We start from the raw sequence: 71,170 nt of genomic DNA, 5'->3' as shown, positions 1-71,170 counted from the left end.
ATATTTACCTGCCACCTCTGTTCCAGGTCTTGTATTGGGTACTGAGGACCCAAAGATGAATTGGGCACAATTTCTGTTCTCAACAGGCTCATAGTCTGGCAAGGGAGATAAACATGGAGGCAAATCACGACTATACTCTGGTCAGGACTATGATTAAGAGGAGCATAGAGGTCATCTGCAGAAGACCAAGGAAAAGGGTGACAGAAAGGAAAACAAAGAGGAGTATAAATCCATCCCAGGAAGGAGGGGCAACACAAAGGGCGCAAGTCTGAAAGAGCATGGTGTGACCGGAAGAACAGCAGGCTGTCTCCCACGTGAATAAAGCCTTGGCGAAAGTGGGATGAGGCAAGAGGTAGAGCTGAACAGGTCAATGTAGCTGCCGCTACATTAGACGAGCCCTAAATACTGTGCAAAGGAGTTTAGACTTAATCCTGTAGACCACAGGGATCCAGGAAGTGACGTGGTTACATCTAAATGTTGTAAAGATTGCTCTGAAACCATAGTAAGATACCACTTACCCATCAGAATAGTCAACATTAAAAATATAAGTAATAACACATATTGACAAGGATATGTAGTGACTGAAACTTTCTTATATCATTGGTGGAAGTGTCAATTGATACAACCACTGTAGGAAACAGTTTGGCAGTATTTACTAAAGTTGAATGCCATGTGCCTAATTATCTAGCAATTTCTTTCCTATTACTCCCCCCAAAACATAGCTACAAGAATCTAAAACAGCATTCTTTGTAATAGCCCCAAGCTGGATACAACCCAAAGGTCCACCCAGAGTGGACAGGATAAATGCACTGACACATCTAAGCACCAGTATACTAGACTGCGGGAACCATGTTACTTGCAACAACTGGGATGAATCTTACAACGTGTGAGTGAAAGATGTCGGACACAAAAGAAGACATACCATATAACATGTGAACCTGGAAGTCAGAATATGGATTACCTCTGCGGGTGAAGTGACTGGATGGAGAACGGGCATGTGGCCATGGTAACGGGGGAATGGCAATGTTCACTTTCTCCATCTGGGTGTTGCTTACATGGATGTGAATTTTATGAAAATTCATTGAGCTATGACTTATGATTTGTGTACTTTTCTATGAATGTGATACTTCAATTTTAAAAGGTTAATTTTGAAAATGCACGCCAGCTACCATGTGAATTGGAGGGATCATTAGGCAGAAAACCCAGGGAAAAGCAGCTGGAATAGCTGAGGCATCCCATGCTTTTACTACTCAGAATGTCGCAGGTATGTTGGTGACCGCTTCTTCCAGGCAGGTTAGCTAAGCTGTAGGGAGAAGAGTGATGGATGGAGGATGAATGGGGTATCATGGGCAACGGTGTCCAATAAGTCAGGGTGTTCAATAAGAAGGCAAAAAATGAGACTTGGAAACCTCTCCTCCCCGCCCCTCCCTGAAACCACACTGGCTATGGGAAGGCACAGATGAAGGTCAGAGTGGGTGAGTCACTGGCTTCCTTAACCACTGAGAATATTTTTCCCACCCTGTGAATTCAGCCTCTCTCCCACCCAGACAGAGACTTAGCTTAGGACAAGACATCATGCATCGCTCCCCAGAGAGTAAATCTTCATTTCTTCTGCGTCTTTTACGTCACCTAAGACCTTCTGGATCCCCTGGAAAGGAACTGAATGCCCGGGGCCCAATGACGAAGGAAGGAGTTGCTGAGAGAGGTCACTGTCCATTGGGCAGAAGGGATGCTCCGGATCAGGGTATTGCTGAACATTTGGAAGCTGGGAAGACAGCCAGTGTTTCATCTTTTGTTTTTTCCTCCTGGGTCTTCCTGTCCCAGCAGTGGATGGAAAGGGGTCATGGGGGACTTCCTGGCCTCTACAAATAAACCTTTCCGTTGTTGTTGACCAGGCAGTATTTCCAGGCCAGGCGGATCAGGTTGATGGGAAGGAATAGAGTGGACAGCAATGTTGCCTGCAGAGGAAGCTCACCATTGGTTCCATCACAAGTCCTAGCAAGAGGAGGCTATGCACTGGTCAGGTAGGAAAGGTAGTTGTGCAAGAGGCCTGGGCTGACTGCCCATTATGGGAGAAGGGTAGGGTGAATGGGAGCTGGGGGGTTGGGGAGGAGCATCGAGAATACAGTACAAAAGGATTCTTAGATGTCCTCTAGTTTGTTCTCTGCTGATTCCCACTGTCCAGACAGTTCTCGGAAAATAATAGGAGCTCAATAAACATTATTGAATAAATGAATCTAATCCAATGCTTTCATTTAACTGACTTAGGGATGCAAGGCCCAAAATAGAAAAAAAAAGTTTACCAAGGATACACAGTGAGTTAAATCAGAACCCAGACTAGACTTGAGGGTTTCTGTATCCCACACCAACATTCTTTCTACTGAGTACTATCAGTCCAGAGGAAAAAGGGTATTCTCTTTCTGAAGCCAAGAAAGAAAGGGGACTTCCAGAAAACCGCTCAGAAACCTTGACATCTGGGGGTCATAAAGCAGAGTTTGACACCTGCTTGAGGAATGTAAATAGGAGAGATTGATGGAACTTGTACGACAAGGAAAGGGATGGTTATACTGAAAACAAACTATTCTCTCACTGGTCATAGGGCAGTTATTTATGTCCTAGGCACTGATGTGGACCTAGAAGAAGGAGCTGACCCAGATCTTCTTAAAAATAACCTGCCCTCATGGACCTGAGCACAGGTCCATGCAGAGATGGTGCCATGATCACACCAAGATGATGGACTGCTGGAAGTTCAGGAGCTAGCCTCATGGAGAGGATCTACTTTGTCAAGCAAAATGCAGGGAAAGACTCCAGAAGAGGGTCTCCAAAGGACATGCTAAAGCCTTTCAAAGAGAAAGAATTGGTTTTGAACATCTGACCCACCCGGAGTAGCGTCCGAGATGGACGTACCTAGAAACAAATGAAGGCTTGTATTTCAGGTCCCCTTGCTTGCATGGGCCCCTTTAGATCCATGAATTTCACATCTATAATTTTTAGTCATTTTTGTAAATACTGAGTTAGTTTCCTATTGATATGTAACAAATTACTGTAAGCTTAGTAATTTCTAACAACAAAAATTCATTTTCTCAGTATCTGTGTGTTGGAATGTCATGACTCGATCCTCTGTCCAGTGTCTTACCAGGCTGAATTCTAGGTGTTATGGCCGAGGCTTAGGGGTTTTTCTCAAGGTCAGTGGGCACTGGTACAGTTCAGCTCCGTATGTTTGTAGGACTAAGGTTCCTGTCATCCTGCTGGCTATAGCTGGGGACTACTCTTGGTCTCTATATGCCAAGCGGCCCCTAGTTATGGACTGAATGTGCGTGTCCCCTCCCTGACCAAATTCATATGTTGACACCCTATCCTCCCAATGTAGATGGTAGCAAGACATGGGGTTTTGGGGAGAGTGGTTGAAAAAAAGGTTGAGAGATGATAAGAGTGGGACCTTGACCTAACAGGATTAGTGTCCTTATAAGAAGAGACAACAGAATGAACGCTCTCTTTTTTTCCCCATATATGCACATCAAGGAAAGGCCCTGTGAGCACACAGAGAGAAAATGCCCTTTTGCAAATCACGATGAGAACTCTCACCAGAAATTAAGCATGTTGACCCTCTGACCTTGAATTTCCAGATGCCAAATCTGTGAGAAAATAAATTTTTGTTGTTTAAGTTACTCTGTGGTATTTTGTTATGGCAGCTGAAGTTCTGTGTACCCTATCTCTGTAATTTATAACATGGATGTTTGCTTTCTGCTAGGCAAGAGAATATTTTTCTGACTCTGTCTTCTTTACAATACTTAAAGGGAATTCCAGAAGTTTCATTACTGGAGAGCAGAAAACAACAACAACAAAACCAAAAAACCTTTGAGATCTGCCCAATATTTAATTTAGTGGCAAGGGAAAATTTATTCTGTAATGTGAATTTTAGAGAAACCAGCAGGAACAAGTAAGGTTTCCTGTTCACAACAGTATGAATTCAGCATGTTCAACGAATTGGTTACACACACAGCAAAGGAGACAAAAACAATAAAACTAATAGATAGTTGTAAAGCACTGGATGGCATGCTATGTCATTACTTTTGCAATGAGTGTGAGGAACTGCTGTGGGGGAGCCCTTTCTGTTGCCGTCTGCTTTGTGGGAAGCATGCAACACATCGATGGACCTGGCCATGGCACAGGAGCAAGACATCATCCTGAGTGAGAATGTGGAAATAGTGGCCAAGTTGTTCTCATTTGGCATGAAATACTAAGAAATCTACACCAAGACATATTAATGGAGAACATGCTCAAAGACAAAAACAAAGAGATAAAATTGAAAGCAGCAAGAGCAAACAACAATCATATACAAGAGAATCCCAGCAACATTAACATTTGACTCCTTGTAGGAAATAATGTAAGTCAGAAGGCAATGGCATGACATTCAAAGTGCTGAAAGTCAAAAACTGTCAACCAGGAACTTACATCCAGCAAAACTATCTTTCAAAAATGAAGGTAAAATAAAGACATTCCTAGATAAACAGCTACTGAGAGGATTTTTTGCTATTAGACCCACTTTGCAAGAAATGTTAGAAGTTCTTCAGCTTGAAAGCAAGTCATCCCAGATGATAAATCAAATCTACATGAAAAAGCAAAGAGCACAGGTAAAAGTAATTAAAAAGATGATACAAATGCATGTTTCTTCTCCTTTGTTACTTTAACATCTCTTTGTCTAAAACAATATGTAAATTTCTTAAATGTCATGAAAAGCTAAAGCAACAAGAGAAAAAGTAGATACACCAGACCTAACCAAAATCAAAACTTCTGTGCCTCAAAGGACATCATCAAGAAAATAAAAACACAGCAAACAGAATAGAGGCATCAAATAGTCCCTTCTATTCATATTCTCTAAGTAGTATTCTTACTAATGTTTGTTTTTACATTTCCTTATATACTTCTGATGTGTCTTGACACCCCTCAAGGGCAGCAACCGTGCCTTAGTCGTTTTAGCATACTTTCATATGCTTTGTACTTTGATAAATAATTGTTGATAGTAAAGACAATCTAAACAAACCACTGCAGGGAAAAAAAAATTTGAATAGGGTTTGGTTATACATGGACTTGGTAGAGTACTTGGGAAAGTTTGCCAACCCCTATTATAATCAACTCTGGGAGCCAGAAGAAAGGTACACCAGAGCCAGCTATGACTCCAATGTTAATGGACTATAAACACACACACACACAATCAAACACATTCATCTTTTTCCTGATAGCAATCTGTCTAGTCTACTTCCTGGTAAAATACTCTGCAAAGTCCAGATAGCAACAAGGGCACAGGCACTAGACTTGTGGGATTATTTGACAGCAGGTGCCTTGGCCTTTTGGTGTTACAGCCCCAGTACCCAGCACAATATGGCACTATGTTGGTAGATTTGTGAAGTGAGTTAATGAATGAATCTTTAAGAGAAAAAGAAGTCATGGCTAAAAACCGAATCTGTAAGAAAAATTTTTATAACAGAAATACTTCATGAGAGAACATTAGGAAAAAATATTACAGTTAGCTGTAGGTCTCAATAGCCTGGGGCCAGTGGTGCTGGTAAATGTTTATTCAATGCCGGAAAAAATAAAAACAACAAATCTTTGCACTTTGAACCCCATGATCTCTTCAGCCTTCAGTCTTTACTAGTACTTAACTTCCCATAACTTTTAAGACTCAGTTCAGGAATCACCTGTTTTGAAAGAAGCCATGTTATGACTATTGCAACTGTATTAGATGCCCCCCTTTGCATTTTTCACAATCCCTTGCTGTTCCTTTTGTCACAGCATTTATCATGCCTGTATTGTTTTGCTTGCTTACCTCCTTTTCCTGCCTCCTCCTTCCCACCCATCATGTAGTCCTGGTGGAAGACCAGAATATATAAAGAACTCTTAAATTTAATAATGAGAAAAGAATGACCTCAATTTTTTAAAATAGGCAAAAATTTTGAACATACACTTCACCAGAGGAAATATATAGATGGTGTTTTATTCTGTTCTGGCTGCCATAACAAAATACCACAGACTGGTTGTCTTTTATGTAAGCCAATTCCCTATAATAGAGAATATATATATATGTGTATACATATATGTATTCTAGCAGAATATATATATATGGATATATATATATGAGTGTACAAACACACACACACACATTGAATTTGGTTCTGTTTCTCTGGAGAACTCTAAGTACTATAGATAGCAAAAAAAAAAAAAAAGCAAGATATTCAATATAAGTCATTAGTGAAATATAAAGTAAGCCCTTAATGAGATACCATTTGATACCTATTAGAATCATTAAAATTAAAAGATTGACCATACCAAATATTGGAGGAGATGTGGAATACCTGCAATTCTCATACATAGTGGGTAGGAATATAATAATGAACAATGAATTTGGAAAACATTCTAGCATTTTCTTAATAATTTAAACATATATTTACACATGATCCAACCATCCTTCATCCAAAAGAAATAAAATCTTAAAAAAAAAAGAAGGAAAAGTATATGCCCATACATACTTGTATACAAATATACAAATATTCACAGAAGTTTTATTTGTAATAGTCTGAAACAGAAAAGAACACAATCTATCAATAGGTAATGTATAAACAGTGATATATATATATATATATATATATATCCATACAATGGAATATTACACAGCAATGAAAAGGAATGACTTATTGGTGCAGGCTACAACATGGATGGATCTCATAAAAATACACCATACAAAAATCATACATACTATATGAATCCATCTTTATACAATTACTGAAAATTCAAACTAATCTACAGTGACAGAAAGCAAATTAATTATTGCCAGGATATGGATGAAAGCATCAGAAGAAAAGCTTACAAAAGGGCATACAGAAACTTTTGGGGGTGCTGGAAATGTTCATTATTATGTTTGTTATGATGGTTTTAAACACATACATGTCATATGGCTAAACTTATCAAATTAAAAACTAAGTTTGTGTCTTGATTTGTAGGTCAATTATTCCTTAGTAAATGTTAAAGAATAAAAAGTAAAATGAGTCAATCTTTCATGCTACATACTGTGGAAATTCAGAGCCCTCCACAATATCTCTAAGGGTTTGGTTGGGAGTTTTCCCTTCCTGTCAGGTTGCATAGTATTGTTGCATCAGCTCAGTTGTGTCCAGCTTCTAACCATTGCCTTTGGCCCTTGCTGGACTCGGTGTGTGGCCATCTTTGCACCATATGGACACCCCCAACCCACCCCAGTCCTTCTTTCTGCTATAGTGGCAGGAATACAAGGTAATTACTGAAGAGGTATGGCAAGTAAGACAAGAAAGAAATTGAATGTCAAATGTTACTTCCCTAAATATTTATTGGCCATCCCCATTATTAGGATCTTCCCATTGGCTATATCTTTTTGTAGCCTCTTGCTCCCTCTTATAAGTTCATATATTTCTCCTCCCTCTGTCCTTAGTTTCTTACCTTCTTGTCTCTCAAGCTATCCATGAACAATTTCTAAACTCATTCGCTATGCAGGGCAACTTGTCCTTTCTCTTTGTTTTGTTGTGCCCTTCCATATCATACCCTATTCAGGTGTGGGGAAGAAAGACTCACCTTTCATATACAAAAAAGCTGATCATGGCATCTTTCCAGACAAATAAAATTTTGTCTCTACTGAAGAATGTGGCATTCTCTGGAAGACAAACATGATTATGGTAAAAAAAAATGTTTTTTAATTAATTCTCTTATATTGTTGTTAATTTTTTGGACATTATTTGATTTCTCCCCTCAGATGTGATCCCAGTAGTTCTCCAAACACCATTGCATCCTTTATGCTCGTCCATCCTGTTTTGACACCTCACACTCTCCCTCCCCTAATGTATGTTTCAGATATATGGTCAGCTTGTGAGTTTTGTCTTTTTCCTAACCCTTTGTTCAGTTTCTCTATATTCCACATATAAATGAAACCATCTGAAAACCTCCTCATTAAGATCTGGAGCAAGACAGATCTGCCTGATGACCATCTACTTGTTCTTTGAGTGGATTCTTTCTCTGGAAGCCTTTCCTGGGCTCTGCAAGCTGAGCGAATCTTTCCCACTCTGTACCCTGAGATCCTACACATTCAGCCCCCCAAGCCCACAACCCCTGGTGGCATAATCATTCATTTAAGCTCTTGCCTCACCCCTAGACCCTCCCTTCCATCCCATAGACTGCAAGTTCTGTGAGGGCAGGAACTGAATCTGATCCATTTCTGGTCTTCACTTACATAGGACCAGGAGAAGGGTATTTGCTAAGGTGTTTGCTAAAGTAACACTTAATGGCTCCATGAGTGAGCGAATGGATGACCAAGCAGATCTGTCTTCTGACTCAGGGATATTTGGTGCTGCCATCTAGTGAAGCATCTTCTTTCCTCTGTCAATTCTCATGGTGGCTCTTTTCAAGGACTTGAAAAACTTATATCCTAGACACATAGAATGTGAGGGATAGAATTGTTTAATGAGGTGAAACCAACGTGCAGAGGGAAAATGATTTGCCCTAAGATGTCCAGTTAGGACACGGAAGCACCAGACCATTTCAATGTTTCTTCCTGGACATTATTTATCATTTGTTCATTTATTTATTTTTGGTCAGGGCTGCCTTGGGGAAAAGCAAGGTTCCCTTGTGACCTCACCTCCCCATGGCAGTGTTTTGGGAACAAATTGGATTCTCACGGTTCTCCCAATGGTGGCAGGGTGCCCAGGTCAGGCAAGGTATTTTTCAAAATGAAAAAGAAACAAAGATAGCATCAGACCTCATTTGTAATTTCCCTCTAACAGCCTGATTCTAAAATCTCTTTGTTTCCCTTCTCTGCTTATTGTGCTGCCCTCGCCTGGGTAAAATGGAGTAAGAACATGGATTTGGAATCTTGAAAAAATATGTACCTATTTATTTACGTATGCACTTACTTCCAGAAGCATTTATTTTTTGCAACATAAGCCAATGTGGATATCCTGCAACTCCTATTCACCTTCTCTCCTTAATTTAGATAGCTCACTTCTCTCCTATGGCCAAAAATACTAGTGTCATCTTTGGCCCCGGACATCCTTCTTCCTTCCAGGCAGGGAGGCAGCCACCTACTCATGCCCGGCCTTTCAGTGGGCCATCCTGATTTTGACCCCATCACCATCAGAGCCTTGTTCAATGTATAATCACTTCCTCTCTTGACACTGTCCTGCTCTCTCTTATCCTGCCTCTTGGGCATGGCCCTGGAACTCAGGTGAAGAGAAACCCAGAAGGAAGGAAGAAGGAAATTCAGACATATGGATCCTCCATGGTGTACCTGCCGCTTATTTTTGTGGGGAATGGAGTCAGTTTCATTCACGCAGGATATTTATTTGAGTTATTGTGCAGAAAAATACACAACCAAATGTAAGTTTGTTAAATTTAAGTTCCAGCTCAGTAGCATTAAGCACATTTACATTCTTGTGCAATCATTGCCCTAGCCATTTGCAAAACCCTTACATCCCAAACTGAACCTTTGTACCCATAACAGTGACTTCCCATTTCCCCTCTAAGCCCCTGGGAACCACTGAACATTTTTATGTACATGATTTAATGCAATCCTCACATCCACTCTACGTGGTAGGTACTGTTAACCCCATTCCTGCACCTGAGAAATCTGAGGCTCAGGAAGATTATGTAACTTCCCCAAGGATACTAAGCTTGTAGGATTCCAGACTGAGATTCAATTTCCATCTCCCCAGGCTCCTCCATTATTTTTATTTGTGTGCTTTCTCTCCAGCTGTGGGAGAATAGGGATATGGAAGGAATGGTCTTTGCTCCTAAAGAGTCTGTTCTTTCGAGAATATCCAATCTAGCTTGTCTAAATGTGTGGCTCAGCATGATGAAGAGGAAATAGGTTAATCTGCAGTAAATCTAGTCAGGACTCTATAACCATCAATTCCTCAGGACTTACTAGATTTGGGACCTTGTTCTGCTAGGGCCAGAGAGCTGCCAGACCCTATCCTGACATGGAGGAGCTGACTGCCTTGTTAAGAAGTGGGGATCTAAGCAGAAGCATACAGGCAGGGTGGACTCTCCGAGAAGAGGTCCCTGGAAGACAGAGCATGAAGCAGGAGGCCTCAGGAGGAGGAGACATTTGAGCTGAGCTCTGAGAAATGAGAAAGAGGGAGAGAAGACAGTGTAGGTCATTCCAGCAGTGGGAACAGCTTATAACACAAAGTGAACAGGAGGCAGCAAAAGGCAGGGCCACTGGCAGAGAGGTGGCAGGAGGTGGAACTGGGTAAAGACAGGTGGGGGCTGGATGAGACAGGCCTGCGCTGCCAACCTAAAAGAGTTTGGATTCCAGCCTGTCGACAATAGGGAGGCAACAACGGGGAGGCCAGACCTCTCCTCTAAATGTGTATCCATATTTCCACTTGGAGAGCTTATAATCATCTCTAACATTACATTTCCCAACATGAACCCTGACTTACATGCTTCTTTGCCTAATTTAGGGCACAGTGGCCAGCAGGTCTGCAGGGCGTGGGGCCAGCATTCCAAGGTCCATCCCAGCATTAACCTTTTAGTTGCTAGAGAATGGGAGGATCTGCGGGTGCCAGGGGATAGGACACCCTCCCAGACAGCTGGAAGGGTAAGGGGATTCAGAGCAGCATCAGTTTTCCCAACAGACACAACCAGTACTGCAGTCCTGACATGCACCAGCTACAGTTCAGTCCTGCCTCCACCAAATCTAGTCTTCCTGTGCTTTCCCCATTTCAATAATGGCACCACCATCTGCCCAAGAACTTCTGCTGGAAAGTGAGGCAATATGCCTGGGACAGTAACTAGTCATTGGCAAGATGGGTAGATGGATGGACAAATAGATGAGTGGCTGAGGGAGTGGGTGGGAGGGTGGATGAGTAGAACAATTCTAACCCTTTCTGTTGAGTGAAGGCTGGGGCTCAACAGGAAGATGGATACTCAGCGGGACTGCATGACCTTCTGATACCCAGGTTCACAGTTATTTAGTCACCAACATTTTTACTGAGCATCTACTATGTGCCACACTATGAGATATGGGACTCAGTGGGACTGCATGACCTTCTGATACCCAGGTTCACAGTTATTTATTCATCAACATTTTTACTATGTGTCACACTATGAGATGTGGGCTATGGGGAATTTAAAGAAGAAAAAGATAGAATCCTGGTTAAGTGCAAGGATTCTGGAGCCTAACTGCCCAGCTTTGAATCCTGTCCCAGCCACTTACTAGTAGCCTAGTGACAAGTAAATACTCACTCTGTGTTTCAATTTCTTCATCTGTAAAACGAGGAAAATAATTGTCCCTGCTTCCTTGGTGGCTTCAATATTAAATGCACTGATGATGGTAAAGCTTTTAGAATGGTCAGCACATGGTAAGTACAAAACAAGTGTTAGCTTAAATCTGTATTCTTGGATCACATATCAAATGGAAGGTGGAGGGCAATTAACCTAATTCACAACAACCACAATGTATCAGGCATGATGCATGTAATAGGCCACATGTTAAGAAAAGGAGCCCCAGAGTCACTGAGGAGGAAGAGGGCTTTGAGCTGAGCTTTGTGGATTGGGTTAAGATTTAATTCAGCAAGTAACTGAGTAACTGCTGTAGGTATCTAGCTATAAAATGGAGGCAATAATAATGTCTACCATGGAATAAAAAAATTTAGTCTTTGTCCCTTATTCCTGGGAAGGTGATGTTAAACCCTTGGAAATTCCCAAGGAATAGGAGCGTCATTATTATCGTGAGCAATTTGGATCATAAATCTGAGTTTCTGCTAAGAAATGAGATGACTCAGGATGTAGGCTGGTTATCAGAAACACCAACCATGTAATTAGAAGGCTAGAACTTTGAGCAACGCTGCTCTCCAGGGAGAGAAGGGAGATTGGAAAATGAATGCAGTCACATGGCTAACGATTCAATCAATAATGCCTATGTAATGCAGGCACAATAAAAACTTTAGACACCAAAATTCAGAAGAGTTTCCTGGTTGGTGAATACATTAATGTGCCTGGAAGGTTATATGTCTTGATTCCCTGAGGAGAAGTCATGACATCTTTGCCTTATGAAGCTTCCCAGAGCCCACCCTGTGTGTCTCTAACTGGTCTGGGTTTATGCCCTTTATAATAAAACAATAATTGTAAGCATACTGTTTTCCTGAATTCTGTGAGTTGTTGAACCTGAGGTGTTTGTAGGAACTCCAGAATACGCAGGCAGTTGGTCGGAAATGTAGGTGGCGGGGGGATACCCTCATTGCAGTTGGCATCTGTAGTGAAGGCAGTCATATAGAAGAGGACAGACACTTCCAAATTCAGTTCATGAAGCTAGTAAATCTTCTGATTTGAAAACCAGTGAAAAAAAGAAAACAATAGACACCAAAAAGAAAACTATAAGCCAGTATCTCTCATAAACATAGATGCAACAAAATATTAGCAACCAAATGCAACTATGCGTAAAAAGAATTCTATATAATGACTAGGTGGAATTTATTCTACCTATGCAACAGTCGAAAAGCAATCAATATAATCCACCACATTAATAAAGAAGAAAAATCACACAATCATATCAATCATTGTTTAAAAAAAAGTCTTTGACATGATTTAACACACTTTATGATGAAAATCTCTCACAAAAAAAACAGTAATACAGAGGAATTTCCTCAACTTCATAAACAGCATCTACAAAAAGCCTACAACTCATATTGCAAAATATATAAATGCTGAATCATTATTCTGTACATCTGTAGAATATAATGTTTAAATGTCAAACCTCTATTTCAAAAAACTTTAAAAAGTAAGTTTATCTTTTTAAAAAGCAGAAAACAACAATAGCAGTTATAGTTTAATATAGATATGATGCTCTACATATCTCTGAGAGGGAGGCACTTATATTAGGAATGGGACATTTGGGAGGGGAGATTAGGTCCTGAGGATGGAGCACCATGAATGAGATTAGTGTGTATTAGATTAGAGACTTCAGCAAGATCCACAGCTACTGTTCACCTTTTGAGGTTACAGCAAAGAGACAAGTCTGTAAACCAGAAAGCCGTTCTCACCAGACATTAATCTGCTGGCCCCTAATCTTAGACTTCTCCAACTGCGAGAAATTAATTTCTGTTGTTTACAAGGCAACAAAACAAAAAAAAAACCTACACCCAATGTACAATAAAATGTCAGGCTGACCTGTTAATGAACTGAAGTTATGTTGAGACAAAGCCTAAATGTAGACTGAAAGTTCCAGGGAGTAACTGATAAACGTCCTGAAGGCCGACATGCCTGACTGGAGTACCCCAGACAACCGTTTAGGAATCTCCTAATTCTCTACTCACTGCCTGCTTTAAAGGTGCAAATGTACCCCTGCTAAGGCAATAAATACCCTGTTACCTAACTGCTTGGGCTCAGACTTTGGAGAGATCTCTGTGCCGGCTGTCGCAGAGAACTTCCTTTCTCCTGAGTGCAGCCTGGTTCTCTAAGGGAATTCTGCCATAACACTAACATAATTTTTATGACGATATTTATGAAATGTCTTTTAGATACCTATTGGAATGATCAAGGTTGCTAGCTTCTAAAATCAAAAAAAGACCTGAACAAAATTAATAAAATATTAAAATCTGACAAAGTGGGATGGTGGGTAAACAGTAAGTTGTTACATTATTCCCTCTACCTTTCTGCTTTTTTTTCCTTTTGTTCTTTCAATAGAGCAATCCTTGGCTGTAGCATGGAAGACAGATTCAGCAGACAAAAGAATACATAAAAACTACGTTCTGTGTGCTATTCAGGAATACGGGGTGGGACAATCCTGTGTTTCCTTTTTCTAGTGATAGGTCTAACACGTGGTTGGTACTCAGTAAACGTTTGAATGAATTTCTTTGAATGACGCTCCAATTCAACACGGCCCAGATCCACTCTCAGGACCTAGCCAGTCTCATACTTCCAGCTTCTGCGAGTTGGATTTTCATGGCTCATCATTCCGCTCTGGAAATTGCCCTCCACCCAAAGAAGCCGCCTTGTTAACAGTCACAATGCCTCTCTATAACTGGTTAACGCGAAGTTATAAATACCTAGCTCCTTTCTTTACTTTGGAATAACTGAAAGGTCATCCCAGGCTCAAGGCATTCTTTGGGTTCTGGTGGAAGCCTTTGCTGCGATTGTTTCGCAGTTCATTTTCTCCCTGTCTAATCCTGCTTCCATCTTTCTCCTGCAGGTGCTGTAGCTTCCCCGGTCTCTACGCGCCCTCATCAACCCACAGCCTTCAGCAGTGCGTCCATCTACCTCTGTCTCTTCCTCGTGTTTGTCCTTTCATAGCAATTATCAATAGGTGAAATAGTCTTATTTAATTAATGAGTTAACACTCGTCTACTCAAGAACAGACTTCCCAGGACAGAGCTTTCCCCCACACCCTGTGCACCGCTGTCAAGCCCCTGGGGCAGCCACAACACTGGCTGGCACAAGTTTTAGTTGTTGAAATGAAGGACTAGGAAAGACACACCCCGACCTGGACCTCGGGGTCACGGTGGACCACGAGCCAGTAACCGATCACTTGGGTCCAGCGACTCCGGACGTGCCGCCGAGTCCCCGCCCTCCCCGGCACGCCCCGGGCGCAGGCAGCGGGCGGGGCCGCGGACGGCGGGGCGGGCGCCATGCGGCAGCCCGCGGTCCGGCTGGTGCTGCTGGGCCGGGTGCGGTACGCCGGGCTGCTGGCGCTGCAGGAGCGCTGGCTGCGGCGGCTGCAGGCCGCGCCCGGCCCCGACGCCCGTGCTGGGGCCGAGGCGGGCGCGCTCCTGGTGTGCGAGCCCGCGGGGCCCGTGTACACGTCCGGCCTGCGCGGCGGCCTCACGCCCGAGGAGGCGGCGCGGCTGCGCGGCCTGGGCGCCGAGGTGCACACCACGGGCCGCGGCGGGCTGGCCACCTTCCACGGCCCCGGCCAGCTGCTCTGCCACCCGGTGCTCGACCTGCGGCGCCTCGGCCTGCGCCTGCGCACCCACGTGGCCGCGCTGGAGGCGTGCGCCGTGCGCCTGTGCGAGCTTCAGGGCCTGCGGGGCGCCCGCGCGCGGCCGCCGCCCTACACCGGGGTCTGGCTGGGCGAGCGTAAGATCTGCGCGATCGGTGAGCGCCGCGAGAGGGGCGGGGCCGGGGCCCGAGGGCCGGGGGCGGGGCCGGGGCCGGAGGGGCGGGGCCGGCGGGGGGCGGGGCCGAGGCCGGAGGGGCGGGGCCGGACCAATAGCGGTGTATCCAGCGAGGTCTTTGAATCAGAACTACCTGCTCATGTAAGAGTTTTTAAGCCTTTTCACCGTATGTTATTCAGAGCAAGAAGGACCCTTAAAGGTCATCTGCTACACTTATCTAAAGACATGGAGAGACACAAGAAGTGAATCGCCTAGTTACTCCCCATGAGTTAGGCCATTAAGGGTGCTTAGTAGTTTTCAAACTTTTATTTATTTTATTTATTTAAAAATTTTATTTTATACACAATGGAATATTATTCAGCAATCAAAAAAGATAAACTCATGCCATTTGCAGCAACATGGATGGAGATGGAAGGAATCATGCTCAGTGAAATAAGCCAGAAAGAAAAAGAAAAATACCGGATGGTCTCACGCATAGCAGGAATTTAGAAAACCTAAATAAGGGACCAGGAAAAAGACTACTTACAATAAAGTAAAAATCAAAATTAACAAGCAACTATAAACCAAACTTTTCTTTGAAAGCAACAGAATTGTTGAGTTACACGACCATTTTGGGAATCTCCATGTAACTGCAGTTAATGTGGAGCCACACATACCTTCCCTTAACTTGTCTTCCTTCCTTGGTCTGTGCAGAACTCCTAGGATGCTCCAGAAACAAAGTAGGATCTAGTTCAGTTCTCCTCACTGAGGAGACTCATGAAACCTGGGGAGGGAGGGTATCTAATCTAAGGCCCTTTGGCTTGCCTTACAGGAGTCCGCTGTGGAAGACACATTACATCCCATGGCCTGGCTCTGAACTGTTCGACGGACCTCACATGGTTTGAGCACATTGTGCCCTGCGGGCTGGTTGGAACTGGCGTCACTTCCCTGAGTAAAGAGCTCCTGAGGCACACCACTGTGGATGAAGTACTACCACCTTTCCTCGAGGCCTTTAAGGAGACCTACAAGTGCACCTTGTTCTCAGAGGACAGCCTCAACTGAAGGGCGTTCATATTATCACAGCAGGAAGGTCCTAACTTGGAAGCACCAAGTTTGATTTGGTGTCACTATAACTCAGACTTTAGATCTGGCCTTGTCATTTACTCACCACCGACGATGGGCAAATCTTGAACTCTGAACCATTGTTAACATATACATCCTGCTTTATTTATATCTTTTAGATATAGATCTGAAAACATTATGAAAAGCAGCAGCACCTGCTAAATAGACTGCATTAGTGCTGCTATTGACCACATTTCAACAGTTAATAGAAATCCAGATGTTATTTCTCAATTATTTATTACTTCCTCAATAATGTGTTTAATAGGACAATTCAGGGCTCCAGTTCCTTTGATTTCATAGGAGTCTGGGAGTCCAGGTAAAGGTGACGTGATGTGGTGCTTTTAAATTCTCAAGAGACCTGGGTGCTTTCTACAATAAAAAGAAAGACTTCATAAACAATAAAATGGGATCCTGTCTTCCTGGGTTGGATTACCCAAGGGTAATAGCTGTTTTTACTTAGGTAACCTGAGATAGGCCCAAGACCCAGAAAGAGAGAATAATTATTTCTTATGCTGTACAAATGCTAGAGATAGAATTTTTTTTTTGTATGAAATCTAAGTTTATAAGGCTGTGTACTAGTTATCTATTGCTGTATAGTATCACTCTAAAACTCAATGACTTTAAACCAAGCATTTATTATTTATATTCTGTAGGTCAGGAATTTAAGAGACTTAGCGGGGTGGTTCTGGGTCAAGGTCTCTCCTGAGGTATAGTCAAGATGTTGACTGGGGCAGCTGGCATCTGAAGGCTTGACTGGGTATGGAAGATCAGCTTCAAGATGGCTCACTCACATGACTGACTGGTACTGGTGGCTGACAGGAGGCCCCACTGAGTGGGTCACTCCACATGGCTGCTTGAATGTTCTCATGACCCAGCAGCTGGCTTCCCCCAGAATAAGTGATGATAGAGAAGGTAGATACCACATGTCTTTTATCACCCAGACTTGAAAATCACACCGTTATTTCTGCAGTCTCCTAGTAGGTACGCCTTACTCAGTGTAGAAGGGACTATACAAAGGTAATAGAGGTGAGGATCTTAGGAGCTATCTTGGAGGCTGGCTACAAGAGGCAGTTAGGGTTTGGAAAGAGCCTTGAATGAAAAGTCTGTGACCTTGGTTCCAGTGCCAACTGTGGACAAGTACCTTACCCTCCTTGGGCTTCAGTTTCCCGTTCACCAGCACTGTCCAATAGAAACATAATGTGGACAACATTGTACTTTTACATTTCTAGTAGTCATATTAAAAAACATAAGGGAAAGCTAACATTAATTTTAATAACATTTTATTTAACACAAGAGGCGCAAATCATTAAATGAAAATATTTTACATTCTTTTTTTTCCTACACTAAATTCAAATAGTCAATGCGTATTTTATATTTATAGCCCACCTAATTTTGGACTGAATTTCAAACGTTCAGTAGCAGCATGTGGCCAGTAGCTACCATATTAGAAGTATAGCTTTAGACAATATTGTATCTAAAGTCCTTTTTGAGGTTTTAGTGTTCTTTGGCTCACAGGCTTCTAGGAAGAAAAATGATTCCTCACAAATCTGAGGTCTGAGTTTTTATTCTATGTGTAATTTTTTTTCACTTATTCAAGCTGAGAGGGCTTTATAGATATATTCCCCTCCCACCCCCCACTGTATAGAGAGAAAACAAAGTCTAGAGCAAACTTGCTCAAAGCCACACATGAATGACAAAGCCAGGACTAGCTCGCAGATATAAGCCCCTTTCTCACGTGCTTTTCCTTCTGCGCACACTGACTTAGAGCTCAGGACAATATACTTTACATGTCATGAACATTCGGTCAATATTAGTTGATCGGTGGTTTGTCCACTCATAATTTACCATATCTTTTCTAGTTTTAGTTCCCACCCATGGAGCCAACAGTACTATTGCTAGGGATGAAGAGTAGTTGATATTTACCTTGCAGTGTTATTGCCAAAAAAGGAAAGTAATTATTCCAGGAGAAAAGAAGCTAGACTCTCAGGGTAGGAAGATGGTACTACCTAACTGGTACTTGGCTACTTTCTCAATCTACCCTAAGAAGTGACCCTATAGACTGTTCTTGAATGCCTCCACAGACTCAAGAGGGTGAAAACATTGACTCAGCACTTACTTTTAGTATCAGGTACGGAGTTCACCCTCTTAAGTCCATTCTCTCCTTAAGCCACCTATTCCATCATTCTAGACCACAGAATCATTTTTGCATAATGTAGTGACTGAGTTACCTGACCTTTCTGAACCTCAGCTACATTAGACTCAGGCTTTGGCACAGAACTGGCAGCAGGAAATACATGATAGTTATCAATGTTCACCAAATATTTCTCATTCTCTCTCTTCTGAGCCCATGTCAGGGTCATACTTTGGAGTCCCCTATGGTTGGGGTTGGGAGGGCCAGGTAACTTGTTCTGGTCGATGAGTTATGAATGGAGGTAACACATCACTTCTGAGCCTGAGCATTTGAGTTGCTGGTGTTAGACCCCTCAGGGTCTCTCTTTCCCCCAGAATAGTGACCACCAATTTTAAAGGTAGTGGATGCTTCCTGAAGGACTACTATGAGCAGAGTTCCTGGCAGCTACTGGACATGTGGTGAAATTAAGATACCAAAATGTGGTGGTTGTTCATTACCACAACATAACCCAGCCTGCTCCGACAATAAAATATGCTTACATTAATAAGGAGTCTTGTGTTTGCAAGTGTAGAAACCCAACTCAGACTAACTTAAGCAGAAACAACAAGAAAATGGAAGGGTTGTTGTAAAAAGTGCTAGGTTCTCATAAAATTCAAGGGTGGGGCTGCAGCTTGGCTCAAGAATAGAAACAATGTGTAGCCATTTAGGAGCACAGAGAGACTTTTCTGCCTTGTTCTCTGCCTTGCATCTTGGTGGATTTGCTTCATTCTCTCTTGTTTAAGTCCAGCTTTCTGCTCCCCATACCACATGAAGATGGCTGCTGCTGTTATTGGGAAATGTTGGAGTGGAAATGAAGGCAAATCCCTGGTTTCTGGCCTGAGCTACTACGTAGATGCTAGAGGTATTACTAGGATGGAGAATGCAGTATGAAGACTAAGTCTGAAAAGGAAGATGATGAGATCAGTTTTAGATAAATCAAAGTTGAGATATTTGGGGGAGATGTGAGACAAGTGGAAGAGCCAGTTGGATATGTGAATCTGAAACGTGGGTGCAATAAGTGACAGTTTAGGTCCTGGAGCCCAAAGAAGTGAGAAGAGAAGGGCAGAGCACTGATCAATGTGAGGCACAGGCCAGGGAGCAGCAGGCCATGAAAACTGAGAAGCAGTAGGCAGTGAAGTAGTAAGAGGCCCAGAATAAGACATGACACTCTCATTCACTCCTCTGGCAGCATGGCAAGATGGGTGGGGGTATTTTATGAATGAGAAAACTGACACCCAAGGAAGCTAAGTGATTTGTATGCAGTCAGGTGGTTAGAGAGTAGCAGAGGCAATCCCGGATTCCTGGTCTGGGCTCTTTTCACTCTTCCAGAGCTGCCTCTGAAGAGACTGGGCAGGCATCCTGAGACAAGCCTCTGACTACAGGTAGACTGTGGGTCAGCAGAGCTGGGAAGTTTAGTGAGCAGAAGGCCAGAGTTCAGCCTGTAGAATGGGGTCAGGCCATGGCTGCAGGTTCCTGGCGCCCCTTCCTGCCTGATGGAGCCCACCTTGTGTCCCACTGGGGCCGTTCCTTCAGGAAAGAAGCTGAATGTATGAAGGAGGATATTTTATACCCTGGTTTTCCCACCTCCAGAAAGTCTTTTCTTGTTTGTACAGAATCTTTCCCCCATAAATAAGCAGATCACTCAGAGTCCAGCAAACAAGTTCTGAGCGTAAGGACATGACCAACTGCACTAACTGGCTGAGCATCTTGTTCCTCCGGTGAGAGTGGCAGGAAACCAGATAGAACCACTTCAGGCAATGTGACCAGATGCATCTTGCATCGCGGGAAAAGCCTCTGTGAAAACCCACAAGGAGGTCAGATTTTTGAAATCTAAATTTGATTTTTTTTTTAACCAAACGGTAATTTACCATACATGTTCCCATACTATAATACCTATAAAATTTAAAAACAATACTTGCACTCCCACCTAATAACACATCCTTTTCATTTGTATGTTTCCGGTACTAGATCTTCAACAGACATATTTTACGTATTTTTAATTATGTAGATAAAATTTGTATATACCTTTAAACCAAACATAATATTATAAGCTTTCCCATGTCTTTAGAATTATATTCTTGAGTGTCTTAATTTTGTTTTTATTTCTTTTAAGTAGACATAGGTCCATTTTAAAAATATAGGTGATACGTACACATGCGCTAATATTTAAGAAGTAAAAATGCTAGCATTGATATTTAAGTCTTGGTCCTATCCCTCTCTCCTGTAAACCCAGTTCCTTTCTGGAGGGCTAAATGATGGCAGATATCTTACTTATATACTCTGAAGGCATTTTATATGCACATATAAGCATACATGATTATTACATTCTTTTAAATAACATACTGTACACACAGCTGAGCATTTTGGAGATTGTTTCAGATCAGTATATAAAGAGCATATAAAAGGTTGCTTATTTTAAAATACATCTTTGTAATTTCCATTCAGTGGGTTTACCATGACTTACTTAGCTAGTACCCTATTGAGGACATTTAGTTTATTACTGATTTTTTGCTTTTACAAAAAGTACTGCAGTGAGAACCCACATATATTGTGTATGTGTGTCTGTCTGTCTACATGTCTATGAATTTATTACACATGGTGAGTAGAGAGAGTGCATTTCTCAAAGTGATTTTATGAGTCAAAGGATATGTGCATTTTTATTTTAGTAGAAATTATATTGCCTTCCATAAAAGTCACATCAATTTATAGTCATATCAGCTAGACATAAGGGAGATGAATTTTAAATGTTCTAGCATCTTAACTTTTTTTCCATTTTAAAAGTTTTCTATTATAAAATCTTTTAAACATCCCATAATGTACTTGCCATGCAGTTAACACTATCATCACATGGTCAGTCATAGTTTTACCCGTGTCCTGTCTCTTCCCTCAATCATTGTAAAGCAAATCACAGATTATATAATTTCATTCATAAATATTTTAGTATGTATTCCCAAAAGATAAGGACTCTAAGAAAAACATAACCGTGATATTATCACACATAAAAAAATACTCCAATATCTGAACAAATATTTAGATTCTCCAATTTTTTTTTCAGCTGGTTTTTTCAAATCAAAATTCAAACTTTGAATTTGGTTCATAATGTTACATAAATGTTGTTTAAGTTCCCTATCACACATAGGATCCTTCCTCCATTTTTTTAAAACATCTTTTTTCTGGGGCCTCCCCAGTGGCAGCGAGTTGAGCGCAGCACTGTGAAGCTGTCCACAGCCTTTGCAGCGTGGGTTCGATTCCTGACAGGCCAGGGAGAATCCCACATGGCAAGGCAGACCTCTCATCTCTCCCCTGCTGCACCCCTCCATAGTGCTTTTGGTCCATCTGACTGTTCTGCTCCCTGCTCGGTCTCTGGTGAATCCTCTCCCCTTCCCATGCCTCTGGCCTATACCCCAGCTCTTGTACAAATAAAATAAAGCTTTATTTTTCAAAAAGATTTATTTATTTTCACAAGCACTGGGGTACAGGTCAGAGGTGCGGGGAGGCCCTAAAATAAATCTTAAAAAAAAAACAAACTTTTTTCTCCTGTATTGTTCTGAAGATTGAAAGGGAGATCCTGACACTGGTTTGATTCAGGGTTTGTTTTTTTGTTTTTAAAGATTTATTTTTTATTTATTTATACAAGCACTGGGTATAGTCAGAAGCGCGGGAGGGTGAGAGAATTCACCAGAGCCAGAGCAGGGAGCAGAGCAGGCAGAAGGACTGAAGTACACTGCTGAGGGGAGCAGCGGGCAGCAGGAGAGGTCTGCGCACCATGTGGGACCCTCCTCCGGTGGCCAGGGAGCAGCCAGGGATCGAACCTGCACTGCAGAGGCTGCAGGCAGCTTCGGAACCCAGCGCTCAACCGCTGCGCCACTGGGGAGGCCCAGGGTTTGTTGTTTTTTTTTTTTTTTTTTTGGTAAGCCTACTGTGTAGGTCGTGGTGTATTCTTACATGCAGAGGCACATACTATCTGTTTTTTCTCTTTTTGTGTGATGACCATTATTTTATTAGGGGTAGCAAAATGTGATACTCTGAGCTACCGATCCTGCTTCACTTACTTGCTGGACTACTTCTCAAGAACTAGCAGATTGAAAACAAACAAACAAACAAACAAACAAACAAAAAAGAACTAGCAGATTGAGTGCAAAAGAACTAAGCAAGATTAGTAGCATACTTATTGTTACTATCATTGATTAGATTTTTTTGTTCATATTCAATAGCTTTGTATTGATTAAAAATTGTCTATATGAAAGATTTGCTTTTGCAGTTGCATTGGAGTTTATGTGGAGTTTAAATTTGAACAGATTTAGATTAAGTCAACACCGAGTGCCCCAATAATTATTCCCTTTAAAAGGAATCCATATGTTTTTCAAAGTTAAGAGACATTGGTGTAAGACCACAGTGTTACATTTTTTAGAATTTACCCACACCATGAGCTTTACTAAGCCAGATAATTTTTTTTGTCTTTGTATTGCAGTTCCAGCACGTAGAAAGAAGCAGTGGTTTAATGACTGTTATTATAAGGAATTCCCTATAGTGTTCACATTGGTTCTTTTGTGGACAGGTAACATCTAGTCTCTGAAGTGATCACCCTGGCCCTGTGTATACACCCCTGCAGAGTGCTTCCTACCTCCTTTCATTCTTGTACAATTCTGATCATTGGAAAATTATTCCTCATCCTAAACTGAAATCTGCCCCCAACATTGTCATAATTCTGCTCTCCTCTGAGAGGCCTTCCCTGGCCAGGCCTACACCCCTCAGGGGGCAGTGGCCTCCCTGTATTATCATTACTTGTTTCCATGTCTGACACCATCCAGAGCTCCCAGGCAGGGACTTCACACCCAATCCAGGGCCTGACATGGAGCAGGTACCCAGAGATGGACTACTGAGTCAGCAAATGATTCTGTCCTAAGAGTGGTCTCTTCTTCAAGATTAACTGTCTTGATTCTTAGGTTCTTCACAGAACATGACTTGTAGATTCTGTACCACTGCACTCAGCTCAACAGGTTCTGACTAGCAAATATGCCCTTACTCTGTGTTGTTCCGAATTGAAAGTATCAGCATTTCTGGTGTGATCTGACAGTGTGAGATATATCCGCCTGTGCTGGGGACACAGAGATGGATCAAACTCAGCCCATGTCTTCAAGGAACTCAAAGCTTTGTGGATGAGACATTCTATAAAGAACTTCTACAATAAATTCGTACAAGCACCATGCACAAGGTACTGGGGAAACATAAAAGAAGTGACGTAACTTAAAAAACTTAAAAAAAAAGACCACAAAAAAGGGGGTACAAAAAACTCAAAATGATTTTTAATTTGAATTCTAGGTTAAAGAAAACTCAGCTCAAAATCATAGCTAAATAGTCTGGGAACAGACCTCAGGGACAGATCCAGGAGGAGGTAGTGTCCAGGACGAATTAGGCAACCCCAGGAGGTGGAAGAGTATATTCCAGGCAGAGAACATGGGCAATGATGATAGTGGGGTAATAAAAGAGCATCTGGGTATTTGAGAACTACAGACTGTCCTACCCCTTTCCAGAGTGAACAGCTTGGGCTCACGTTCCTCACTTCTCCTCCTCCTCTCCCACACCCCTTGTCCAGAGCAGTTTGAAAAGGATTAGAGGAGGATCCCAGCATCTGACTACTGCCACTGCATGTACTCCACCCTCCTGCTTACCCCTCATGTGCTCACCACTCTTCTCTACACACCTTGGGCCTCCTCCCTCTAGAGTGTCCATCTGGGTTAGGGCAAAGGGAGGCAGTGGTAGAAGACCACGGGGTGGGAAAAAATGGAGGAGAGAGAGGTTGCCTGCTGGGGCAACCTGGGTTGGTTGCAGTATCTACCAAAGGCCACACAGATCCAGCCTGGCTGGCCTCGCCAGTTTCCAATAATCCCTTCCACCCCACAGCCTAGCTGTGGTTCCTTCTCTACCATTGCTAGGTATAATGCACCATTCCTTGTTGGCATCCTAAACCCTCCTTCACACTCTCTTCAAATTACCCAGCTTCAGGATGCCATCTCTTTTCATCCAAGACCCTTAGTGATGACAACCTTAATCTTGCAGTCAGAGGCTGGACTGGGGGTGTGCTATGCTCTGTGAAATGCTGGGTGCCTGAGTTGATTGTTACTCAGTTCTCCACACTCACCCAGGAGGATCCAGGACTGTCCAAAGCACTTTCAAAACACAAGTCTGAAATACTAATCATGTTTTCAGAAAATGAAACTGGTTCAGTTGAAGATTTGCCAAAGTTCACAATTAGTTAGAGGAAGGTCCATGGTTTGAACTCAAATCTGGACACCAAGGCTCTGTGCATTAAACAGCACTCCACAAAGAATACACACACACACACACACACACACACACACACACACACACACACACTCAAGTCTACTACTCTGCTTTCCTCACAGGTCAGGAGGAAGGACCAAATGAGACAGCAAGTGTGATGACGCTTTTGAGACCCCGAGGAACCAACACATCTGGTTGGACTGAGAACCTTCGTGTGTCCTGTTCCCCCACCCTGGGAAAGCAGGTTGAATGGGTGGGTCCATAGCACTGGTAATGGTATCCAAATTTTTCCTATCCTCTACCATCTTTATGTGGCTTGATGTCCCTGTCAGCCTCTTCCCCGGGCTTCTGTAACTGGTGCAGAGATGAATACTAGGCCTATTTCAGGAAAATAAGAGTCCGTACCAGGAGGTCTATCAAGAGGGTTACATCCTTTCCACTGGTGTAACTGACAGGGCACTCTATGCATGGCAATGCAGGCAGGCATTACGTTACCACAAAGTGCATCCTGCTTGAGAATGGAGGGACAAGGAGAAAAGCAGAGCCCAAAGATGCAGAGAAACAGTTTTCTAAGGACAGAATCTGAACTCCTAGATCCAGTCATGACTGCAATCAATAAATTCCCTTTTCTACTTAAGTTAGTTTAAGTTGCATTTTAGGTCTGTTGCAACTAAGATTCCTGTCTGACATGCCCACCTCTTCTGCAAACCGTATTCCTCACCGATTCCACTTTCTTCTGCATTCCCAAGGTCCTTATTATTTAAATAAACCACAATATTTAAAAGTTCATATTTTCACAACTATGAACACACTTGCTCTCATTAATTTACATAGAGCGCTTTACATATAGGCAAAACACTTTACATATAGTATCTTACTGCAACGCACACAACCATAAAAGGTAGATATTTTTGTACCCATTCTCCAGATTGTATGTCTCCCTGGGTAGACAAACAACCCATGTTACAAATATTATTAATGTCAGATGAACAGAGAATGGCTTTGGAAAAGGCTAGTGAAGAGACTCGTATTCTCCACCAGGAGGATCCAGAAACCCCAGAACCAGAAAAAGCTGTTTCAATGGCAGACCCTAACTGGGACCCCAAGGATGGGGGAATGAAAAGGCTAGAACACTTTAAGAGATGCTAGTTAATAGGTCAGAGGCAGGGAATTCCTAAGAGTTTTGGTAAGATACAAGAGCTTTAACAAAAAGCCGAAGAGGATGCCTGTGAGTTTCTTGAAAGAATTATCCAAACTTAGAATATTTACACAGATGTGAATCCAGATGCTCGAGAAAATACTCAAATGATTAATATGACATTCACAGGGCACAGCACTCTGGATATAAGATGGAAATTTACCAAGAAGGAAGGTACTGTGAAGATGAGTTCTCCCGGTTGGTAGATACAGCTTTCAGTTTACAATGCCAGAGAGGACAGAAGAACCAAGGCTGCAATGATTTTCACAGAGAGGGAAGTCAGGAAAGGGTTTAGGAAGATCAGAGAAAGGATGAAGAAAGGAAGTATGAGAAACGAACCCTTCAGGAAGAATCAGTGAGTGCGCTTATCGTAAAGAAGAGAGACATTGGAAGAACAGGTGTTCCAGGTTGGAAGCAAGAAAGGGAAGAAGGAATGAGAAGGTGGGGGGAGGGGAGAACGGAAACAAATGACAGCACAGAGTGAGGATGCAGACAAGGGCTTCAGAAGGCAATCCAGGCAGAGTAAAAGTCATGAATGAAGAGGGAAGAAAGGAGACAAATGGTAGTCCAGGATGGGAAATCAGATAAAGAATAGGTGGGTCCAAGTGCTCCACTCAATCTGAAAAAACCTGTTACAATAACCCCTGGGTACCTCTCACTGTAGTGGACAATTTAACTAATTTTTTTGGTAGACACTGGAGCAACCTATTCAGCTTTGAATTCTAAATTAGCTCAGTCCAGTAAGAAGAGTTAGGGCAAGACCACAAAAGAAAGCCTTTCTATAACCTCTAGAATGTCAATTTGGTGATATAAGCCTCCAACTAGCTTCCTATATATGGAAGCGTGCCAAATCCCCCTCCTTGGCCGTGATCTATTAAGTAAACTTAATGCACAGATTGTTTTCTTACCCCAAGATCAGAGAATGCACCTATGAGCACCCCCAGAACATGCCTTGTATTTTCAGATGGTACTCATGCAGGATACTCCACTGGAAGATGGAAATCTATAAAATCTATGAAAGGATAAGTAAAGTGGTTTAGGCTGATGGAATTCCAGGATGTGCCAAAAATGCAGACCCTATAACGATAGAAGTAGTGGAAGGGAGCAGAGCCCCCAAGGAGAAAGCAATATTCTCTAAAAAGAAGAGGCTTTGCAGAAAATTCAGCCAGTATTACAAAGACTTCTCTAATCTGGTCTCATTTGGCCCTGCCATTCCCCCTACAACGCTCAAATTTTGCCAATAAAGAAACCCCAAACAAATGAAACCCCAAACAAATCCTTTTTGTTCAGGATTTGAGGGCCATTAATGAGATTGTTCAGGAAATAGATCAACTGTACCAAATCGTTACACCCTGCTGACTTCCAAACCTGGGGATTTCAGCTGATTCTCAGTACTGGACTTGAAGGATGCCTTTTTCTGCCTCCAATTAGATATATAAGATATGCTACCTTTTGCTTTTGAATGACAGGACCCTGAATCCAAAAGTACTCTGCAATAATGCTGGACTATGCTTCCATAAGAGTTTAAGAAGTCCCCAACACTTGCGGGGAAATTCTGATCAGGGATCTCAGAAATTTCCAACTGAAATAGGAAAGCCAATTAAAATAAGTTCCTACAATACGAATGATTTACTAATTGCCAGCCTTGGCAGAATGTGGCTACAAATTGTCACCTCAGAAAGTCCAAATATGCAAATAAAAGATGACATACTTGGGATCTGAGATTAAGAAAGGCAAATGAAGCCTCACGGCAGGTGATTTCAATTCTTAAATTGCCCAGCAATCCAAGACAATTACATGGACTTTGGGGAATGACTGGGTTTTGCAAAATTTGGATCCTCAACTTTGGCCTTATAGCAAAACTCCTATACGAAGCCCCCAAAGAATCCAAATATTTATTTTGGATTTCTGAATCTCAATAAGCCGTTGATAAAATTCAGGGAAAGCTGATATCAGCACCAGTTTTAGGGCTGTCACATCCCAGAAAGCCTTTCTGAATTTTTTTTGCATGAGAGACAGAGTCAGCCTGGGAGTGTTAGACTTCGCTGATTGAAGCAAAGACACTGACCTGAGGTTGTCACACAGCAGTCAGCCAAAGTCCACCCTTCTGTTTTCGCAATGTCAAAAGCTGGTGTGGCAAATATACAATCATTGCAAAAACAGAAGGGTAGACTTTGTGTGAATGGGAAAGTATCAGGCAGCTCTACTAGCTAACAATAATGTGTAGTTGCTAGTTACTAGCTTTTGCTCCCAATCAATGCAGAGAGCCTTGAGGATGACATCTTCATCCATAACTGTCTAGAAAGTATTGAAATGGTATGCTAGCTGACCAGATTTGTCTGACAACCCTCGGCCCTATCCAGAGTGAGTTGTTTACAATGGGAACAGTTTTATGGAACAGGGCTGCTGGTGCACAGGATATGCAGTGGTGATGCTTCAGGACACCATAGGAGCCAATGCCTTCCTAGCAGGAATGTCAGCACTGAAGGCAGAAGTGATAGCCCTGACCCAAGCCCTTAACTCTCTCAGGGTAATAGGGTACTGTATACATAATAGGGTAATGTATACACTGATTTGAAGTATTCCTTCATGATTTTACATATGGCACCAAATGGAAGGAAAAGGGCCTCCTTACACCCAGCAACAAAGCAGCCATTAGAGTTCTTGGACTTTCTGAAAGCAGCAGATTTGCCATCAGCTGTAGCAATGATTCATTGCCCTAGTCAGCAAAGGGATGGAGCTGAAATTGCAAAAGGCAATAAGGTTGCTGCTTACGATGCTCTTCAGGGGACACTTCTCCCTCACATGGACTTATCTCAATTTCTTCCCAGATATAGTGACCAGGATGAGTAATGGGCCAATGAACAGGGATTTACTAACTTCAACTCCAGTTTCTCTTGAGGAATAAATTCACATGGATGATACCCAGAGGCCCTAATCTACCCAGTGTTGAAACATATACATGAGGGACCTCACTACAGGAAGGATGCTTTGCTAAAGTTTATATACCCATATTTATTTTTCTTTTTTTCTTTTTTTTAAATTTTATATATTTTTATAACTATTCAAATATTAATTTCATCTGAAAATGTATTACACTCATGAGCCGTGCCATCCTTTTTACATCATTTTTCATTTTTGTACACTATATGCATTTTCATCTTTGTTATAGTCCCCGTAAAATTCCCAACACCCTTGTTTTGATCCTACTCCCTTCTCCCGCTCTGTAGTGTGTCTCTGGTTTATAGGTGCCTGTTGATTTTGATTTTTACTTTATTATAATTGCTTTTTTCCTGGTCCCTTATTTAGGTTTTCTAAATTCCTGCTATGAGTGAGACCATCTGGTATTTTTCTTTTTCTTTCTGGCTTATTTCACTGAGCATGATCCCTTCCAGCTCCATCCATGTTGCTGCAAATGGCATGAGCTTATCTTTTTGATTGCTGAGTAATATTCCACTGCATACACCCATATATTAAAGGGCTCTTATTTGTACAAAGTGGCGCAGTGGGATCACCCAAGGTTGAATTTATGCACTAAAAATAATCCCAAGACTGACTCACTAAAGCTATTGGGGTTAAATATCAGGGTTTATTTTTATGGGGACTAGAACCAAGATGAAAATGCATACAGTGTACTATTTTGAGGACTAGGAAGTGGACTTTACCCAAATGCCCAGAATCACTGGCAATTATAAATATCTTTTGGTATTTGTGGATACCTTCTCAGGCTGGGTGGAAGCATTGTCAAGCAGGACAGAAAAACAATTCAGAGGTTGTCAAACAACTGTTGAAGGAGATAAACTCTGCCTTGTATTGCCCAACTCTATTCAGAGTGACAGTGTGCCTGTGTTTGTTTCAGAAAGAAATGCCTTACAGTTTCCTTGGAAGCTACATGCTGCCTAGAGACCATATTCTCGAGTACAAACACATAAAATGAATCACATTCTAAAGAAGACCTTGGCAAAACTATGCCAAGAAACCCATCTGCATTGGGATTAGGTATTGTCCATCACTTTTCTTTAGGCAACAGAGGCTCCTAGAAGTGGACTATGTTTAAGCCCCTTTGAAATACCTTTGGAAGACTACTCCAAGGTTCAATCTTGAACACTGCACTAGACATTGAGCAAGAATGTAGGATCAAACAGTAAATAAAACATATTAAGAAAGTTTTAGCTATAACTTTGCACTCTTTAAGATCTTGATGTCTCCAGATGAACTATTATATCCTTTCAAATCTGGCGATCAAGTCTTACTCAAGTTCTAGCATAGTGGAGATGCCCAAGTGCAATTGTCAGAAAAATGGTCTGTTCCTTATGTTGTTTTTCCGACCACTCATGCTTCACTATAATCTGCAGGCATAAAATGCTGGGAGCATTACTTCAAAATGAAAGTTCTGGAAGGTGAAGACTTGGAGACAAAAACCAACTGGTCTTATGAGCCTGCTGAAGGCCTGAGATATTTATTTTTAAAAAAGACAAAAATTAAATATTTTTTCTTCCAGTTACTATTACAGGATACCCCTGTAACCTACTACAGGTTTAACTTCCTGAAGAACACTAGAAACCCTGAGATGATAAATAAGACTATAACACTTCCTTGACAACATCTTTAAACTTTTTTTCCTCCTTTCAGAGATGAAGGTATGTAGAATGGCATTTGAAATCATGTGAAACCTGCTGTCATCAATCCCCAGCTATGACTTCATGGAAAAAAAATTATTTTGACTTTTAATTTTTGATTTTCACAATTTGGATTTTTGTGAAGATCTTTTATATATGGACCTGTTTGATTTTCTTGTTTTGTCTCTTTGTAGACTATTTTTTGCAGGTACATGTACAATTTAGGTGAACAGTTACTTCAATGTATATTGGACTGCCTTCCTATCAAGAAGTGATAAAAAGAATCTAGTCTCATAAGGAAATAGAGAAAGTTCTATGGCTTTGCAGAGATGAGTAAAACTGCAGTTACACAAGATATTCCAAGTGGGTAAAATGAATAAAATGAATAAAATATATGCATGTCTTCCTTTTTGTGTCTAATATCTTATGTAACATCTATATGTATATGCATATGCATCCATATAATGAGAACTGGTACAAGTGCTTTCCAGGAAGCATGGTCTGAGACAGTCTGTGGTTAATGAAAACTAATGTGGAATTTAATAGTTTGGTTTGAAGCATGTATATTTTGTGCTATGAGGTATAAATTTTATTTTTTGCCTTTTAACCTGTGTCATTTATGTTGAGCACATCTGCACAGAAGAAGGAACCTGGGGTGAAAAGCTTAAGTCATTAAATGTTGGATAAAATTGCAGTTGGGAAATTAAAAGTTTTTGAACATTAAAAAATCCAATTGTGGGGTTTTTGGTGGGAAAATGGTTACTTTTGGAATGAGATAAGAAGATGGGAAGGATTTAATTCTGTTAGCATTGTGCTAGTTGTGTGTAGTTAGAGCTTTGATATCTTAAATTGTCACTGTTAGGTAATTGAATGCTCTTTTCCCTAATACTGATGATAAAATTTCCCAGGAATCTATAATTTTTAAAAATGGTAGTCTTTGTTTGATTGATCAGAGGAAATTTTATGACCTCTCAGTAGAGGTACTGAGACACTGCACCAAATTTCTCCCTTTCATTATGGCAAAGACATAAGATGAATTTGACCTATTTGATATTTATTGGGTAAATAAGAACTTAATGGGAAGCATTGGTCCTTGAGAGAAATGTTTCACCTTAGCACATACATGAATCTTAATATTGGTATTCTAAAAATTATTATGTGAAACTTCTTAAGTGTCTCGTAAGTTCTGCAACACTTGTCAATTCTGATTATTTCTGGAACATTATAAGTTATAATGTTGAACAAATTTCCTTGTCAACTACGTTATCATCAGATCTTTAATTTTGGTTATTTCAGAGTTCTAACGTTAGCAGAAATTGTTTCTGGAAAAATTAACAGGAGGAAGACCACAACAACATTTCAAGCCCCAAGCTAATTAATGGAACTCAAGATAGAACATTTTCTACATAGAACTGAATTAACTTAATATGTTTTTGTTTGGAATATTACCGGGTTTTGTTTGTTTGTTTGGTTGGTTAGTTTTCTGGGTTTTTTTCTTTTAATTGTGATTGCAGCAATGTTAAATTGCATTTGCAAGCAAAACTAAATTATGTTTGTATTTTCTCTCTCTTCAACACCATTATAATATGGAAAAATGATAGTAATCATTCTTCTTATTTATGACAATGTGCCCATCCTTGCATAATTTTAATAAAGAATCTTACTTGTTTCCCTTTAAATGGAGAATTTTAAACATGGTCATATTAATCAGGCTTAGAATGGAATGTGCCAGTTGAGACCTTCTGGAAGTTGATGTTCAGCACAGCTAAGAGAAAAGAGCCTGCTACCTTGGCTATAGGATTCCAGTGACCACCTGGGAAAGTAGGGAAGCTTACCTCCCTCCAGTGGGGCCTAGAGATCCCAGAGGAAAAACCTTGGGAAACTCAAGCAGAGGAAATGTAGCCAAAGGTACAAATGTTGCAGGTGGAATCTGGTGAGACCATCCTGTGGCATGCCTCTCGAGGTCTGGACACGCCATTTGTTGAGAGCGCAATCTAAGTTTACTTACAGAAAGTTCCAACAAAGCCAACAGAAATTCTACTTGATCATTCTGTCCTATGAGTTTCTGCAAAAATAAATCAGATTGGAATTAGATTTAGTTTACAAAAACATTCTGCTATACTAGTTTATAGAATTGGGATGAAAATGAGAGAAAATCAATTAAATAGTAGCTTCTCAACCATTTTGAGGCTGTTTTCTTTTCTTGGCTTGAAATTATTGACTGTTTTCTAAAAATGGAGGACTTATTCACACTGGCTACGTGTGGACAATCTCATGACTGGTAGCTATTTCCTTGGAATACACTGCAGAAAAAACTGTCTTCTGAAGCCATACCTCAGCATTCACACATCTGACTCTCACCACCATAGAAATAAATGATGACAAGAATTAAAGATGGGTAAATTTTAAGAAAAAGAGTGAGGGGCAACCTCTGAACTAGTTGGTGGTGCTCATAGCCAATTTGATGGTAGAATAGAAGGTGGAGCTTTTTAGATTCCACCTCCTCAGCAGGGAGTTGATGGGAAATAGGAGAGGGGCTGAGATTTTTGGCAGTTAAACTGCTGGGATTCCAACAGGTAACCTGCCAGTGAGGAGTGGTGTCTGTGAAGAAGCTTCATAACTTGCCACATAGCTTTGGTTTAGACCTCAGTCTCTGCTCAGCAAACACTATCTGGGGTAGGATAAATGGCATCTGGCCATATGCCAGGCCCACTACCCCCAGTCCCTTTTTCTCATTCCCTGTGTAAACAAATCTGATTATGGTTGTTTCACACTGTGTCTGCTTTTGGGTGGTATCTGCAGGACACCAGGATTTTCTCGGTTTCATTCCCTTACCCCTTTTGTCAACCGACTCGACTCATCTGCCCTCCCTGTCCCAAGGTCAGGTCTTTGTCCTCAACTTCTTTGGATTGGAGTTCCTTGAAGGTCCTTTTCAGACTATGGTCTCCCCAGGACAGGAATTCTGTTTCTGCCTGCTCTTTCTCCTCTAATAACAGAAGTTGCTATTTATTAAGCCCATGTTTCATATTAGGCTCAACTGTAAGCACATTATACCCAATAAGTCATCTAAGTTTCACAGTAAGCTTGCAAGATACAAATGGGAAAATGAGGCAATTCAGTCTACTTTCCAGTGGCCTCTTGGCCAGCTACCTTCCCTAACAGGGTTCCTGCTGCATTTTTCCTCCAGAAAAGGGAAAGTGAGATACAGGCCTTAAGTTTCTGAACTGAAAAGGGAAATAAAAATTAAGCACATGCTTTGCTTCCCCAGTGGGCACAGGATCAAAGGATAGGTAGCAGGCAATTTTTGTCAAAATGTGAGAACATCTAACTACCAGAGACTCTATTACATTGGAGGTACTAGAAATATGCAAGTGAAGCAAGAAAATCTCACATCAAAAAATGAAACATAGGGGGTTCCGTAATAAGGGACTTGACTAGATAACTCTAAGAGTCCTTCCAGCTTAGATTCTATCACTGAATGGTTCTAGAACTCCATGATAGTGTGACTCTATGACTATTCTAAATTTTATAAGAACAAGAGACAACCCTTATCATCAAAGGTCTCACAATGCAGTAGATGAGGCTGAAAATAGTTACTTTTACCAATTGTAGTAATAAATAGTTCTATAGTGTAAGGCCTGGGCAGGATGTGGGAAGGAGCTCTAACTGAGTCAGGGCTGTTTCCTCAAAGCTGGCCTTAAGAACCACTTACATCAGAATTGTTTGGGAAGCTTTTTTTTTTTAATGCTGATTTCTGGGCTTCACTCCAGATCTCCTGAATCAGAACCTCTGGAGTGGAACCCAAAATTCTGCTTTACCAAAACAAGTTCTGAGGCGATTCCTAGGAAGGCTGAAATTTGAAACTGCATGTCCAGGGTCAGGAGGACTTCTCTGAGAGGTGATCTCCAAACTGAAAAAATGGAGTGGGTTGGATCTAAACAAGTAATTACAGAAACAACGTGGAAACAGCATGTTCTGATGAAGATTAACAATTATGTACAACATTCCTTCCACGCGGTAGGTCTTTTTCTTTATTTAACAAGACAGCACTTCTTAGGTACAATCAGATTCCATGATTGCCTCAGATGTTCAGGAACAGACCATTGTTTGCAAGGGAGGGAGAACTGGCCTCAGTTTGACATTAATTATTTCAAGGTCACAGGCTGGTAAACATGGCTCTGATAAGGACTCCCCACAGAACCTCAGAGAGGCTGTTCCCTGACATTACCTACTCCCCTTCCCATAGCCTCCTGGCCCTCATTTCCCAGCAGGCCCTGGGTGCTTCTTTCCTCTGCAGCCTGAAGTGTCAACAGTAAGGAAGTAACAGTTTGAGTGGGGACCTGGTGGCCAGAAAGTGAAAGGTGTTTTGGGACAAGGACCAGTGAGGTGTGGCTGGACAACACGTGTCTGGAAATCCCAGGGCCTGTTGAGACTTGGAGAGAGGAGACATGGACTCAGGTCAAGGTGAGAGAGTGGTGTGCATCCTAAGTCTGAGCTCTGCCACTGAATTCCCTGGCAAACATAGGCAAGTCCCTTCCCTTAACTGGGCCTCTGCATCCTGCCTGGAAAAGACTGGGTTTGTGTTCTGATCTGATGATTTCTCTGGTGATCATCCAGCTTTAATATTTTGGATTCTAAGGTCTCATCTGGCCCTAACCATGATCTTGCGAGAACGCATGAAAGAAATGTTCCCATTTTACCAAGAAAAAGTCATGCCCCTGTGCCTTGCACACCAGCACTTGCACACTGCCATTAAGAGCAGAGCCTTATACCGCCAGCACCCAAGGCTCAGCCTAGCCTTCTGGGGATCAGCCTCAAGTCGAGCAAGCTGAAGCAAAGCAAGAGGAATTAGGCTTCAGGTCCAGGAAGCAGGCGTTGCAGGGGACGGAAGGGTCGGAGCCCACAGCCCTGGAGGCCAAGGCAGCTGGGCGGAGGCGCCCGAAGCCAGCCCCGGGAGAAGTGGGTGTGCTGGGGGCCGGGCGGGGCCGGGGGAGGGGACACTCCGGGGAGGAAAAGGGCAGAACGCAGTTGGAGAGCTGTGCGTGCTGGAAGGTGCTCAGCACGGGCTGCGGTTGCAGGGTCAGCACAGTGACTTGGGGTGAAGTGCGGGACAGACGTGCAGACGGGCGCCCTTTGGAACCTCGCCCAGAAGCAGGTAAGGCGCACTTGTAGGGTCGGGAAGGCTGACCTGCGCCGGGGGGGTGGGGGCCGCCCAAATCCTGAGCCGATCCTCCCCCAGGGCCGAGCCGCAGGAACCCCCGACTGCATGTGGAGTGTGGAGCGGGGCTCCCGACACACCCCGCCTAGACCTAGACATGGTAGGGACAGGTGCTGGCGCTCGCTGCGGCTGGTGCCCGAAAGTGCCTGCCTTCTTCCCTGAAATGCAGGTGAACACCTGCGGGGCCGCCAGAGCGCGCCCTGGGGAGCGGCACTCTGCAGCCCACCGTCTTCTGGCTGGGCCCCGCCGCCTGCAGTGCGGTGCTGACCCTCCTGTTGCTCCTCCACTGTACCCCTCGCCCTATTCACCCCATTCTGGGGAAAGGCTGGTGACTCCCAAAGGCATCTTCTGCTACTAGTAACATAGGTCTAGGCTGGGAGGTAGGAGACCTGAGTTCTAGTTCACAGGTTGTGTAAACCTGTGCCTGTCACCCACCTGCTCTATGCCTGATGCTTTCTTTTCCTGGGTCACCATCTACAAAACGGGCCTCATTGTCTTACAGCCCGCATACTCCATGTGACCTGAAGTGAAAAGACAACTGGACCTGGGGATGTCCCATCCAGAAAGCAGATGAGCTCAGATCCAAGAGTGAGCGCTCATGGAGAGGAAGTCCTCTCCCGCCCCCTCCCTCCGCCTCACCAATGCGCATATGGGGAAACAGGTGCACTGGAGATGGCTTGCCCAGGGTCACACCCCAGAACCAAAAGCCCAGGGCTCTCTCTCCACTTCACCTACACAAGTGCATTTTAAAGGCTTAAATGTCACAAAGTGCCAGGAGCCTTCCAGCCACTTTGTCAGCTCTAAATGCTGAAGCATGGAAACGCTTTCAGATTTTCTTGACTCCTTGAGATGATCAACCACCTTCTTCATCCCTCACTCTCTACTTCTCCAAACACATTTCTATCCAGAAACTGAATGTATGGATGCTCAAAATACCCCCCTAGAGGCGAGGCAAGACAAGAAATCCTATCTTACTGATGAGGACTTAGCCAAGAGACATGGCTAGACCCGTGGGCAAAATGAGAGCAGGTCTCTTGATCCCTGGTCTTGTGACTTCTCCATCAACTACAGACCATAGAATGGTGCCCAAGCTGGAAAGAGATTGTGATCAGAAAGCATGGGAACGAGGAAGGTTCTGAAGGAGGTATTGCTGAGAATCGAGAATAGTGAGAGCCAAGGATGAGGGAGGGCACATAGGGATGGGCTCTTGGTAATACTGGGGGTGGGGGGTGATGTAGACAGAAAAGGAAAGTGGCAGGAGGCTGCCTAAGGATTATCTTTTAGGTCTGTAGAACACTTTGCAATTTCCAAAGCACCATCCCCTCTCTTGTCTCCCGCTGTTCCCATGTGAAGTGCGCGGGGCAGAGGCAGTTATCTTCATCTCATAGACGAGTTTCAGACGAAATACAGGCAGGGCTAATGATCGCGTAATCAAGCATGCAGCCAAGATTGGAGCCATGAAAGGCACACTTGAAAGGCAAGATAACAGGCTGAGTGAGTGGAAGTTGGACTGTGTGTGCAGTGGGTGGGTGTGTATGGTCACACCCTGGGTAGGTACACAGGAAAGTGGAGTGCAGTGCCACTGCTGGTATTTTGGAGCCAACAATGTTTGCCCTTTGGATTGAACGGGGGTTCAGGTGCAGGAAACATCTGGTCTTCCAAGGGAGGCTTAAAATTCCTCCTTCCCTGACTCACCTCCCACCTGACTGAGATGGCTTTTCTTTCAGCGTCCCCTTCTCTTTTGGCCTGCCCTGGAAGTTACTTTTTAAATGCTGTAAGTGGTTTTCATGAGTGTATATGTGTGTGCTGAAGGAAGGAGAGTCTAATAAAATGAGGCATTGATTTATGTATTCTTGAGTGCTTGCTAGGTGCTCAGGCCCAAGAAATAATGTGTGTGTGTGTGTGTGTGTGTGTGATATATATGACATATATATATGTGTGTCATATATATATATATATATATATGACACGGATTCCTGGCCTCATACAGTTTAGCATGTTTATAAATGTCAGTAGGTAGAGATATATATACAAACTCACACAATACATAAATATTGATATACATAGGTATTGCTAAATAGAAACACAAACCCTGCTTTGACAGGGTTTTATGCAAAGCGTTTTGGAAAGAGAAAGAGGGGAAAACCAAATGGTCAGGGAGTGGAAAAGGGAGATGTCTCGGGAGAGGGTCTAAGGAGCTGGGTCTTGAAGAATGAGTAGGAATTCACCAAGCAGATGAAAAGAGGAAGACACAACATGAGCAAAAGCAAGAAGTATGCAAGTGCAGGGGATGTCTGGAGAAAGGCCTATAGCTCAGTGTCCTGGGGCACAAGGGAGAGCCGGGGTGAGATGGGGCCAGAGGTAAGGTCACAGCCAAAAGAATTTATAGTGCAAAGATCTGATTTCTGGTCCCAGCTCTGTCCCTTCTAAGTAGTGAGATTGCCTTAAGCAAGTGATTTCTCCCTGGGTGGGGTCACCTATATTTTCTAATTGGTTCAATGAGGGGCTTGTGCCAATGCTATGATTATTATGATCCCTTGTGGCTTAGGTTCTGTTTCTGTGTCTCCCTCCAACTAGACGTTAAGAACCATTCTTTCAGTTGCTCTCCCAGCCCACGGTGGTGACAAGACCACGAGAGGGATCAATGACAACTGCAGTTCCAGGAATTGTCTTTGGATTCCCTACCTACTTACGTGACTTCTTCCTCCCTTCTCCTCTCTGTGTATCACATTTCCAGAACTTAAGACACTCGTTTGACATACTGTCTAAAACAGAACAATTGGGAAACCAAAAGAGCCCATCGAGAAGTTTCCCCCTTCCCTGGAGAAACCTACAAGAAAATCTCACTGATTTCCCAGTTCATCCTTCAGATCACAGCTTTATACCTTCATGCCCAAATTAGAGGCCAGAAGAGTTCAAGAGCATTTGGGGAAAACCTGTTATTGTGAGGGAAATAGCAGCAGAGTGTGAAGGAAGAGTTTGCTTGGCCTGTTTGGAGGATCAGGAGCAGGACTGGAGCAGAAAGGACCAGGATGGGACAAGAATATGAAGGAAGGTTAACTCCTCCTCTGATGCTTACCAACTTCCCCCTCGCTGGACCTTAGATTAGGATTGGTGAGGGTCTGTAGTGCAGGAAAAAGCAGTCGAAAATGAGTTGGAGATGATGCCCCATGACATGAGGAGGCTGTGTTTGGTGTGTTATGCAGATCAAGTGCCAAGGACTGTTGCCATTTCTATGGAAAGAGCAGACAAATTGTTCCTGTCCAATTGTACTTGCGTTCTTGTCCAAGCTTGCCATTTGTTAGCCTTGTCATTTTGAACTAGTTACCCTCTCTGAGCTTCAGTTTTGCCATCTACAAAATGGAGAGTTTGGCTTAGAATATTGATTCTAAATGATATGATAAAGTCCCTTTAAGCTTGGTCACTGTTCACCTCCTTCCTAACTAATCTATCTCCAGTTTCAAATCAAGGATTCTCCAGGAGCCCTATTCCCCCCACCCCAAACCCCTCCCTCCCCATCCAAAATGCTTCATAATCAGTGACTCTCCTGGAGAGGGAAGCTAAGGAACTCAGGAGAACAATGTTGCCAACTGTCAATCCCTGACTTGGAAACAAGAGGCAAATCATAAAGAACCAAACTGTCCTGTCAGCTCTCTGTCTCTCCTGACCCAGACAGGATGCTCTGGCACTCAGGCCCTCACTCCCACCCCAACCCAGCACCTGAAAATATGTAGCTATGGCTTCTTTGTTCCTCCTATCAGAGCCACAATTATTTGAGTGTATCCAGTGAGGCCCTGGAAGAAGGGTCTGAGGGATGAACAGTTTCATGAACCTTTACTCCTCTTGGTAAAACTGGCCCTCAGAGCCCACTCTGTTCCACCCCTCCCCACCACTAGCCCCCATCTGCTGCACAGCCTATCTCTGCCCCAGGCTCCATCACCCTGGAAGGTGAACTGTTAAGAAGAAAAATGAACTAAGTCAACCAATTTGGCTCTCAGTTTTTCTAAGATGGAATATTAGCTGTAACTTAGTCCCAGGGTTCAGAAGTATCTTAACTTGTGAGGAAAAAGTCGGCAGTCTTCTCTGTTCTGTGATCTGGGGGGCTTCAGAAAGTCCCCCAAATGCCTATCAGCCTAGTCAATCTCCTGTAATTTCACAGTGTGGTTTGATCTTGTGATTCATACCCTCGTGGAATTTTAGAGCAGATCAGAATCGTACATAATTACATAATAAAACCCCTTCATTTTATAGATGCAGCCAGAAGCTGGAGCCCAGAAAAGGGAAGTCACATGCCCAAAGTCACACAAGTAGCAGCTGAACCAAGATATCTTCTTAGGTTTCTACTTCCTTCTCTATAAAATGAAGGAGATGAGGCTTAAGGGACTTCCCGCCAGCCTCTGCTCTACAAAAACAAAGCACCACCAGGACTGTGGAATGTCTAGTGCTACTAGTGAACTGCAGAATTTTCTCTAATTTCACAACCTTACAGATAGTGTTGCTGTTGTGACCATGTTTATACCCAGTCTATAAATGGATTGGGAACATCATTTGTTCCTGTGTAAAAAAATCTACCCAACTACTAACTGTCTCTCTGCCATCCACATCATTCCCCTGGGTTTTAGGGCCTTTCAGCCTTTAGAGGCCATGGTGAAACACGAGCATCCTTGGGGAAAAGAATGTTTTAGGCTACACTGTTTGCTGACTCCTGAGCAGAAGCTTATGCGTTAAACTCAGTTTTCTTATGAAGTTATCCCATTGAGTCATCACGGGCCTGGGGTGAGGGGACAGCAATACATGTCCCTTGGCCACTGTATAGTTCCTGCGACTACAAGCCCAGGCTGGTCTGACCCAGCTGCTTCAGGAAGAGGAAGGCAAGTTGGAAGACACTGTTGTCAGTGCCCACAGCAGGGCATTGACCCCTGGGACCTAGTCTCTACACCCACCCTGGTTCTGAAGTTTTTACTATGTCTGCTTCCTTCCTTTTCTGCCCCCTCCCCTGTTTTACATCTCTGGATTTTATCAGTTCCCGAAGTCAGTACCAAGACCCCAGATGTGTCCAGAGACATCCTGAACAGAAAAAGGGACTGAGGAGCCTTAGAGCACCCACAAGGATATTCTTGAAGCCAACACAGAACCAGGGATTTTCCAGTTTGGTGAGTTTTCTAGAGACAGGTTGCCCTGCCTCTGCCTGGTTAGTAACAACCCCCTTGCAAGGATAACTAGGAAACCTGGTCACAGTGGCTGTCCTGGGAAAGAGCCCATTATAAACATGTATGTATACATGTACCGCTTCCCCCCCCTTTTTTTTTTACTGTGTGTACATGTTTATTTCTCAAAAATGAAAAATACATTTTCATTTTAACAAAAAACGTGTTTTCCTTTAAAATGTTTTAAAAATTCTCTTTACCAAAATACAAATGTGTTCTCACACAAGTCTGCAAGGAGGTTAAAAACAAAAACACAAAACAAATAAAAACAAAAATATGTAACATAAAATTTACCCTTTTAGCCATTTCTAAATATACAGTTTGATGGGGTATATTCACATATTCACATGTACACCAGCAGATGAAAAGGCAGGTTTATTTGAGGCGCCCTTGTCTTTTCTTTCTGGGGCAAGTAAAGCTGTAAAGCACACTGAGTGCTCCTTTCATTCCCCACCCTAAGGCCCAACCCTGTTCTCTTCTCCAGTATCTATAGTGGTTATCAACCTCCCCAGCCATGCCCTTTCAACAGAGTTTCCCCAAAATAGCTGGGAATATCTAGAGCATTTGGGACAAAGGGTGCTGGAGATGACAAAGGATTCAGCCTCTTTCCTCCAGGTGAGGTACAGTCTAAGCCATCTTCAACATCGTCTAGATTGGTCACTGTGGAGTATAAAAAGGCAGTGCTGCTGGAGAGTTCCAAGAAATGTCTGCTAAGGGTGCTGCTGAAGGAGCAGCGAGCTGGCCACAAGAGTGGGACTTTATCTTGGCTCTACCTACATATTCTCTGGGATTATAAATAAACCACCTTATTCTGGACCTTAGGCTGTATAAAAGAGTTAGATTAAAATAATCCTTAAAGTCCTTTTAGTTTAAAGCTCAGTGATCTATAGAATGCAAAGAAATGGAGATTAATATAGATTATAATGATCAGGAAGGTTTTATTCACACGTATTGAGTACCCATAGAGAGCTGTCATAAGTGCTTGTATACAGCAATGAGTAACAGCCTAGTTCTTCACTGAGTTTGCAGTCTAATGGAAGAGACAGACAAGTAAACACATAGTCAGGTTAAACTGTAGTATTTGGATTTTAGCTGGGGTCTGAAGGATTAGAGAGGGCATTCAAGCTTCAGGTAATAGAAGCCATCCCCTCTCTCTTTTCTGTTGCCACCAGAGGTTCTCTGATTCTCCCCCACCTAATCCCTGTTGCCATGGAGATCACCAATGGGACTGAGACCTGGTTTGAGAGCCTACACACTATGCTGAAGGCTCTAAATTCCACTCTTCACAGCAATTTACTCTGCCGTCCGGGGCTGGGACCAGGGCCAGACAACCTGACTGAGGATCGGCGGGCCAGCCTACCTGGCCGTAATGACAACTCCTACATGTACATTCTCTTCGTCATGTTCCTATTTGCTGCTACTGTGGGTAGCCTCATCCTGGGATACACCCGCTCCCGCAAAGTGGACAAGCGCAGTGACCCCTATCATGTGTACATCAAGAATCGAGTGTCTATGATCTGATGCTAAGGGCCCTGGCATGGCTGAAGATCAAGATGACCGAGAATTATCTTCTGGGGCCTCTCGGACTCAGTCATGAACCACAGGAGTCTCGGATTTCCTATCTGTAAGATCAACAAGAAGCAGTTGTAAGGGGTCTTTACTGGGGTGGGGGCAGAAGGGCTGGAAGACCTGCGACTGATGGATAAGGATTTTTTCCAGCAAAGACAGATTTTATAGACAATGGGATCTCCATGAACAAATATATAGAGGTAGTGAAAATAATAACCAGCGGCTGATCCACTGGCTAGATTATTTAGGCACTTGCGCAGAAAGAGAAGAAGTTATAGAAGAGTGAAGTGAAATAGAAAGGTGCACCAAGGATTTCTTAAGTGTCATCTTCAGTGACCATGAGAGGCAGCAATGATTATCCCATATCACAGCTAGGAAATCTGAGCAATGTCACTCACATTTGTTCACATTTTATGTTTTCCAACACATTTGTTATTTTACAACCTGTGAGAGGATCAGGACAAGTGCCATCTGGGCCAAAGCAGTGCCACAACTAAAATCCAGGAAGTCTGGTCTTCTTGCCTAGTGCTTTACAAAAGTCTTTTCCCCACAGGCGTGCTCCACAGCCCCAGTCGCGGGCACTTCACCTCTAACACAGCCTCTTCCATTTTGATCAAGTCCTATGAGAAATGTTCTGATACCAAACTGAAATCAGTGTCAAGAAGATCATTACCACATACATCTCAAAAATGATTCTATTGAAAGAAACAGCATGTAGGTACCTGGTTCAGTGGAAAGAGAACTAATGAGGTATAAGGCTCTAGCTGGTCACTTCTCTGAGCCCTTCCCCTCTTCAGCATAATGAAATAGACCGAGAGTCCCAAAGGGCTCTACCACTTCTGACATTCTAGGCTTCACCTGCACTAGGTTGTACATATAAACTTGCTGTGTTTTTACAGGTCAAAAACAGTTGATGAGTGGTAGTTTCATATGGTTCATTCTAATATATGCAGCGTGGCAGAATACTTCACAAGCTGCAAATCTCAGGTTGGACCCTCCTACTGTTCTGTTTGATTTCTTTTTAAGGGGTCTCCATGGCAACTCCAGAAGGCCCTACTGGAACAAACATACTTGTGTATAGCAAAGAATATTTGATAGCAATAATCTCTAAGGAGAAGGATTATGGGTGATACGTCTTTCCTACTTTAAAAATTTATGTAGGGCCTCCCCGGTGGCGCAGCGGTTGAGCGCTGGCTTGCGAAGCTGCCCGCAGCCTCTGTGGCGCCGGTTCGATCCCCGGCTGCTCCCCGGCCACTGGAGGAGGGTCCCACATGGCGCGCAGACCTCTCCTGCCGCCCGCTGCTCCCCTCAGCAGTGTACTTCGGTCCTTCTGCCTGCTCTGCTCCCCGCTCTGGCTCTGGTGAATTCTCTCACCCTCCCGCGCTTCTGACTGTACCCAGTGCATGTATAAACGAAAAACAAACAAACAAATAAAGAAAGAAAGAAAGAAAAAAAAAATAAATAAATAAAAATTTATGTAATGTTTGATTTATTTGAACATGAGTATATTACTTGTATAATAAGGGAGGGAGGAGGAAATGATTTCCACGTTGAAAAAATAAAAAGAAATGCCTATGTGTTACTTGAATGGAGGATCACAGAATATGTTACCCTCATGAGCAATTAGTTATTTGACTCCCTGCATGCTCAGGCCTTTCCGTATCTCTTCTTGAGGGAGAAGGTATTGACCTGCTTAAGAAGATGTGACATGGCGAGACAACAGACTCAGATTTCTACAGCAGGAAGGGACTTTAGAGACCACGCAGCCCAAATTGCAAAATAAAATATGAAATTAAGGTAACTATGAATTGTCAGGTGATGGATGCTCTCAGGATTTTGAGAAATGAGATTGAGTGGATATAGAGGAGAAAGGTGAAATCGGAACTGGGCTTTGAAAGACAGGACATACCTAAGTTGAGAGACAGGATATATCTAAACCCAGGGACGCCTGGGAGCATAACTGTGGCAAGATCACCCTCCTGAAGACAGAAGGTCATCTGAGGGATGGAGCAGGAAGCAGCCCGGGTATGGCTTCCCTGGGACTTCAGTGTCCCCATTTATGGAGGAGGTTCCTTTTATGCAGGTTTTAATAATAAAATAATATAAATTCTTTTGCTTCAAGTTACAGAACCCAATGTATATTAGTAAAAGCACGAAATGGGATGTATTAAGAGGAGTATGGAGTAGTAACAAGTCAAAAAGGGAACTACAGACACTATGGCAGCTTCAGGGATCTCAGTGCAAAGAACTACTTATTTGTCTGAATTCACAAAGTAGGAGCTTAACATACTTCATTACACACACCCAGGGTTGAACTAAATAAAATTCTAGGATTTTAAGATGATATAATTTAAATATTCCATGTTGCAGTAACCCCCTCTTCCTCCCCTTAGTGCTCTACTCCAACCCCAATTGTCTAGAAGTCTCCCGCTACCTCCCTGCACACATTGGAACTTTTTGTCTGTGCTAGTTCTGCCCCCTGCTGGCCAGATCCCACACATCGCCCTGAGCACTCAAAGCAAAACTTCAATGATCACTCATTCAACAAATTAAACAAAAACCTACTACACGGCAAGTAGTCATCTAAGCACACATGGTTACATAAGTAAACCAAAAGCATAGAAGAAATTCCTGCCCTAATACTTAAGAGAATTTATCACATGTCAAGCAGTAATCTAATGTTTCATATACTTTAAGTCATTTAGTTTTTATAACCCCCACTACAACCTTATTTGGTAGGTACTCCTTACAATTACTTCAACAGAGCCCACCTACTGTTCATCTAGCCTCTGAAGCACCCCCTCAATCTTATTTCAGAATGGCGGCACACCCAACACAGGGCTTGGATCTGAGCACTCCCCAGAAATGAATGAGAGAGCGATTTGGGAAAATGATGAGAGCACATCAACACCAATAGACTGAAGCTGGGTTTCCTAGTAGCAGAGTCCAAGATAGGCATTTACTGAGGGAGCACCTTCACTCCAGGGACACCTGTGAGAGCAAGAGTGAAGCAGACAGGCAAGGGAAAGAACTAAACAAGGTGTGAATCAGGTCATGTCTAGGCTGCGCTTGACCTGCAGGGAACTGCTATGCACGGATAGGACATAAACTGCAAAGCAGAATTACACTCCCTTGAGGCAAGGGGCCAAGCCTTTTAGGCCCTCATATCAATCAGTCATTGGTTGTGGGTCATCCTGATGGGGGGAGGGCAGGGGAATAAGAGGCAGTTCCCATCAGCTAAGGTACTTCTCCAGAGAAGGGGGATAGTGGGGGCTGTGGGCTGCAGCAGTAGAAGAAAACTGCACAAGGAAGTTGTCCTGTTTGGAAATTAGCAAGAGCCTGGTCCCTCAGGAAGGTTCAGGAGCTCAATTATCACCACAGAATTGACCCCACTTTTCGTGGCTATCCTTCTCTAGTCTGTGTTACTTGTCATGGGCTGCTGGCTGCCAGAGGGGCACATGAGCTCCAGGGGTGCTCACATTTTGGGTGAGGCCAAATCTCTGAAGAAGGGAGCGGTTCTGAGTAGCCAACACTCCCTGCATCTGGGGAAAGGGGCTTGTGAGGGGCCTGGTCAGCCTTCACTACAGTTGTGGTGTTGGGGAGATGGGAGCAGAAGCAGAGTGCCAAGTCTTGGGAGCGCCTTCTAGCTTAAGAGACAAGAAGCACACCCCCCCCCCCCAAAAAAAAAATAAAACAAGAAAACACCAAGTGGAACCAAATAGGAAACAATATAGTTAATATAGTTAAGTAACAGAAAACACAGGGAGAAGGAGACGCTGCGAGTAAGATCTCCCATTAAAAAAAGTGAATAGGGAGGAAAAGCGGCAGGTCCCAGTGAGAACTGGGACACGGAAGATAAACGGGTGACGCCAGCGAACTGCCCGAAGAAGAAAGTGGCCATAAAAGAGGACTAGAAGGGAGGGAAGCGCAGAACCCTGCTCCCCTCCCCCGCCCACAGAGGCGGCACTCTCCGACCAGCAGAGAGGAGGAAACAACAAACCAAAACGGCCCACAAGAACAAAGGACGCAGCAAGCGGGACTGGGAGTGGAAAGGAACTATTGCAGCCACCACACCCCGTGAACGGGAGCTGAGGCGAACCCTGCAGGATCTGCCGCGGCGGTGAGCGAACGGCTCCGGGCGCCATTAGAGAAGAACAAAGACCCCGGGAGACGCTCACACAGCCCGGGCTGCCGGTAAGCCTGCGCGGGAAAGCGGCGCGCTCGGGGAGCTTGAAAAGCAAGTGCAGACCTGGATCGTGGCTGCCCAGGTCCCCGCGCCTGCGACCTAGGCTTGCGGGGAGACGACCTAGGCTTGCGGGGAGACGCACGGAGGTCCTCACTGAGGTGAAGGTCCCTCCCTGAGTGAGCAGGAACCAGGCGCCCAGGCACGGGAGCTGTGCAAAAGGCGCCATTCCCGCGCCACTGAACTGGGCTACAGCCCGCGTCCTGGAACTGAGGGCTTTGAACTGAGACCCGGGGCACGAAAATTCGGGGCGTGGTTTCTCCACGACGGTGGGGCACAAGGCAGACACAGCACCCCAAAGCTGTTGAGGTGTACCCTACCATTCCCGCTCTGTTCTCTGTCCCACGGGGTGGGGGGAGGCGAAAAACAGCCCCCCAAGGACAATAGGAGAGATCTCTGGCGCCACCTAGCGACCAGGAAAAAAAAAAGTCACTAACACCCTATAAAACAGGACATTTCTTAAGACTGCTTGAAAAGGGCAGAAGGTTTCTGGAGGACTCAGTGGCCAGCCGGGAAGTTATTCCACGCCAGGCCCCTTCCGACCAGCAGTCTGAGCCCACAGAGGGAGCAGGCACCCACGTCTGGGGCAGACTGGGTGCGCAGAAGAGTGTGCCTGAAACCGGAGGCGCAGGGACTGCATCCCGCTTCGCCATTTGAGAACAGGGACATTTCTTCAGTAAAAACTGCCTAAAACCAGCAGAAAGCTCCCCCAGAAGACAGAGATGGCTCCTGGAAGAGCCAGAGGGGAGCGGAGAAGTTCACCCAAGATGTCAGTCAGTCCGAGCAACACAGTGTCCCAACGCATACGACAAATTAGAAAACAGACAGTAGGGAGTAGAAGAACCACACGCAACCTAACAACTCCTCAGGAAAGAAGCACACCACAAAAAGAAAACCACTCCCCAGATTGCAACGACAGCAACTTGGAAGAACTTCTGAGCCTTCCAGAAAGAGAATTTAAAATTGCCATGATTAAAAAAGTGATAGATCAGAAGAAGGAAATTGAGTCCCTAAAGAGGGAAGTAAGAGAAATGCAGGAGATCAAAGAATTAATGGAGGAACTAAAGAACTCTGGGAAAAGCAATGAAAGCAGAATAGATGAAATGGAAGAACGAATAAGTAATCTTGAAGACACAGAAATAAAAAGAACCAAAACAGAAAAGGAAAGAGAAGTACGAAGGAAAAAGAATGAAGAAAGACTTCGGGAACTATCTGACTCCATGAGGAAAGGAAATATAAGAGTTACAGGAATTCCAGAAGGAGAGGAGAGAGATGTAGGAACAGAGAAAATATTCATGGATATAATTGAAGAGAACTTCCCAAATGAGAAGAAGGAGCTGAAAATTGATATACAAGAAGCAAGAAGAACACCAAACTTCCACGACGAAAGGAAAAACACAGCAAGACACATAATAGTAAAGCTCCCAAGAATCCAGGACAAGGAAAAAATAATGAAGCTGACAAGAGGGAAGAAACAGATAACATTCAAAGGAAAACCAATCAGGCTGACATCAGACTTCTCTGAAGAAACACTACGGGCAAGGAGAGAGTGGAGGGACATAGTCAACAGACTCCAAGAAAACAGATGCCAACCAAGAATACTCTATCCCGCAAAGCTCTCTTTCCTCCATGAAGAAAGAATATGGACCTTCCCAGACAAAGAGAAACTCCGGAATTTCATTGCGACTAAACCCCCACTCCAAAAAATACTACAAGGAATCCTAAAGCCAGAACCTCAGAGGGACGAATAACAACGAAAGAAGACCAAAAAAAAAAAAAAAGTTATTAAAAGAATAAATAAATAAAATCAAAGGAAAGACAAACATAATGGCAAATACTGATGCTAACATATCAATATTAACTCTAAATGTAAATGGACTAAACTCTTCAATAAAAAGACACAGAGTTGCAGCCTGGATTAAGAAACAAAACCCAACCTTTTGCTGTCTCCAGGAAACACATTTAGCTACAAAAGATAAAAATAAGCTCAAAGTCAAAGGATGGAAAACAATCCTACAAGCAAATGGGCCAAAAAAGAAAGCAGGAACAGCTATACTTATATCAGATAAAACAGACTTCAAACTCAAAAAAATAAAAAGAGACCCCAATGGTCACTACATTATGATTAAGGGGACAATACTTCAAGAAGAAATAACACTCATTAACATATACTCACCAAACGAAAGAGCACCAAAATATATCAGACAACTGTTGTCCTCTCTGAAAACAGACATCAGAGAAAACACATATGTAGTGGGAGACTTCAACACACCACTATCAACAATGGATAGATCAACAAGACAAAAAATAAGTAAAGAAACTAAAGCTCTAAATAAGGACCTAGAGCATTTGGGCTTAACAGACATCTATAGAACACTAAACCCAAAAAAAACGGAGTACACATTTTTCTCAAGCGCACACGGATCATTCTCCAGGATCGATCACATACTGGGGCACAAGACAAACATCAACAGATACACCAAGATTGAAATCATACCAACCATCTTTTCTGACCACGAAGGCATCAAACTAGAAATAAATCATAAAAAGAAGGCAAGGAACTATCCTACCTCATGGAGATTAAAAGCCACACTACTGGAAGACCACTGGACTAACGAGGAGATCAAAGAAGAAATTAAAAAATTCTTTGAATTGAATGACAAGGAGGACACCAATATCCTAAATGTATGGGATGCAGCAAAAGCAGTAATAAGAGGAAAATATATAGCAATAGAAGCTCACATCAAAAAACAAGAAAGAACTCAAAGAAACAACCTAATCTCGAAGCTCAAAGATCTAGAAAAAGAACAACAAAAAAACCCCAGAACCAGTAGAAGAAAAGAAATAATAAAAACCAAAGCAGAAATAAATGAAATTGAAACTAAAAAAACAATCCAAAAGATCAATGAAACCAAGAGCTGGTTCTTTGAAAAAATCAATAAAATAGACAAACCCCTAGCCAGGCTCACAAAGGAAAAAAGGGAGAAAGCACAAATACACAGAATCATAAATGAAAGAGGAGAAATCACAACGGACACAGCAGAAATCAAAAGAATAATCAGTAACTACTATGAACAGTTATATGGAAACAAGTTCAACAATCTAGAGGAGATGGACAAATTCCTACAACTCTACAATCACCCAAAGCTAGATAAAGAAGAAATAGAACACCTAAACAGACCAATTACAAGCAGCGAAATTGAAATGGTAATTAAAAACCTCCCCAAAAACAAAAGCCCAGGACCTGATGGATTTACAAATGAATTCTACCAAACATTCAGAGACGAATTAGTGCCTATCCTTCACAAACTCTTCCAAAAAATTGAGAAGGAAGGGAAAATACCAAACACGTTCTATGAAGCCAATATTACACTAATACCAAAACCGAATAAGGACAACACAAAAAAGGAAAACTACAGGCCAATCTCCCTAATGAACACTGATGCAAAAATCCTCAATAAAATTTTAGCTATCAGAATCCAACAATGTATCCATAAGATAATTCACCACGACCAAGTTGGATTCATTCCAGGGGCACAAGGATGGTTTAACATCCGAAAATCAATCAACGTTATCCAACACATCAACAAAAAGAAATATAAAAACCATATGATAATATCAATAGATGCTGAGAAAGCTTTCGACAAAGTGCAACACCCATTCATGATAAAAGCCCTTGAAATTCTTGGGATACAAGGAACATACCTCAACATCATAAAGGCCATCTATGACAAGCCAACAGCCAGTATCATTCTCAATGGTGAAAAGCTGAAAGCAATTCCATTAAGATCTGGAACAAGACAAGGATGTCCACTCTCACCACTGCTTTTCAATATAATACTGGAAGTCCTAGCCAGAGCAATAAGACAAGAGAAAGACATCCAAGGAATCCAAATAGGAAAAGAAGAAGTCAAACTATCACTATTTGCAGATGATATGATAATATACATAGAGAACCCCAAAATCTCCACAGAAAAACTAATTCAACTCATCAATCAATTCAGTAAAGTGGCAGGATACAAAATCAACACGCAAAAGTCAGTAGCCTTCCTATACACAAACAATAAATCTGAAGAAGAAGAAATCAAAAAAACCACCCCTTTTATTATCGAAACAAAAAAAATCAAATATTTGGGAATAAATCTAACAAAAGAGGTAAAGGACCTATACAAAGAAAACTATAAAACACTGTTAAAAGAATTAGAAGAAGACACAAAGAAATGGAAAGACATCCCCTGCTCATGGATTGGAAGAATAAACATTATTAAAATGGCCATCCTACCAAAAGCAATATACAGATTCAATGCTATTCCAATCAAAATCTCAATGGCATTCTTCAAAGAAATAGAACAATTATTGATGAAATTCATATGGAATCACCAAAAACCCCGAATAGCCAAAGCTCTACTGAAAAAAAAGAAGGAAATGGAGGCATCACACTCCCAGACTTCAAACTATACTACAAAGCCATAATCATCAAAACTGCATGGTATTGGAACAAGAACAGACATACAGACCAATGGAATCGAATAGAAAATCCAGAAATAAACCCACAGATTTATGGTCAACTAATCTTTGACAAAGGAGCAAAGACTATGCATTGGAGCAAAGAAAGTTTGTTCAATAAATGGTGCTGGGAAAACTGGGTCGCTACATGCAAAAGAATGAAGCTTGACCACTACCTCACACCATACACAAAAATCAACTCAAAATGGATTAAAGAACTAGACATAAGACCTGAAACCATAAAATACATAGAAGGAAATATAGGCGAAACACTACGGGATTTGCACATCAAAGACATCTTTACAGACACATCACCCAAAGCAGTGATAGTGAAGAGAAAGATAAACAGCTGGGACTACATCAAATTAAAGAGCTTCTGCACAGCAAAAGAGACAATAACAAAAACAAAGAGAAACCCCACCAACTGGGAGAACATTTTTGCACCCAACACTAATGATAAAGGACTGATCACAAAAATCTGCAAAGAGCTGATGAGACTCAGCAACAACAAAGAAAATAATCCAGTCAAAAAATGGGCAGAAGAGCTAAAAAGAAACTTCTCTGAAGAGGAAATGCAAATGGCCAACAGACATATGAAAAAATGTTCAACATCACTTGTAATCAGGGAAATGCAAATCAAAACTACCATGAGATACCATCTCACACCAGTGAGAATGGCACATATTAAAAAAACTAGCAACAACAAATGTTGGCGAGGATGTGGAGAAAAAGGAACTCTTGTGCACTGTTGGTGGGAATGCAAACTGGTCCAACCATTATGGAGAGCTGTGTGGAGATTTCTGGACCTACTAAACATAGAGCTTCCATATGATCCAGCAATTCCACTCCTAGGTATTTACCCAAAGGACACAGAAACATCAATTCCAAAGAGCACCTGCACTCCTATGTTTATAGCAGCACTGTTTACAATAGCTAAGCTTTGGAAACAACCCAAATGCCCAAAAATAGATGACTGGATCAAGAAGATGTGGTCCATATACACCATGGAATATTACTCAGCATTCAAAAAAGATAAACACATGCAATTTGCAGCAACATGGATGGCGCTGGAAGGGATCATGCTCAGCGAAATAAGCCAAAAAGAAAAAGAAAAATACCGGATGGTCTCACTCATAGCAGGAATCTAGAAAACTTAAATAAGGGACCAGGAAAATGAATATAAGAAAGTGAAAATCAAAATCAACAAAAAACTATGAACCAGAGACACTTTTTGGGGGGTGGGGGGCGGGAGGGGAAGGATTGGGGTCAGAATGGGGCGTTTGCAATTGTATGGGGGAATATAAAAATAAAATTTAATATTTAAAAAAAAAAAAAAGAAAAAGAAAACACGGGGAACAGATATTAAATGTGATAGTGAAAATGAGGGGGGAAAAGTATTAGTGGATGTTTTCTGGATATTTGGGCTTGTATATGAAGAACGGTTGAGGCCAATGCGATACAATCCAAGGTGGTCCCAAATAGGTGGACAGCTCAGCTTCGTCATTTGGGGACTTAGGATAATCATTACCCTCCTCAAAACACTGTTTCCAAGTTCGCTCTGGTGGAAGCATTTCTAGTTAGTGAGGAGAAAGAATAGAAGTCCAGGACCAGAGATTTAGTCTTACAAAAACAAGGCAAAAGCTACTCAAATCCATTGGTGAAGGTGACATGGCCGCAACCGGCTATAAGGGGAACCAGCAAACAAGGTTGCTGTCTGGGCAGTCATGTCCCAGCCTAACCTTTACTACTATGGAAGAAAGGATGGGTTTTGGTGGACAACAAGTGTCTCCTGCCTACCCTCCTCATTTTTTTCTCCAGGATTGCTCATGATCAAGAAGTGTACAGCCCTGCCAACAAGGAAGATGTGCTGCTACTCTGATTCCTTTACTGTTTTCAGGGGAGGGGGAGTCTAGTGGGTATAACTAAGACAGTCCTGGGGGTGTGAAGCTTGCTCACTTTTTTCTAGTATCATAAGAATGGCAATAATCAAGATAAAGGCATAGGCATATGAGAAATAGACAAAGCAAGGCTTTTAGCCTGTGTTGTATAAGACAAAGAATCTAAAAACAAGAACATGACCTGCCTGGATGAAATCAGAGAACCCATTAGGGGCAGTAGTTATACTGACAGAGAATGAGTTTCTGGGTACAGGAGAATCAACTAGTGAACAGGGAAGAAAAACTTAATATCTGATGAAAAACCAGTCTCTGCCAGGTACTGTGCAGGGTAATTTGCAATATTACCTTACTCATCTCTTTAAAAGTTCTTGAGGTATTTTTTAAATCCCTATTTGATAGGTGAGGAAACAGAAGCAGAGGGAAACATTCATTAAATTAATGCTTGGAGCTATCTAGATTTTAACAGACTTGCCTGAATTCAAAGCCTATGACCACTCCACTATAGCCAGTTCCTTTGAGAGTCACATTAGATCCTTTCTTGAGACTCAACCCACTCAATCTCTCTCCCAGCAAAGTTTGTAGCTGACCTCTGTTCCTCTTCAGGGATCAACTAGAGCCGTCATAATCTTGCTCCTTCTACCCCCCAAAAGATGCTCAAAGATATGAAGGACTTGGTCACAATGCTTGTGGGAATAAAAGCACTGGGACATCTCTTAATTGAGAATCCTTGAGTTCCTACAGCACTGACTCTCCACTGGGAACAAGGGAGCAGAGAAGCCTGCCACAGAATCTGCTGGAAGATAAGGAGGGCTTAGTCTTTAAACTTTGAAGCATTGGTGCATCTTCCTCAGATGGGGGAGATTATTTAAATTCACCTCATAAGAGGTCTGTGGGACAGCTATAGGCTTATAATTCACCTTGGTTTATCATTCATTCATTTATGTATTCCACAAATATTTATTAAGTATCTAGATGTAGACAGTGTGTTTGGCACAAAGACATCAGCAAACAAGGTAGACAAGGTCCCTGCTTTCATGGGATAAGGATTAGCTCCTTTTCTGGCAGGAGCTCATTCACTTCAGTTTTCCTACCTATTAAAAATTTTCAGTCCTATAAAGCTTTAATTCAAACCCTTCTCTCTCCCCCTCTGCCAGAGTGAGGGATCTCCAACACCCCTCTACATAGATTGAGATTTGCTGCCTGCTTATAATTCTGTGGTAATTTTAATCCATTGTACTTTCTTGACGTGTCTTTCTCTCTTCCCAGAAACAATGCAAGGGGTGCAGAAAGATGCCACATATAAGGTACCTCTGTGTCCCCACATCACCTAGGATAAGGCTTGGCACAAAGTGGATGCTCAATATATATCAGTGGCATGAATCAGCATTATCATGAGTATTGTTTTACATAATCTCACATGAGTATGGTGCTCCAATTTGTCAAAGTATTCCCATTTCATTTGGTTTAGAACTTGGTCCAGTGGATTCAATAAGTGAATGTGAAAGCACTTTGTAAAATACAAATGGAAAAATGATTGTTATTGAACTCTGGCTAGCCTTGAGGTCAAGATAATTTAGCTGACACATTTAAGATCATGCAGCAGGAGTCTGTGCTAGAATCTTTGTCTTCTGATTTATATTTCTGGAATTTCCCTCCCAGCATCATGGAGGAAATGACAAAAGAGAGGTATATACAAAGTGATCTGGGAGCCCATGAATGTGATTACAAACTCCCAGGAGTAGAGACAGGGGTTTCTTCCTAGATCTTCGGGACCCATCACTTAGCTGCTGGTAATGTTGGCTGCTGGCAGCTCACAGCTTCATCCCTCACTGCACATTATCCTGGGCCACCAGGCACTATTTCACCGAAGATAATAACCCTCCTGGGGTACCACTCACAACTAATGAAAGACTGGAGCAGCTATTCAAAGGTCTGGCTCATTGCATCAATTTGGCATAATTCAGAGAGGCCATCTGAGCTCTAAAACTTCCCATAGAATCAGCTAAGGCTTCAGTTGCAAGCACACATTGAATTAGCTTCTCCCTCTCTCCACTCCTGCTTCTTCTCCTTCTTACAAGTATATCGCCCAAGAGCACTCCCCTAAAAACCTGCATGTAACTCCATGCAGTCTGTTTCCAAAAAAATCAATCTCTCCCCCTCGAGAGTGGTGCCCTAGCACTAAGCCTGTTCCAAAGCAGGTGTTAATAATGACAGGAGAATGACATCACAGTATAGATGGAGGTAGTTAACAGATCTAGCAAACCAAAAAGAAGACAAGGAACTAACAGAAAATGGAAGTGTAGAAAACAGCCAGTCATGCTCACGCAATAAGAACTGTCCACTAGAGGGCCCAGCATTACAAGTCTATGAACTGCTGCTACACAGAATTTTGCCCTTGACCTATCAGCCAACCCACTAGGGAGAAAAATTGCTGGCCATTCCGTCTTACCTAGTTCATGAACACTGGGGTCCTACACGCTTCAATACCTTCTCATCAAGCCCTCTGTGATAATACATATAAAATCATTTTCATAAATCAAAGCTTCCAAAGACTGTTTTGCCCCCATCTACTGCTCTCACTGTTCCCAAGGAGTTCTGAAAAGCAGAAATGTGAAATTTCAGAGTTGGTTGTGACAATTCTCACATAGAAATGTAGACAATCAGGAGACTCCCTGGTGGCACAAGGGGTTAATACGCCACACTATGAAGCTATCCACAGCCACTAAAGCATGAGTTCAATCCCCAGCCAGGGAGGTGACACACATGGCGCAGCAGACCTCTCCTGACTCGCCCGCTGCTCCCCTCAGCAGTGTATTTCAGTCAGTCCTCCTGTTCTACTCCCCACTCTGTCTCTGGTGAATCCTCTCACTCCCACCCTCCCCACATCTCTGGCCTGCACCCCAGCTTTTGTAAATAAATGAATCTTAAAAAAAAGAAAAAAAGAAATGGAGAAAATCAGCAACACAATCTGTATAAACCTGTCACTTTCCCCATACATGCCTCAACTTCCTAAGTTTGCAATAAAGATAAGAGTAAGATGGCAGAAGTGTGACGATTCCAGGCTTACCTCCTCCACATATTTACAACCAAATTATATGGAAATAAAGACCACAGTCCCTGAGGACTACCAGATGACCATCACATGCATTAAGGAGGACTATGCAATAGAGAAGGTAGGAAAAGCTGAAATTAAATTGTGGCCAGCACAACCCAAGGTGGGGGGGGCAGCTGCAATACAGAAGCTTTCTGTTGTTGAGTAAAGGGCTCATGCCTATATCCAGGATTTCAGAACCTGGAGACTGCCTGGAGAGGGAGGGCATAGTGTGCAGCACAGAGGATCTACCTCTAGAGAACTAAGGGAGTAGGGAAGCACAGTTCTGCAAAAGAATGCCAGAGTAGCAGATTGATGCTTGCAAAGGAACACATTATACTTTTGGATAGCAACGAGGCACCCAGAACTATAAAGTGAAATACCCCACTCCATGCAACAGGGGAGCTTGAGAATAGTAGACAGTCTAGGTATCTATGTAAGGTGATGATTGTTGGCTTAAATTTAGGATTCCCACACATAAATAGCTGGTACCTGCAGCAGTGGGGAAGATTAGATTGGCTCACTTGTGCCTCTACACAAAAGAGGCTCTTCCCTTTAGCTGGCAGTGGCTTTATGCAAAACAGCTGCCTCACCACCAAGGGTGAAAACTTAGAATAGCAACTATACATGTTGAATACTGCCATTAACCAGAGTTTAATGGGATTCTGTCCCAACCGTAGACCTCTCCTGGTATTACGACTATTAAAGAAGGATTGAGAAAGATCTTCAGGAAAGGTATTCTTTTGTGGAAGGTGCATGTGACCTTGAGAAAGACACACCCCCTCACCAGGACTGTAACCTGTTCACAGTGTGAACCAGCAGTTTTCTGTTAGTTGTGCTCCTGCCTACACCCCAAGAGGAAAAAATACTTCTGCTAACAGAACCCACATAACCAGAGCTAAACCACAGCTGAGAGATTGAAGCTAGCCCAAGATTATTTGAGGTGCTTTGCCTGATGAATTAACCTAGGGGAAAGTGTCCCTGAAGCTCTCCCCCGACACCCAACTTAGGCAGATGCAGCACCGTAGAAAGCCTGAACTCAAGGTATTCACTAGCAGATACTGATACCCCGATGCCCTGGCTCCTATTTCCTGGCAAGACTAAAGCTCTGTTCATCTAAACAGATGCAGAGGTGTCACTATATGAAACATTTGGATCCCAGATAGAGAGCCTAGGATTATATGCTGCCTCCTGTAAACATAAGGCCAATTCACCAAAACAAGGAAAGAAAGCTCTTTATCTCAACCTATAGAAAATGAAAAGAAAAAGACAGCGAAACATACTCAAATGATGGAACAACAACAAAAAACCCAAGAGCAGTCTGAATCCAGCAGAACTGCATGATTTGCCTGATGAGGAGTTCAGTCATAACAATGCTTGTCAAAATAAGGAAAACAATGGATGAGCAAAAGCAGAAATACAAGGATAGCAAAAATATGAGAATGTTTCTAACAGAATTAAGACTTAAAGAACACTATAACTAAACTAAAAAAATTGATAGAGGACCTCAAAAGCAGACAAACAGAAGTAACTAACAGAATCTGCAAGCTTGAATGCACAGTGGTGAAAAACACACAGTTTAGCAAAGAGGAAAAAAAAGAGAACAATGTCAAAGCTCTTTGAGATGATTTAAGGAGAAATATCTAATCATGGGGATCCCAGGAGATGAGAGATATGGAAATTTTATTAAAAGAAATGTTAGCTGAGCAACTCCCTAATCTGGGAAATAAACCAGATTTCTGATACAAAGGGTGTAAAGAGTCCCAAACAAAGCAAATTCAAAAACACCCAAAGCATTTTATAATCAAACTGCTAAGAACTAATGACAAGGAAAAGATAATAAAGCATGCAGAGAAAGAATTGCATATATAGGAATATTTATTAGATTACTTACAGACTCTCCAATGGAAACCTTGCAGGCAAAAAGGAAATGGAAGGAAATATTTAAAACCTGCAAAGAAAAGGACTTCCAACCTTGAATAGTTTATCCAGTTAGACTGTCATCAAGACTAGAGTGGGGGGGGGGCCTCCCCGGTGGCACAGAGGATTGAGCGCGGGGCTGTGAAGCTGTCTGCAGCCTCTGCAGCACTGGTTCAATTCATGGCCGGCCAGGAAGATACCCACATGGCACGGCAGACCTCTCCTGTCTCGCCCGCTGCTCCCCTGAGCAGTGCTTTCGGTCTGTCTGCCTGTTCTGCCCCTTGCTCTGTCTCTGGTGAATCCTGTCCCCGCCCCCCGCATCTCTGGCCTGTACCCCAGCTCTTGTGTAAATAAATAAATCTTTAAAAAAAATGACTGGAGCAGGGGTAAGGAGTTTCACAGAAAAATAAAAAATTAAAAGAATATATCACCACACGAGCTAGCCTTTAAATAAAAAAAAATACTACAGGGACTAGTATAAAATAACAGTAAGCTTTCATCTTGACTTAAGAGACACCAAAAGCATGCAAAATGAAGGAGGAGAAGACTAAAAATGGGGCCATAAGAATGAGTTTGAGATGAAACACCTCAATATGTCACAAGTATAGGCTATCTCTTATGAACCTCTTATGAACTCAAAACAAAAATCTATACAAATAACATGTAAGACAATGGAAACCCAAACAAAACATAGACAGTGTCAAAAAATAAAAAAAGGAAACTATAAAAAACAAAATTTAACAAAATTGCAGTAAGTATAATTCAATAATCACCTTAAATGTAAATGGCTTGAATCCACCAATTAAAAGGTGACAAGGAAAATATAGGTTTGTTGTTTACAGGAAACTCATTCCTACTAAAGACAAGCACAAAGTTAAACTTAAATGCTGGAAGACAATCCTACCAGCAAATGGTAATCAAAAAAAGGGCAAGAACAGTGACATATAGATTAAGTAGATTTTCATTCAAAAAAGGTCATTAAGAGCTGGAGATAAACATTACACAATGATTAAGGGACTAATACAAGAAGAAGATATAATACTTATTTATATATTCATCAGATGATGGAGCATCAAGATATATAAAGCAATAAAACAATTACTAATAGAATTAAAGAGTTATCAACAGCAGTACAATATTTGTAAAGTGTTTTAATATTACACTTACGACCACAGACAGATCAACAGGACAGAGACCAAACAAGAAAACAATAGCCCTAAATGATGAGGTAGATCAAGTAGGCTTCATAGATACATTATAGAATTATAAAACATTCCGCCCCAGAGCAGCAGTGTACACATTTTTCACAAGTGCACATGGAACATTCTCAAGAATAGATCAAATGTTTTGACACAAGTCAATTGTCAATAAACTTAGGAAGACTGAAATCGTACCAAGCATTCTTTCTGGTCATAATACCATAAAACTTCAAATACTTGGAGATTAAACAACCTGCTGCTCAATACCACTGAACTAGAGAAATTAATAACTATCTGAAATTACTAAATTAATTATTAAACTGATAAATTAATAAATATATGAAATTAATGCATGCCTGACATTAATGAAAATGAAGACACAAGCTACAAGAATTTATGGGATGCAGCAAAAGTGGTATTAAGAAGGAAGTTAAATGCAATACAGGCCAACATTAATAAGCAAGAAAACTCCAAAATAAACAACTTAACAGAATACCTACGCTGCTTGAAAAAGAAGAACAAACAGAATCAAGTTACTGAAAGGAAAGAAATAACAAAAATTAGAGTGGAAATAAATAGAAATCAAAAGGATGTACTGAAGATCAAAGAGATTAAGAGTTAGATCTTTGAGAAGATTAAAAAATGGATAAATCTTTAACTAGGCTATTAAAGAGAGAAAACTTTAATGAATAGAATTAGAAATGGAAGAGGAAAAATCACTACAGGTACCACAGAAATACAAAGGCTCTTAAGAGAATACTGTGAGACAGTATAGGCCTATACATCTGATAATCTTGAAGAAATGGATAATTTTTTTAGAACAATACAAATTTATCAAGATTGAATCAGGATGAAACATAAAACTTGAACAGACTGATCACGATATCGAAAGCAAAAGAGTAATCAAGACTCTTCCCCCAGCTTTTCAACGGTATGGCCCGGCAAGAAGGCTCCCGCAAATAAGGGTGGCAAGAAGGGCCGTTCTGCCATCAACGAGGTAGTTACCAGAGAAGACATTCTCAACAGTCACAAGCGCATCCATGGAATTGGCTTCAAGAAGCATGCCCCTCATAGCAGGAATCTAGAAAACTTAAATAAGGGACCAGGAAAATGAATAACTGTAAGAAAGTGAAAATCAAAATCAACAAAAAACTATGAACCAGAGACACTTTTGGGGGGTGGGGGGCGGGAGGGGAGGGATTGGGGTCAGAATGGGGCGTTTGCAATTGTATGGGGGAATATAAAAATAAAATTTATTATTAAAAAAAAAAAAAAAGAAGCGTGCCCCACAGAAACATCAATTCCAAAGAACACCTGCACCCCTATGTTTATAGCAGCACTGTTTACAATAGCTAAGCTTTGGAAACAGCCCAAATGCCCAAAAATAGATGACTGGATCAAGAAGATGTGGTACATATATACCATGGAATATTACTCAGCATTCAAAAAAGATAAACACATGCAATTTGCAGCAACATGGATGGCGCTGGAAGGGATCATGCTCAGCGAAATAAGCCAGAAAGAAAAGCAAAACTACCGGATGGACTCACTCATAGCAGGAATCTAGAAAACTTAAATAAGGGACCAGGAAAATGAGTAACTATACGAAAGTAAAAATCAAAATCAAAAAAAAACTTTGAACCAGTGACACTTTTTTGGGGGTGGGTGGCGGGAGGAGAGTGATTGGGGTCAGAATGGGGGGGTTGCAATTGTATGGGGAATATAAAAATAAAATTTATTATTTAAAAAAAAAAAAAAAAAAAAAAAAAAAAGCGTGCCCCAGAGCACTCAAAGGGATCCGGAAATTCGCAATGAAGGAAATGGGCAGTCCACATGTGCGCCAGGACACCAGGCTCAGCAAAGCTGTCTGGGCCAAGGGAAGAAGGACTGTCCCCTATCTTATCCGTGTAGGGTTGTCCAGGAAACGTAATGAGGATGAAGATTTACCAAACAAGCTCTATACACTGGTTACCTATGTGTTTGTCACAACTCTCAAAAATCTACAGACAGTCAATGTGGATGAAAACTAATCACTGATTAGCAAATAAAGTTACAGGGCCTCCCTGGTGGTGCAGGGGGTTGAGCAGGATACTCCCCACAGCAGTGTATTTCTGCCTGTTCTGTTTCCCACTCTATCTCCGGTAAATCCTCTTGCCACATGTGCCTCTGACCTATACCCCAGTTATATAAAGAATTTATTCTTGCAAAGTTAAAAAAAAAAAAAAAAAAGGAGAATCTTCCCTCAAACTCTAGGATCAGATGATTTTCCAAGAGAATTTTACCAAACCTTTCAAGAACTTATAAAAGTTTATTTAAATTATTCCCAACAATCCAAGAAGAGGGAATACTTCCTAATGCATTCTATGATGTCAAATTACCCTAATGCCAAAACCAGATAAGGACATCACAATGACATCAATGATAGAAATGTCTTTGGGGATTCAACCCCTCTGGTAAGGGAAATAAAAGCAAAATAAACAGTTGGGACTAACTCAAATTAAAAAGCTTCTATAGAGCAAAAGAAAATATTAGAAAATTAAAAAGACATCCACCAAATGGGAGAAGATATTCAAGCACCACACAACCAACAAGAAGTTAATATTGAAGGTTTACAAAGATCTTGTCCATAAAACATAGCAACATAAAAACCAAGCATCCCAATTAAAAAACGAGCAGCGGATCTGAATAGACATTTTTCCAAAGAAGATATACAAAGCCCAACAGATACATGAAAAAATGCTTATCACACTACTAATAAGGGAAATGTAAATCAAAACCACAAGATACCATCTCATACCTGTGAGAATAACATACATCAAAAAGACTTCTGACAACAAGTAGAGAAAGTGGAGAAAGAGAAACCTAAATATGTTGTTGGTAGGACTATAAATTGGTATAGTCCTTTTAAAAAACAGTCTGGACTTACCTTTAAAACTAAAAATAGGGTCTCCCTGGTGGCCTAGGGGTTAAGTCTCAGCACTCTCACCTCTAAAGCCTGAGTTTGATCAAGGCCAGGGAGCTAACCCACATATGGTGCAGCAGACCTCTCCTGTCTCACCCACTGCTCCCCTCAGCAGTGTATTTCAGTAAATCTGCCTGTTCTGCTCCCCACTCTGTCTCTGGTAAATCCTTTCACCACCACTCCCCCACACCTCTGGCCTGCACACCAGTTCTTCTATGCAAAAATAAATTAAATTTTAAAAAATTTTCCTTTATATCCCTTTGGAAGGACAGTTAGCCCTGTGTAAGCTGGAAAGTTTTCTTTACCTCAGGGGAAAAACATTTACATGCCTCTGTTTCCAACACATACACTCTTAAAGGGACAGAGCTGGACTGTTTGGGAGGGGAAAATTCTAAGGAATAAAGGGAAGTGAAGTTGGATTCTATAAAGCCAGGAACATGATGGGGTGGTGGGGACCTGTGGCTGGCTCTCTCCTAGGGCCCTCCTAGTATTTCTGGTAGTGATAACTACAAGGACACCTGAGCTATGAACACTAAGCATGGGTTTGGGTGTCATACAGGAGTCCCTGGAGGTCAGATTTAGAATGGAGGTTGTAGATGCCTTGAACAACTAGGACAGATACATCTGATTGGAGCACATAAGCTTGGACAATGAACCACAACTACTGAGGCTGATGATTGCTCCCCAGTTTTTCTAGACTGGGTAAGCCCTGGGGTTTTTCCATCCCACAAAAACTATGAAATTGGATGTCCCACCAACTTAGTAGGTAGGGGTAAAGTTAAATTTAATTTCATTAGTTAGAAAAATTAAAAACTTGATTTGATTTAGGAAAAGAGTAGCCTAATGTTCTTGTACTTATTGTTGAACAAATCAAATGAGTTCCAATACTTGAAGTCTGCTATCACAACAACAAAGCGAGCCAGGCCTGATTTGTAACTTGTGACCTGTGAACACGAGGATATGAAAATAATGAAAACCAGACTCCAGGAAGAGCAAATTTGTTTAGAGTCACCCAGTTGCGTTCAGATGTAGACACAATCTTCTCTCCCAGGAATAAAAATAAAGAGGAAAAAACAAAACAAAATAAAAGAATAGTAATGATCTTTTGAGGAATTACAGTGTAATAGGCAATGCATTGTTTCATTTAATCCTCACAACACACATATGAGATAGGCTGTGGCTGAGAGAAGTCAAATGATTGCCCCAGGTCATATGGCTAATAAATGTTAGCATTAGGTCTGTTGGACTTCAGATCTAACTCCTAAAGCCATTCTTTCCCTGCCATCTAGTCCATCACCCATTAATTCATTTAATCGATATTCACCCAGTGAATGGAATTAATATAATTATTCTGTTACTTGAACAGTGTGGTAGAGCTAGTAGCAGTCTGAGGAACAAGAAAATTTTAGACTCATAGGCAGCTGGTCTAGTGGGGAGGAGCAAAACTTTAGAGACAAATAGACTAGATTGGAATCCTGGCTCTGTTCTTCACTCCCTCTGTCACCATGAATAAGTAACCTCTTTGATCCTCAGCTTCCATATCTGTACTTCACAGATTATAATACAAATACATTCTTAAATGACTGATGTGAAGATTAGGGATAATATTAGACATATCTATCTTATCTACCTATCTACCTTCCTAGTCATGCATACAGACAGAGCCAGCTACATAATTTGTGGGACCAGCACAAAATAAAAATATAGGATTCTTTGTTTCAAAATCATTAAGAATGTCAAGATAGTGACAGCAAAGGATTAAACCAAGCATGTGGTCTTTACAAACACAGGACCCTGCCAACATCACTGACTAACACACATTAAGTATAGAATAAATGGTAATCCTTTCTTCTCTCTTAATCTTTGAGTCTAACCCTCTCCTTTGACAGATGAGGAAACTGAAATACAAAGAAGAGGGAAAATGAGAGTTAGTATCAGAGTCAGGACCACAACCCAGACCTTTCTTCCTAGTTGTCTTTATCTCAGCATTTCCCAAGTACGTTCTGGATGACAATAGATATTCCATGAATAAAAGTTTCCATCAACAAGCAAGTTGTTTGCAAAACATTGGATTAAGGTTAAATTGACATCGTTTGTAGAGCTTTTCAGAGACTTTTCTATATGTAACATGAAATTTCCAAGACAAGGATATAATATGGAACATTCCCTGAAGTATTTGATATGGAATCTGTTCTCAGGAGCATATTAAGCATCTCTTAGAACTCCTTCAGAAATGGAGCTCTACATACAGCTGTGGGCAGTGGAAATTTCCATGGGTTTTGCTCTGTGGGGTGTGGTTGTTCTTATTCTAAATTAAAAGCAAACATATTCCTCCCATAAGGTCTTTCTGTTGGCATCCCTGCCCTGGCTGACTTGTAAGCCTGAGGATATGAAAATAATGAAAACCAGACTCCAGGAAGAGCATACTTGTTTAGAGTCACCCAGTTGCATCCAAAATTCAGATACAATCTGCCCCTCTCCCAGGAGTAGGGATATAGAGACATGACCCCCAAATTCTTTCCATTCTCAGTAATTTGCTTACAGCTACCCTATTACAAAAGCAATAGCTAAAGTCCTCTAGGAAGCTGGGAAATCTTGATTCTCATCTTAGCTCCTCCACTCACAGCCATTTGACCTAGACTGATTAATTCATCTGCTCAGTCTCTTAATTTTGTTGACAACCCTCTTGCATCAAATTAATCTGTCCCTTCTTTGAACTACCATACATTTATATTTCATCTGTAACACCCCCTCCCCACCATCCAAGTCCTTTGAGCATCTCTATGAAATATAATTTGAGAACCAAAAGACTAGATTATCTTTGTAGTTCCTTTCAGCTCTGTCTGTGATTCAAATTTGTATACAGTTTTGCAAGCTCCTGCCTTCACCTAGCTCCTTGAGAAATGCTCCTCTTCATTTCTGGGAGGTCCAACAGAGAAATGCCACAGTGACACCGATCCTTCCAGAGTTCCCAGCACACAGAACCTGTTACATGGGTTGTGCAGAGGTGAGAATACCTTTCTCCCACCATCGTGCTGTACATTGTCACGTGGGATTCCAACAGGTATTATTTGTGCCCTTTGACCCAGAGTTTTCAGTAAAGCAGCTCCTTCATTTTTCTGACTCTCCTTCGCTCCTACTCTCCTCCAAAAACTACTAACTTAGGTGGGAGCATGAACTTAGGTAGGGCTGCACTAAGGCCAAGAATCACACAGATTTGTCTGTGTGATAAACCTAATGTTGAACTTTGACTAGCTTTTCTTTTGAAGCAATTTGGAGATTTTGCAGATTCTGTTGCCTATCTTTTCACTTTCCTTAGAATGAGTTTCCTTCTAACCTGAGGGGTGGGGAGGGGGAAGCAACCATTGTTTAAAAATGAACAATAATGTAAAAAAAAAAAAAAATGAGTTCCCTTCCAGAAGAGACCTAAAGGCCTCATGAAAAATAGATTTTTTTTTTTTTTTGTGAGTTGGGCCTCATAAAGGTACTTGTTTAGGTCCTTTGGGAAGGAGATGCCAAGATGGAGTAAGAAGTGCAAAAGATTTACTAGGGGAAATATGTCTCAGCTGGGCTATCGGGGAGCCACAGAGTCAAGACCACTCCTTAGAGGCTCCCCACACTGGGTAGAATGGCCTGGCTCCAACAAGTGTGCTGTGCTCAGGCTCGGACAGGTAGAGGGACAGACACATGATGACTGTGGCGTAAACACTGCGCTAGATTCCAAAGGTGCTGCAGCTTTGGATAGCTGCACCCCTCCCCTTGGGCTCTCTGTGTAAGATATCTGAGCTATGCACCCCCCATGCCTGCCACACTGGACCTGTGTAAATTCAAAAATTGGGGCTACTTTAAGCACAAACTGAGGCCTATAATGCATTTTATAACAAATATTTACTGAGCTCTTGCACTTGGCACTCCAGCATTCACCCTCTCCAATGGAGTGACTGAATCTGGGAAGTTTTCAGTTTATCCAGTGAGTTTTTACCTACTGTCAACAACAGACATGTTTGAATAGCTTCCATTGGTATTAGTACCGTGTCAAACTTGATATAAAAGAGAATAATCCTTAGAGAGCTTAAGACGTATTTGCAATAAAGTATCCCTCACCTTTGGGGACCTCAGACGAGACCAGAAGATTTTTCTTATGCTACCACTGGATGTTCTGAGGAGTCTTTAGTAGAATGGGCCTTGGAGGTTACCAGAGAGACCTTGAAACTGATCTGGCAGCCTAGCGTGTGGCACAAGTGCATGCTCCACCCCCAGAACCCTGCCGGCCAAGATCCAGGATTTGCTGAGAGGCAGACCCAACACCTGTTGTGGCTCCTGGGTAAGAGTCAACATTTGTGAGGGTAAAAGGAGGGAGGAGGGAAGAACAGGAAAAGAAGGATTTGTAGCTAGAAGAGTTAAGACTTCTAGCTTTTCAAAATCATGCCAAAATTCATCCATATATAATCACCTGGCAAAAGAGATAAAGTGAGTGGCAGAAAGAACGCTGGGCATGATACCTAAGCTCTGCTTCTAATGCTGTGGCTGACCTTTGTCACTAATGCCCCTCTGGGCTTGTGGTCCTTGGCTGTAATCTGCAGAGTTAGGCCAGGCTTTCCAAAGTTCTTCTATCTGAACAGTCTAAGATTCTAACAGTGTTTCTAAAATAATTTTTGAAGGACCCCGCAGAGAAACATGAAGTGGGGGGCGTAGCACAAAAAGTAAACCCACCAATAATATAATGTAATACAACATGCATAGCATAACATAACAGCATAAAATATAATACATCACACACGACAGAAACATAACATAACAACATAGCATGGGGAGAATGGGGACTGGTAACATCTCTAAAGTGGAGTTCATTTCATGATCAAGACATTCAGGGCATTGAAATGTGACTCTGTTCTATCTTTATATAGAGGTTCAGATGATCTGGGGAGGAAAATAGTTCCCTCTGTTAGTTGGTTCTAAAAGATTTGACATGCACATATATTCCATCACTCTATGAACCCCCAGTCTTGCCAGCGCAAGGAAGGTGGCACTGTCCCTGTCCTTTATGGAGCCCTCCAGTTTTCTCTTTTTTAAAAACAAACCGCTTCTATTCCCCTTCACGCCTGTGTTTGCTGTTTATTTTCACCTAGATAAGACTGTTGGGAGGAGAGAGTATACTATGGGATTTGTCCCAGACCTAATATTTTAGAATTTAAGAACAATGGGGTTCCATCCCCCTTTCTCATTAATGTCTCCTACTGAGCTGTGAAAACACCACAGTTAAAACAACAGAAACAAAACACTGGCATAATTCACTTGAATTATGCAACTAATCGGGAGAAGCTTCACAATCCCCAGGCTTCAGACACAGTACCTTCTAGGTTACCCCAACCAGAGAGGATCAGTTTTCTCTTGGGGTTCCTTTCTTTTTGAATTAAGCACCACTGAAGGCTCTGGTTCAGAAACATAAACCCTTCACCCGGTCTCTGGTTGACAAACAGGTCTAGGGAGATTAAATGACCCCTGGGGAGAGAGTGCTCTGGGCTCCCTGGGAAACCAGGTTGATGTGAAGGGAAAGGGTGTGTCATCCACAAGGACAAAATAGCAGCCACAGGAGGATTGTGTTGCCTTAATAAATAATGGTATGTTTGGCAACAGATCTAAGTCTCAGACATGCCTGGGGCCTACAGGTAGCTTACTATTTCCTTTAGCTCTCAGCTTAAATGTTATTTCCTCTGGGGAACAGGGTACCACACACAGTTGTGCAGATTACATACTGCACACAGCCCGTTTTTTTAATCGCAGCATAGGTAATACAGATTTATGTATTTTTTAATGACAGTTTTCTAGCAATCAGCAGTCAAGCACTTTGAGGAAAACATACTTTCCCCCCCTGACTTACAAAAAGGTGCCACATGGGCTAGTAGTGCTATTCACACTAGATTATCAGCTGTGCTAATGGAGAGACTGAGTGTCTTGGTCAGGACTGTACCCTGGACTTGAGAATGGTGCTTGCCCCTAGCACAGGCCCAGTGGTATTTGCTGAACAAATGAGCAGCACATGCAAACCAATCTAGTGTTCTTGCCCAGCTGGACAGACAACCTGGCATAGTAGAAAGAGTACTGACCACATTCTGGATTCAAGTCCTTGCTCTATCTCTTATATACTAGATGACTTTGGGCAAGTCACTTCACCCTGGTATCCCTGACACAAAATAGGGATAACCCTGTCCTGTCTACCTCAAAGGGGCGTGAGGAGCAATTTAAAACTACCACTTGGTAAATTGTAAAAATGCTAAACACATGAGAAATAAGGTGCTGCTGCTGGGAAGCTGGAACTATCAGGGATCCAGGACCAGGATTAGGCTTGTGTCTGACCATAGCAAGTAGTCACCACCAAAAGAAAACTATGGACTTCTGGGTCAGGCAACAGTTTTTTGGCTGCAAGAGAGAGAAACCCCAAAATGTCAAAAGGCAAATTTAATGTTTCCCATAGCAAGGGAAAATTTGTATCTTGGCCTCCAGACTAGCAGAAATAGGCACAATAATGTCACAAGATAGACTAAGCATCCTGGTTCTCCCACCCTGCAACCTTCTTCTATTGTCAGTCTATCAGCTACAGACCTGCTTCCTCCGCACAGCAAGGGACATGGCTACCAAGAGCTCCTGGCTCCATCTCACTGTCACTTCAACAGCAGGCTGGACTCCTGCCTCTGGTTTCTGCCTCAGTCTACTTGGTGTTCACGTACTGAGTATTCACTGTGAGTCGTCTTGTTCTAAGTTTTTACAGGCATTTTCTCATTCAATTCTCACAACAACCTTATGAGGAAGGTTCCATTTTTATTATCTTTTAGCCATGGGAACAACAAAACAGAAGGAAGTTATATGGTTTGCTTACAGTCACAAAGCTGCTACCAAATGATTCAGCCAGGATTCAAATCTAACTCTGACTCTTAGTCACTAAGCTATAAGACTCTTCTTTCTACCATTTCTTCTTCCACAACCACCTTCCACCTTACTTAGACTGCCCTACTCCTGTTGTACAAATATGCCTTGGACTGCGCATCTAGAATATAACTCTATTAAGAATTCAAAGCAGGGCCTCCCTGGTGGCGCAGTGGTTGAGCGCTGGGTTGCCAAGCTGCCCGCAGCCTCTGCAGCACTGGTTCGATTCCCGGCTGCTCCCCAGCCACCAGAGGAGGGTCCCACAAGGCGCGCAGACCTCTCCTGCCGCCCGCTGCTCCCCTCAGCAGTGTACTTCGGTCCTTCTGCCTGCTCTGCTCCCCACTCTGGCTCTGGTGAATTCTCCCACCCTCCCGCGCTTCTGACTGTACCCAGTGCTTGTATAAATAAATAAAAATAAATCTTTAAAAATAAAAAAATTTAAAAAATAAAGTCTTTAAAAAAAAGAATTCAAAGCAGACTTATAGATTATTTTGTCAAATATTCCTATGTTATCAATAACTGAATAGTAGTATGTGTCATGGAAAGACAACAACTTCAAAACAAAAAAAGATCTAATGTCAAAGTCTAGCTGTTTCAGTTATCTATGACAGTGTAACACAGTACTCCATAACTTATAGCAATTTAGAACAATAGCAATTCATTGTTGCTCACCATTGTGTGAATTGGCTGGTGAGTCCTCTACTGGTCTCTCTATTGAGCTCACTTATGGGCTGCATTCAGCTGGAGGCTCTCCTGGGCTGGAAGGTCCTCCAGGGCTTCATTGTCATGTCTGACTTGGCCTTAAAGTTGGTTTCTCATTTTTCAGAAGGCTTGGTTAGAGGCGCTGAAAGAATTTGTGGCCATGCCCACAGCCAGTGCTGCCACCCGTTGGTAGACGGAACAGTGTTGGGTACCAGACCCATCATGCCTGTCTCAGGTGTCCAGGGCAAAGGAAATCCTTTCACAGACAGGCAAACTCAAGTGAGACGACTGTCTCAAAGGGTCTCAGAAGTCAGTGACAGCCTCTGACTCCACTCCAAGGGTGTCTATGAGAGATAGTTGTTTGCTAAAGAGACTGGAGAACTTGAAAGTAATTTACCTTATACATGTAAAGTGCATTTTCCTGATCCAAACAAGCTCCTCTGCTTTCAGTTAACTGTAACTCCACATAAGGATTGCAACAGGATGGAAATTTTTAGTTTGAAATTGAAGCACCTGATCCATACAACATAGTGCCTTCCAAAGTGAAATGTCTGACAAGGATCTGGCACCCAACATCACAGAGACATGCAAAATACGTCTGAGTTTACTGCGAGAATGTTTGATTGATGGCAATGGCTGGGTTTCCACGAGGATATTAAAGCCTGTTGATGGGGCCTGAGCTCTTTGTTTACTATTTTGTTGAATTTTGGTGGCCCACTGAATATTGAACATGTAGCACATCATTCACAGGATGAGGACTTCTGGAAAAAAAGAGAAAGACTATATTGAGTGTTATACCAGATGACAGAAGACTGCAGGGCAGTAGAGACTGTGTGTTCCAAGTTTGCCCCCAGTTTAAATCAAGGGGTCCCTCTTCCCTAGTCCGCAAGCTCCAGCTCAGAAGCACTGGGTCATGAAGTCCTGTGACCATGTTGTCTAAGGGAGAAGCCCTGCGTGACTCCCCAGTGTGGATGGGGCATGCCACGTAAATAGGGTGAGCAAATGTTTGAGGTTGTTAAAAGTTGCCAGTTTACCTGAACATGTTTACTTTTTTGAAACTGTCCTATAACATTGTTTATCTAATGTTTTCTTCCCCTTGCCCTAAACTGTAGTTATATGGCATTTCTAGGTCCTGGAGTGAATCCTTCCTCCCACACCCCATAATCTCTAAGTCTGCTTACATCCTTTATTTCAAAGTGCAGCTCTATTCTTGTCTTTACAAACATT

At 42.3% G+C, this 71,170-nt stretch overlaps 3 protein-coding genes, 1 long non-coding RNA gene and 1 pseudogene across 8 annotated transcripts; 4 read left to right on the top strand and 1 right to left on the bottom strand.

Annotated features, from left to right (window-relative positions):
- Positions 1-7,555: 7,555 nt before the first annotated feature.
- LOC129146537 (uncharacterized) lies at positions 7,556-12,333 on the bottom strand. Of its 2 annotated transcripts, none has more exons than XR_008553400.1 (3): positions 12,157-12,333; positions 11,266-11,359; positions 7,556-7,678 (listed from the first exon to the last, which is right to left on the bottom strand). It is a non-coding gene; the product is annotated as an uncharacterized LOC129146537 (long non-coding RNA). The 2 variants fall into 2 exon arrangements; XR_008553401.1 differs by lacking the exon at positions 7,556-7,678 and adding an exon at positions 8,272-8,446.
- A 2,312-nt stretch (positions 12,334-14,645) lies between these two features.
- On the top strand, positions 14,646-17,579 carry LIPT2 (lipoyl(octanoyl) transferase 2). The gene is made up of 2 exons (XM_037521792.2): positions 14,646-15,111; positions 15,943-17,579. The coding sequence occupies exons 1-2, from the start codon at positions 14,646-14,648 to the stop codon at positions 16,170-16,172; spliced, it is 696 nt and encodes a 231-aa protein (XP_037377689.1). The 3' UTR covers positions 16,173-17,579.
- A 16,473-nt stretch (positions 17,580-34,052) lies between these two features.
- On the top strand, positions 34,053-43,686 carry KCNE3 (potassium voltage-gated channel subfamily E regulatory subunit 3). 4 transcript variants are annotated; one of them, XM_054699536.1, is made up of 7 exons: positions 34,053-34,064; positions 34,275-34,521; positions 34,802-34,968; positions 35,583-35,659; positions 36,225-36,383; positions 40,746-40,875; positions 42,102-43,686. In XM_054699536.1, exon 7 carries the CDS (start codon positions 42,139-42,141, stop codon positions 42,448-42,450), a length of 312 nt encoding a protein of 103 aa, XP_054555511.1. In that variant the 5' UTR covers positions 34,053-34,064; positions 34,275-34,521; positions 34,802-34,968; positions 35,583-35,659; positions 36,225-36,383; positions 40,746-40,875; positions 42,102-42,138; the 3' UTR covers positions 42,451-43,686. The 4 variants fall into 4 exon arrangements, with proteins under 4 accessions (XP_054555511.1, XP_054555510.1, XP_054555512.1 ...); XM_054699535.1 differs by having other exon boundaries at positions 34,053-34,521; positions 36,225-36,310; XM_054699537.1 differs by lacking the exon at positions 36,225-36,383 and having other exon boundaries at positions 34,053-34,521.
- A 12,590-nt stretch (positions 43,687-56,276) lies between these two features.
- LOC119255041 (60S ribosomal protein L31-like) lies at positions 56,277-61,411 on the top strand. The gene is made up of 3 exons (XM_037522057.2): positions 56,277-56,318; positions 60,305-60,428; positions 61,141-61,411. The coding sequence occupies exons 1-3, from the start codon at positions 56,277-56,279 to the stop codon at positions 61,383-61,385; spliced, it is 411 nt and encodes a 136-aa protein (XP_037377954.1). The 3' UTR covers positions 61,386-61,411.
- An 8,556-nt stretch (positions 61,412-69,967) lies between these two features.
- On the top strand, positions 69,968-70,748 carry LOC119255040 (NEDD8-conjugating enzyme UBE2F-like; annotated as a pseudogene).
- The last annotated feature ends 422 nt before the right edge of the window (positions 70,749-71,170 follow it).

Source organism: Talpa occidentalis, unplaced genomic scaffold, assembly GCF_014898055.3.
Source record: "Talpa occidentalis isolate TD23 unplaced genomic scaffold, MPIMG_talOcc4v2.1 talOcc4.3, whole genome shotgun sequence".
Taxonomy (NCBI): Eukaryota; Metazoa; Chordata; class Mammalia; order Eulipotyphla; family Talpidae; genus Talpa; species Talpa occidentalis.
This window is presented reverse-complemented; position numbering and strand designations above follow the sequence as displayed.

Coding starts and splice junctions, on each gene's coding strand:
- LIPT2 (XM_037521792.2), top strand. CDS start 14,646: ATGCGGCAGCCCGCGGTCCGGCTGGTGCTGCTGGGCCGGGTGCGGTAC. Junction 15,112..15,942: donor GCGTAAGATCTGCGCGATCG/GTGAGCGCCGCG, acceptor CTTGCCTTACAG/GAGTCCGCTGTGGAAGACAC.
- KCNE3 (XM_054699536.1), top strand. CDS start 42,139: ATGGAGATCACCAATGGGACTGAGACCTGGTTTGAGAGCCTACACACT.
- LOC119255041 (XM_037522057.2), top strand. CDS start 56,277: ATGACCATCACATGCATTAAGGAGGACTATGCAATAGAGAAG. Junction 56,319..60,304: donor AGGACTATGCAATAGAGAAG/GTAGGAAAAGCT, acceptor CCCGGCAAGAAG/GCTCCCGCAAATAAGGGTGG. Junction 60,429..61,140: donor CAAGAAGCATGCCCCTCATA/GCAGGAATCTAG, acceptor CGTGCCCCAGAG/CACTCAAAGGGATCCGGAAA.